This window comes from Struthio camelus, chromosome 2, assembly GCF_040807025.1.
Source record: "Struthio camelus isolate bStrCam1 chromosome 2, bStrCam1.hap1, whole genome shotgun sequence".
NCBI classification, from domain to species: domain Eukaryota; kingdom Metazoa; phylum Chordata; class Aves; order Struthioniformes; family Struthionidae; genus Struthio; species Struthio camelus.
This window is the reverse complement of record NC_090943.1, coordinates 164,720,507-164,792,595: the sequence shown is the minus strand read 5'-3', so window position 1 is coordinate 164,792,595 and position 72,089 is coordinate 164,720,507.

Genomic DNA, 72,089 nt, shown 5'->3' with positions numbered 1-72,089 from the left:
ACGTACTCTTCTGTCTTCTACAAATAACTACATACGTATTTTCAAGAAAAAAGCACAAGAAAAAAAAAAAAACTAAACTACCAAAAATTATCCAGTGACTAAAAGAATTTCTTCCTGTTTGTGGGGTGACTAGATGTTTGGAAAAAGTATCTCATTTATCAAACTGTGATTATTATTATTTATAGCTTCTGAAAGTACCAAGGTTTCTGCATCTGCCAGATTTCTGGCCCAGGCACACCCCTGGATTACAAAATAGACATGCCCTTGAATTCATGTGTTATTTAGTGAACTTGAGTAGACCTGATGGAATTTGCACCAGAGAGAAGTCTGATCCTTACTCTTATTTATACTTCCAAATTTTTTTTCAAATTTTTCCACATCACAATGATTTAACTAGGTTTTGTCTATGCACGTATCTTAACTTAATGAGTCTCGAGTCCAATGCAAGCAGCATCTCTGCCTCTCAGGAGATGTTACCGCAGCAGGGATGTCTCACCAAACTCGCACATATCTGGCTGGGTCAGGGTGCAATAGTCCTGCTAACATTCAAGGAGCCTTCAGCTGCCCAATCGTTAGTCTTTAACTCTACTCTGAATGGGTGAAGATTCAGTGGAGGATGAGGATGTTAACACCAGCTGATTGTGCGTGCAGTTTGGTGACAAAGTTATAGCTACACTGACCTCCTTTTAGGTCAGAGAGGTATGCGCTCCCATCTGGTGCGCTCACGCAACTACAGGCAGATCTTCCATTTTAATGTGGATGTATCCCTGTGTGGTACCTGAATGTACAGGGGAACCAGCTCAAATAAAAGCATGCAGACTGCCATGGGGACACTATTCTTTCCTTTCAAGATAAATTGCAATGAACTGTTTGTAAAGCTAGGACTACAGGAACGGAGTTGCCCCAAGATAAAGGGCAAAACCTTAAGGAAAAGGGTTCACAAGCAACCGCTTCAGAAGAAACTCTCTTGACTGAACAGAAATTATTTTCATGCAGTCTATTTTTTTACAGATTATGAAAAAAATTAATTTAATCTTTCTTTCAGAGTTTTTTTATTATTTTTCAGTGCAATGAAGCTAGATTAATAAAAAAAAGGTGCTATAGTAATTTAAGAGTCTCTAAACAGGGATTTGCTCTTTATGCAAAACCCTGAAAGTCTCCAGCTAACACTGACTAGATGGTTTCAAGCCACTACTGTGAACTCTGCAGTAGAGGTGGCCGTACATAGATCTGCAGCAAGGTAACTGTGTCTGTTTCAATTCAAGACTTTTTTCATTTTGATGCAATTCTGTACCAGGGAGAGGAGAAACTGGGGAGAAGGCGTGGAGAGAAAGCTCTTGAATTTCATCAAGACCCTTCAGCAACTTGTTCCCTTCCTCCCTCCCCATTATCTAATCCCCTTGGAATGTAGCAGTTCTCACATGGCTCCTATCTGGTGAATTAATGGGATTTTCAGAGAGGAGGAAAAAAAAGGAAAAGCCTTTCTGGTACAGTAAGAGAAGGGAAAATCCACTGTTTGTATCTTGTAGCAGATCTGCTAACGAGTCAGGCTGGTTATGCTCTGACAGCTCTCTTCCTTTAAATATTTATTTCAACCACAATAACTACACCCATGTATGGATATAGCTCTTCTGCAATGAGTGTCTTCATCTTGTTCAGCCTAATCCTCTCTGATACTGACCAAATAACTAATAACTGGTATAAATTGTATCTTCAGCAAAAAATTTGCTGCTCTAACTAGAGTAAAAAAAAAAAAAAAAGACTAAATAATAAGAAAAAGAACCAGTAATGGTTTTCTGGAGTAGGCAGAAGCATTTAGTGTTTCTTTCTTTTTCTTTCTTCTGTTACAGTGAAAAAAAAAAAAAAAGATGGTTTTTCTCATAACAAATCTCATCCTTCCTATTTTGAAATTTTTGTCAAATCTTGATCTGATTTTTGTTGAGTTTTGTTAAATGCTCAAAACCTGACAGCTGCCTCTCCCCAGAGCTACCTGAGCCATTGTTTTCTCTGTTGTGTTTCTAGAATAGAATATCCCTGCCTGTGTGTGACAGTCTGAATTTAAATTCATTTTTCTGCCACCATTTCTCAGAGACCTTAACAGAGATGGTCTGTGGGATGGGTCCAGCACACCAGATATTGGGAAGGTCTGTGAATGAATGAATACAGACAGTTTAAGACAGGGACAAGTCTTCATCTGACACGTTTGGTGGTGCTGCCCTCTGCCAGGGATCAGGCTCTGGACCCACGATACCTCAGGAGTGGGCCAAGGGCCTCAAGAGCTGCAGAACGGGGCACGCTGCAAATGCGAGCAGCGAGAGCGATACAATACGCGCATTCAGCAGCGTGAAATGCCATCCCCATGCTTTGCTCATCCTCTTTTATGCAGCTGACAGAGGGGATCTGTAGGTGTCTCCACGATCCCAACAGCCTCCGAGTTTTCTGATCATTTCCATTACCAAATGCTTCGTTTCCAGCTATCTGTTCATAGATGCCCCAGCATGCAGGCATGTGCTAACCGGTTTTAGCAGGCTCATCGTTTGATTGACTTCAAAGCTTGGGGCCCCATTGCTGCCTTTCTTAAAAGATAAGAACGGCCAGCGGGACAAGGTTTGTTTTCCCTGCCTGTAGCTTGTGCTTGTCCTTTGTGGGTAGGTCAAAGATGAAAGTCGATCTGTTTCATGTAACATTTGTCTGAATTCTTTCAGTCCGTGTCGGATTAACTGCTCACATCTTGGTCCAGAAAGCATATTTTCATCACCTTGTAACAAAACCTCTCCTTCCCTGCTATCACACATTCTCACAGTGTTTCTAAAGTTAAGGAAACAACACTAATCTGCCATGGAGTTTACTCTGTCCAAAGGAGACCTTGAAAGTGAGGTCCTGCACAAAAAGTATGATCTCCAGAACAAACTCCATGGCCAAAAACTCCTGTGAAATAGTGTCTTTCCATGGCAACACCTTATAGATGGCTGAATTTCAGCAGCTATCTGGGCTGACACGCCTGTTTTTCTGTACGGGAAGAACAGAATTCTTATGCGTAAGATGATCTTGTGTAAGGAAATAAACAATGTTCTGAACTCAGAAACTGAAAACTTCAACAACTGTCTTTTTGCCTACCATGATCTCTAAGGTGTAGGTTTTCTAGGGAGGAGTGAATTATTCATGGCAAGTAATTTATTCAAAGGCTTCCACCCCTACCCGCCTTTCCTCTTTGCACACAGATTACAAACATCTCTTATTTATTCATTATTCAAGGGTTAGGTATATAACTGCAGCTGTTCAACTTTGGCTTAACATCTATTCTGCATATAACTTACTGCAAGTGTTTACAATCTGAGATTTCCGACAGGTGCTGCAGAAATAACTCTGGGAGGCAGGATGCTCTCTTCGATGCCTTTCAGCTGAACGAGCGCTATAGCTAACTCAGCCAGTCGCAACTGTGGAGTCATAGCCAATGCACCCTGTCCGCACCAACATGCCTTCCAGCAACTGAGCTCGAGCTGCTCTCAGTATAGGATCAAGCATCACAGATTCCCCCCCGCAAGATTTTGTCTCCTGCAAGGGCATTGAAGCCCTTGTAGTGATGGGTGATATTCCAGTTCACACAACCCTTTCCTTTTGGAGGTTTTCAAAAGAGAAACTGTCAACTTAAACAGCTTTTATTTTATTTTTTTTTTAGTAGCAGGCAGAAAAAATACAAAATTAAAAAAAAAAAAAACTGCTCTGAAACGCTTTTGCAGAACAGACGATCTGCTCAGCATGCAACAGTGCTGTTTGCACATACTGCCCATGCCCGTGCTGGGAAGGGAAAGGTCAGTCCGGCAGGAGACTGCAGGTTAAGCCTCAGAGAGGAAGACAAATTCAAATGGAGCACAGCTAGTTGCTCAGGGGCGAACAAATGCATAAGCCCTTTCGGGTGTGGTGACTCCCATGGGTGGAGCTTTTTTTTTTCCGGGTGGGAACGCGGAGGAATTACACCACTCTTGCTCTCGAAGATGATGCGAATATTTCTCGTCTCAAGCAGTCCCGTGGGAGAGTGTGTCTGTGTCAGTGTGGGAGGAAGAGCCCCCACCTTTTCCAAGGAATGAGACAAACCATATGTTCTTGCATTTCCTTCTCTCCCCACTCTCCTTTCCCCCACCTCATGCTATCTATCAGCGTGCAAGCCTATATTCCCTCTTCTTCCTCTTTCGGGGACCTTGCTTTGTGCCAGGCTATTTCGCTTAAAGGTTTCTTTCGTTTAGCTGCCTGGCTCGTTAACAACTTTTAGGATTCGAGTCATATGGTTTATTCAGCGATATCTCTCTTCTGCTCAGCTCCCCTTCCCCCTCGTCTTGCCTAAACGCTCCTCGATGTCAATCCACCAGATGTCTCCGATCTGCAGCACAGTATAGGCATTGTGTGAATTATATATGTCAAACACTGGCATTCGAGAGAGCCACAGCATATGTTGAATGGTTGGAGTTCAGAGGTTACTTGACAGGAAACGTCTCAGTGGAGGACCTCTCCTTTCCGCAGCCTGCTGTGTTGTGTCTCCTATCAGGGGTGAACAGCAGCTCCAGCCCCGACAGGGCCCCTCTGTCTGACCGCTGAACCAGGCTCCTCACTTGTTTCCACTCGCTTTGGCTAGACAAGAAACAGCTGAGCTAATGGGCAGAAGGGGATATTAATTTGCATTTGAATACAGCCCAACACAGTTACTCAATGTTACTGCTGGGTAATGGGAAAATTAAGCTAAAACAGAGTTAGCATATGGAAAAGAAGCACAGCTGGTGCCAATAAGATAGGCTGTAGTTGCAATGAATTAGTGGCCACAGCTGTTATGCGGGATACCTTCTTGCTCTCGGGGCAGGTAGCGTTGCAAAAGTAAATACTGCATTTTACGCACGTTATTACGTGGCGAGGAGTGGCTGGAGAAATCAAACCAGCCGACTGGGAAAGGAAAAAAAACAAAAAGTGATCCTGCTGCACTATTAGAAGTCTAGTGATGAAAAAGCCACAGAAGTGAAGGAATGCAGGGCAAAAGATCCTGCCGTCCTTGCAGAAATAATAACTGTAGATATGTTTCCTTCCATTCGTGGTGGACCACCACCGCTGTCCTGGAATGGGTCTGGCTAACCACAGCACACCTCCCCAAGTCAGGGGGAGTCTGGCTCCAGCTTTTTGTATGTGTTGCTATGTATTATTATAACTTTTTTTATGTGTGTATTATTACAAGGTTACCGAAGGAAAGCTATCACTTTCCTTAATTTCCCCTTTTCTCGGAATCTGGCTTTCCTTTCCTGGCTAGGACCCGGCACATACTCACCGCATGAGCTACCTGTTGTCCCAGGGAAATCATAGGGATTAACCAGGTTTGGAAGGGTTCACCCAAGCAGCTCCCTTATAGCTCTGGGTCTTCAGTTTCTTTCAGCCTTGCTTTGGTCCGCAGCATTTACTGCTGGGCAGCTACGCACGTTGCATGGCTTTGGACATCTGAAGCCTGACTCTTCAAATGATGTTGGATGTGCTTCTTATGGATTATATCGGACAAGTCCCGCTTCGGTTATTTGTTTACTTTGATGATCTCATATACAAATAGTTAAAATTTTTATCTGGTTTGTATTTAGTAGCTTTGTTTAGTTTTTTTTTTTTTTTTAACAGATCATTTACTTTTGAAGACTGCTCCAGTCTGCCGTTCACTCAGCGTTATTATTGCAGAATTCTTCCTGAGAGTTCACTACCTCCCCCATAAATCATTACATTCCCATTTAGCAAATTTAATAAAGGGATCTGATTTCAAACCTCCTTGCGCAGAAAAGCCACTTCAGCTTTTCGTTTGGAAGAGGAACTGGATGGAATGTGTCTGGTGATGGGAACAGCTCTCCCAGCCCTCGACGCGGCTTCTCGGCTATGCCGCGTTATGGGCCATGCTGTCTGCGGCTGCGTGTTAAAGTGAAATGTGCCTATTTCACCTCTGCTGCCAGAGAAAGAAAGGGGAAAGCAGGAATAAGAAAAGGGGAAAACATTTTTTTTTTTCATCAGGCTAAAGAAAGGCACAAAGCATTCAGATGCCAAACATCTCTGAAAACTTCATGTATTAGGCTTATAAGTATTTACTAAAGTATAGCTAAAATATATCTGCTCATTGGCTCACCCTATTATCATTTTTTCAGGTAGACATTCCTCTGACGTTAATTGATAACCTGAATTTGGGCATGTATATAGGCTTTGTGCTTGTTCTAACATATGTGTGTTTATTTTCCCCTTTCAGTGCTTGGTCTCAACTTTGCTGTTGTCCCCAGCACAGAGCCCCAAAGAGGACCCAGGGCTGTGCTGCTGAACTCCTCCATCTCTTGGATGTACTTTTCCTCACAATCCTCCTCCTAGCTACGGAAGTGTCCTCCCCCCATTTCACCCTGAACGTGAAACTCAAGATCCCCTGATAAAAATACCAGAGACTTTAGGATTTCATTCCACAACAGGATTCCTGTCAGCCAAACTACTCATCTCAGCATCCTCCCTGTTTAATAGAGAGAGGGTCTATCTGCTTTTGAGGAGACAAGCGCTGAACTAGAGGAACCTAAACTACACGCTGCTATTGTAGATGGCTGAGGTGAGGTGGAACCCACCATCTGCAGCTGGCCTAGTGCCTGAAGGGAGGTCTTCAGCACAACAGAGAACAAAAGTCAAGATCCCAGGTCTCAGCTTAGGCTGAACAACTGTCACATCTTACCCCTCTCCCACCGAGCCATATCTGGACTAGAAAATGTATAAAATGAGGCCATTCTCCCAGTCTGATTTCTAGCAATATGTGACCACCTTTGAAACACCTGCAGCACAGCTTGGCAGTGATGGCAGTCTCCCCCTGGCAGTCTCACCCTGGGAAAGGCCTCGTTCAAAGTCCATTAAAGCCATCAAAGATCCTCTCTGATTTCAAAGCACTTTGGGTTTGGGCTTCTTTCCCATCGAAAAGGAGTCCCTTACAGATCAGCTCCAAGGCATGTCAATTGGAAGCTGTGCAAAGGGTTTTATAGTGCCAGTTTAAGCTCTGTGCGTACTAAAGCACACAACATCATTCTTGACTTTTGGTCCGTCACATTTGGCCAACATTTGCATTTTGAAGCAAGGAGAGGAGGAAAAAGGGAGATAACCTCTGATATAAGTTTATGAAATGTGCACCATTAGAACATAAGGACACCATAATGCTGTTTTGTTGAAACTATCATCATAATGAAAATGGATTATTTACTTTGTAACTTGTAATGGTTTCCCAGGAAGTAGTTTCTCAATATAATTTTCAATTTTCTTTCAATCAGATGCATCCCTGACCACAGTCGCTCGCAGATGTTGCCCCTCTCAGAACACAGCGGTAGAAATGAGCAGCAGGAACAGTGCAAAGGCTCAGTGAAAATTGGTGTTTGAGCTGGTCAGAGGCTGGTGGGATCATAGGTTTTGGTTCCACGGGCAGGACCAGAGCTCACAGGCGCATGTAGATGTTTGATTTGGTGAAGACACACCGACATCTCCTTCCTGTGCCGCTGCAGATGGCATGGATGAAGAGAAAGTGTAGTCTCTGATGTGGTGAGTTCTCTCATGGTACATCAACACTATATACCTGTTTTTTATGCTCCATTCTCATAGATGGCATCCAGGATTGAAGACATTTGTTGGGATTAGCAAGGAGGAATGACCTCCTATATCATACTCAAAACTCTTTCCTGTGTGTTTGATCTTTTCCAGCGTCTCGATACAAACACCTAGAAGCTCGTCTGCCCTGATTGTTTCAGAAATCGATGAACAACCTTGCAAAAGCTCAGCTTTTCTGCAGTCAGTGTGAAGACCTGGTCACATGCAATATCTTCTCATCGCTTTCCATAAAGGCAGCTCTGTAATCACAGCCTGAGTGACACTGCTGTTTCACGTAAATGAGAATCTCAGAGTGCAGTAAAGAAAAAGATGATGGAGAAGTGACAGGGAGTGAAGAAGGAAATTCACCTTGCAGGGCTTTCCGAGCTCCAGGGAAGCCACATCTATAGCTCTCCATGACTGCAGGTTGACGCTTCCCTGTGAAGCAACATGGGGTAACACAATTGTGACAGTCTACATGTTATATTTGAATATATCCATGTATACACATTCCACATGCAATCCCCAAGTGTGGCTGGCATTGAGGTATGGGTACAGTTAGCCAGGAGAGCTGTTGCTCATAAGTAGCAAATTCCTGCCAGGGGTTAGACAGCTCCCTTTTACCACCAGGAAGGACAGAGAGAGCACTGCTGTTATTCCCAGCTCTGACCAGTGTAACAGCTGCCTGTCTTATACTTCCCACTGTGGCTCGTACAGCCTAAGTCAAGACGGTTGATTCAGGTCTACATGGATCCCGACAGTCAGAAAACTACATAAATTTGTTAGGCGGTAGAGCACAGATCTGCAGCCCTGCATTGTTTCCAAGAGTGACTTGCTCTTGAAGTGAGCACATGCAGTCTAGCTTTGTGCGCAAAGCCTGATTTGCTTATTTCATATTTCAGGGATTTGAGCAGCTGTGTTCAATCACATCAGACTGCACGCGCCACGAGCCCTTGAATACACAAATGCTAGTGATGATCTGTGCAATTTCATCATCCAGTAATTGGCAGGAGTACTGACTAACAAGCTCTGAGATCCTGACGAGCGCTGGCACTCTCCTGAGCTCAGCTCCTGGAGGTGACACGCTCACGTACAAGAACTGGGCATCAGAAAGAGGCCACCACCTGAGGCGAAGGAGAGAAATTCAGTTTTGCCAGTTCATTCCTGCTCCAAAGATTATAAATGAGCAGTGCAGAATATAAATGAGCAGACATGATGCCATATTTAGCCTGAGGTAAGGGCAACCCTCCCCTGACTACTTGTCACCAGCCTCTCTGGGAGCCTAAGTCCCTGCTGTCTTCCTTGTTAGCAAAGTTGGCATCATTAAATGAGTATGGCAGTGAAAGAGGAGGTCAACTGAGAGCCAGATTCTGACTCTTATTACACCAGTATAAATCCAGAGTGAATCATAAAGCCACCAGCAAGCTTTCAGAGTAGGCTGATAATATGATAAAAACTTTAACAGCATTGTGTTATTTAAGGTGAAAGCAATTTACCACATAAAAGAAAAATCAGTGGAAAAGTTTCTTCCATGAAGATGACCCCAGCTGCCACTCACTCGTGACCACATGTTATTGGGAGTCCCTCCATCTTCTCTTTGTGTTGCAGCTGTATCCAGCCTTGCACTAGCTCAGCAAAGCCTGGGGCACATCTGCTGATATTGCTCCACTGACAGATGATTCAGCATTTAGCTTTTCTGTAATCGAGATGGCCCCAAAATGTGGCCTGTGGTCCATCCACAGCTTTGTGAAGCACTTGATCAGGGCTTCTAGCCACATGACTCAGCTCAGTGGCATGCTTACAACCTGACTTGTAGTCTCTTGCTTGCCCTGGCTCTTGTAGCACAGATGTGACTATGTATTTGAGCCCTGACAGGACTTAGAGATAGGCTGGCGATGAAGTTTGCCACGTTACTGATACTTCTTTTCTCTTCCAGATGGTAAATGTCATTACATTCATTCCTCTCCTCCATGGCATTTCTGTGCAATTTACTCTACAGAGACAGGACAGGAGCATGAGCCAGTGGAGAGGTTTCCAGAGGTACTCTTCCTCATTTCTTTCAAGTCATGGAGTGGAAAAGTCTGCAAATCCTGATGCGAGCACAGGTCTCATACCTCAGCTCTTCCTGTGCTCTGTACCTGGGGGTGACAGACACAAGCACTTCAATACGCCACAACTTCCTAGCAGGGCTTGCGCCTAGCAGTATATAAGGTGTATAAGTGTGAGATTAGGTTTCCTTAAAAAGTCGAGCCCAAATCAAAAGTACACATCCTTTTAGACCATGTGGTTCCTACGCTTCAGACGTGTGGAACACGTCCTCGCATGAACCCTGTGGCCATTCAAACCTGCAAAGGTTTTGTTCTTTGTGCTTATCTGAGAGGGGAACAGCGCGAGCCTGTCTCTGTATCGTGCCTGCACAGCTCATGGCCCTTCCTGACACCTCATTAGGCAATTGAATTTCACATAGGACCTGACCAAAAGCCCACTGGAGACAGTGAATGGCTTTCTATTCATCCAAGCCCTTGAACTGCAGTGGCACAGGCAAAGCAAATTGTGCAGATTTTCTGCTTTCAACCCAACAGGACAATATCTGGATTTCGCTACTCTGCCTCTCTTCCCTCTTTTGTCTTTTTTGCACTTTGAAATATTTGTTTCCGGCAGATTTCTCCATTCTAAATCTGTTTGCATTTCTAAATGCAATTACTACTCAGGCAGAAGATGAGCAACAGTCAGAAATCAAGGCAAAACAGTAAATGGCAAATGGAAAGCAAATGCAGCTTGTTCAACATACCAACAGCCAAGACAGAGGGAGTGAACCACAAACTATTGTCAGAATAATTACAATATAAAAAACAATGCAACAACAAATAATATATAATAATATATATAATATTATTATATAATATATATGTAATATATAATAGCTTTGCAATTAAATAGCATCCTGTATCTGATGAGCTCTGTGTACTATACAAACTTTAGTTAATTAAATCTTCTTCACACACATGGTATGGAGAAGATAGTAATTTCAGAAAAAAAAAAAATCCAAAAGACTGCAGAAGCTAGGAGTGCAAACCACACTGTCCTTCCAAGGGAAACGAGCTCTCTGCTTCAGATAAAAAGCGTGCTTGCTACACCTGCTTTTGGAAAGGTCCTCCCCATTCAAAAGGAAAAGAAGCTGAGGAAATGACAAGTTACTTAACCTGCGTTTAAACAGGGCAGTTTAGGGCAAGAGAACCTGAATTGCTTAAACAGCAGCTATGGATGTCTGTGAACAAATCATAGCTGAAAAAGGAGAAGAAGCAAAGGTTACACAGATGCTGCATTACCTGCAACATTATCTTGCTTTTCTGCCTCCCGTTTCCTGCTGTTCCCCTTGCCTGATTTGTTGAACCAGTGACAACAAAGAGTTGCAGCCTGAAAACAACTATCTGTAAGAAAGGAATTAAAAATGTAAGTGTCTTGCATGCTCAACTTTAAACAGCAACGCCAGCAATTGACTGGAAAATGAACGCTCCTTTAGGTGTATGCCAGCTGTCGGGCTTACACAGTCTTCTTAATTAGTGGTAATGAGCTGGCAAACTCCAGAAAGTTCATAGCCAGTTTTTTTTTTTTTAATAATTACGATCGCTTAAAGACAATAACATATTACAAATGACAACTAACAAGGACAATGCAAATGTCAATTACAGAATGTGGCTCTAATCATCCCAACTTCCCCTAAAGCACAAATCACTGCAAGCGAATTTTGTGTCCAAAGAAAAAGAAGGCTAGGGAAAGGCAGACAATGGTGCACTGGGAAAATAAAGAGCAGAGCTATTCTGCTTCCCATGCAGGATACTGAAAGGGTGACACAGCAGTTAGTTAGTACAAAAATGCCATGAAATATCACACAAAGTGACTGTGCCCATGGGACTGCATTAAGTGACCACATACCACCAGCACTCCGAGATCTGTGCATCCACATTGCTGCTTGCAAGACATCTGCCATTTAAGACCTATTTGGCTATCCAAGACATCCACACAGGGCTGGCAGATGTGGCACAGCACCTGTGGAAAAGCTGTACCCTCCTGGAGTGGCAGCTGGAGGGCAAGCGGGCAAAATTAAGTTACATGCTTGTGTTTAGGTGTCTGAATCAAGCCCCTACTGTCTGCCGTGGCATATCCAGTGTTCGAAGTGCAGTCTGGGACCCTGACAAGGAACAGATTTCTTTGCCTTTGCAAAGGACCAGAGCAACATGAGGAAGGGTTGCAGGTCCCATCATCCATGTGCCGGTTCTGCAACTCACACAGTGACTAGTTCCGTGCGGATCTTTCCCACCACATTTTCCCTCAGTGCACGTTCTCGGAAAGTTGCCAAACGTGGAATTATAAGGCAAATATGGAGCGGAGCTGAGCTCTGACTGAGACTCCGCACCATAATTGCCTGGTATTTGTCTTCTTAGGAATAAGAAGAAAGGATAATATCGGCATTTTGAAGAAAGGGGCTTTCTCTCTGCAGGATGTACACTTCAGATCAGGAAGCAAGCAGAAACATTCCTGGGAGCCCACAGCACAGAGCAGAAGTGCTCTCAAGAAGTAACATCACTGAGTTTGCAAAACCTGGAGAGTTTGTGTGGGAGGTGATAGTGAAGGTAGGAGAGATTCTCAGGTTTCTGAAGGAGGAAAAGCACCAAAAATATCCTTTTGAGGTCTCCAGCTTCTGTTTCGTTGTCGACTCTGTAGAAGATCTGGCCTCTATAATTTTTCTGGGGTTTGGGTATTTTTTTTGCCCCTACCTTGAAGGGCACAGTAGAAAACAATCCCCATTGAGCACAAAGTGAGCATTATACAAAAACTCTTTCTTAAATGGGGAAGATCACACCTGTAAAGCAAAAGAGGAAGATCTCGCCCATTCGTCCTGTTGACACGCTGCTGAAAGCCAGGAGAGGAGTTAATCCAGTTCATGCACCAGCAGTGCTCACTCAGCTAGTGATCACCTGCCACTTAGCACATAGCTCTGAAAAGTATCTGGCAGCACGGTGTGATTGATAGATATACAGACACAAGCAAACATGAAAAAAATCAGTATCATCTAGCATAAACATGGGGCATGGGGGATGTGAATTATTCACTCCTTAGACTGTGGGTGCCCAGTATTGTCATCTGTGCTACACTGAGCAACTTGGAAAGCAGGGGCAGTGCTCAGCACTAAAGATCTTGCCTTGCATTTCATATCTTGGTGGGCTGACAGGGGATTTAACTGGGGCTAGAGATGTTTTAGTTCCCACAGCATGTGTGTGTGTGTGTATTTGTGTCTGTGTGTGTTTGGGGCGGGGGGTGGTTGTGTGACAAGGCAGGAGCCGTGCCATGTGGTAGATACCAATCTCTCTCCTGGCTCCAATTTGAGTGGTTTTCTCCCTTCCATCTATACCTAAGTAGCACTTTCAGTATTTCCAACTATAAAGGATTGAAAATCACTAGTCATCACCTCCTTCCCCAAAAATGTCAAGTATTCCAAAAATATCATGAGTAAAAAGAAAAGATACTTTTCTTAGTCCTCCTACTAAAGTTTTATTTTGTTTTCTTTTACTTTTTAATCCTTTTCTCTTTACCATGTCATGACTGAGTACCTCCAAGTCAATGACCACAGCATAATGTAGTTTTAAATACATTAGCGTAGGTACTAATAGCAGTCTGACTGTGACAGCTTGGCTTTGGCACAGGCAGCAAATCCCGTCTGAGAAGCCTGGCAAATTAGGTCAGGCTCGGATATCTGTGCTGGCAAATCTTGACTGACCAGTTGGAGGACAGTTTTAACTTCAGTTGACTTGAAATCACTGCTCGGCTTACAGAGTGCATGTATAGTTTCAGGCTGAAAATATAACCTTTAATCTATATCAAAATTCATTAACCGATGGGTAACGCCTCTCCACATGGCCTATAGGGAACAGCAGCTATATTACTCCATTTTGTCACCAAAAAAAAAAAAAAAAAAAAAACTTCTGGGAATGGCACTTTGATTTACAAGGAGATCATGATGACTGGAAGTACTGTACTCCCCATCTAGCTGTCTGGCTTGGTTGCACGTTAATGCTTAAATTTTGCTCAGTGGCAGCTCATGTATTTCTCAATGAGAGTGGAATATAAATCAGTCACCAGCTCCTAGGCTAAAGTACCTTTATATCATCCCTTTGTGTGTCTGGATAAGTTCTCACATGACATACGTGTCTCCCTGTTTACACTGGAGAGATACTTGGAGATACCCAAGCTGGCCGCACCCAGGTTATTTTTGGAAGCAGACGCTTTTATAATCACTTCAGCACAGAGCTTTACCCAAGTGAAATAGTCTGAACGAGAGACAGCGATTACTTGCTCAAGTACAGCTCGACGTTTGCACCCCTTTGTGTGCTGCAGCTGGTCTTCCTGCATGGTTCTGCACCCTGTAGGGTCCCCCAACCCTCCAGGCTTTTCTGTGCACTGCAAGCATGTCCCAGTCTGCTTCGTGCAAACCATAGCATAACCCCCCCTTGGCTCTTAATGACAGTCAAGGAACTATAAAGGCACACAGGGACATGGTGATCCAGGCAGGGCTTTGCACAGGGGCTGCTCACACCCAGACCAGACCTGGCAAAAGCTCACACTTTTCTGATGCTGGAATACAGTCAATTTTCTTTTGGGTGTGAATTCAGGTTGGTAGTCAGCATATGTCCAAATCTTCTACTACTATTTTGACTAGTCACACTAGTAATTATCAAATGCTTTAATCCATGAGCGTATTCAAGTAGTGAGTGTTACAGTGACACAGCTGAGCCTTCCAAAACCTACAGGACCATGTTTAAGACAGCCCTGAAGCAAAGAGACAAATAAGAGATACTGTCCCATGTTTCACCCTGGCCAGTGGAGCTGGCTGTGTGGCTAATACCTTCCATATGGGAATATAAGGATAATTGGTACTAATCGTGCCTTTTAAGGCATTTTTCCAGCTGGAACTTCTCCCTGGTCTGCATGGTACCCAAGGCTGTGCAGGGGCTGAATCACACATTTTGTCTCCATGCATTTGCTTCAGGCTGGGAGCAAAGGAATTCAACAGCTAAGGGAATCCTTGCTGCAAAGATTCAGCACAACCCCTCATCACTAAACTCCAGTGTCTCCAGTACATCCTTGTCCACAGTAGGAACTGAGGGCTGGTTCCTGCGCTCAGATGTCCCTGCAACTCTTTTGCATTTGCTGTCATTGCCTAAATTTAATTGATGATGGCAGTAAGTCCTCCAAACTCTGTTTGGGGAAATTTTTCTTTTTCTTTTCCTTTTTCTTTTTCTTTTTCTTTTTCTTTTTCTTTTTCTTTTTCTTTTTCTTTTTCTTTTTCTTTTTTTTTCTTTTTCTTTTTCTTTTTCTTTTTCTTTTTCTTTTTTTTTAAGCATCTGCTGACACAAAGCATCATAAACTGATAAGAGACAAAATGAGCAACTCTGAAACTCAATTTAAATTGGTCAGGTGCCAAAAAGATGAATAGAAGTAGAGCCAGAAAACCTTAATGTGTCTGGAAGAAATGGCCATCTTTTTCAGAATTGCATCGTTAGTAAAACAGAATGTAATGTCACAGCATGGGCATTGTTGTTATTCATATAGGATTTCATAAAAATGACAGAAAGTGCAGTTCTTGGTGCCTCTTAAACAAAGAAGAAATTTAAGTGCCTCAATAACATTTGGAAATTCAAGATAAAGCCAAAGTCCCACGTCTTATATTAACAAATTACTAGCTCCTAAAGCAGGCCTGCATAGTCTATTGTTCAATTAGTGACAAATACTAGTGCCTGTGACATATTTAGTGCATGGAGAATAGAACTGATCTATATGATGTATGATGACTGGGTAACAATCATAAGTAATGATCTCTTTGTACATTTGAACAAAGCAAAGAAAGCAGTTAGTCCTTCCCATAAGCCCTCCATCGCCAATGCTCTGTCATGCTGCTTTAGCTTGCTTAGGTTAAAGGAGTGGAGAAAAGGAGTTGCTGGAAGGAAAGACAGAGACGGAGAACAGAACACCTTGTCCGTGACAGCTAGGCTTCGAGACCCAAGTGCCGTACTCTGTTCCTTGTTTTTTCTGTTCTAGTGGCCAAAGACTCAACCAGCTCTTTCCCACCCAGGTTGGTCGCCAGCGTCGTGGTAAAACACAGAACCACCATACATGTATAACTAGAAACTGTGCGTGGTTCTGCTGCTCTCTCCCCCTGCCCAACCTTCCCACCTTGGCTAAGTTACTGTGGAAGTGGGAAAGTTTCAAGGAGAAAGAAAAAGGTGATTTGAGGAAATGGACAACTTCTCTATGGGGAACAACTTAGGAGATTAGCACTTTTCATGCTGTAAGCGTAGAAGAAACAGGAAAAGGAGGAAATGTAAGAGAGATCTATAACATTATGAGTAGAAGGGGAGCTGGTCAAGAGGGGTAGGACGAATAGGAGTTTTCAAATGAACCGGTCGACAGATTCAGACCAAATCATATCAAAGCAAGATATTTCTTTATGCAACATAATAATCTGTGGAAGTCCCAGCTCCTTCAATCTTCCTTCTAACTTTACTTTTTAATTCTGCTCCTCAATTCAGACAATATTATCTTCTCTTTAAAATCCATCCCTTTACTCACATCATAAATCTTCTCCACAATGTTTTCCTTGTGCCACTTGAGCTCCCAGTAGTGTCACTGTGGTTGGTTAGATTTGATACTTGCATTTACTCATGTAGGAACTGGCATATAATAATTGGTATATAATGTCGTATCCTAAAGGATTAACATCTGCCTTTTATTCTAAAAGCCACGTAGTGTATTTATAACAGTGTAATCCATGAGTTCTTCATCATTCTGCATACGTTGTAAACGTAGAAAGTGTTGTCCTGAATCACGGCAGTTGATACAAGATTCATATCAGATTTCTCCCTCTGCTCAGCTTTGGAGAGAAATTGTAATTTAGCCTATTCTGATTCAATTTCTGAAAATGAGCCTCTCTACAGATCAAGAAGTGTTGGACTGTGATTCAGGTATTTCAAGTATGTTATCTGTCATCTTGCTCTATTGTCTCTGAGTATATCAGTAACTTTCTCAGGGTCACTGGGATGTCAACATAGCCTGAAAATTCTGCAAAAGCACTTGTCTCCATTGATATGCAAGGTGCCAACAACTCAGAAATTCTGGAGGTAGTTTCTCCACCTGGAAATGAAGAGGAGAGTGCACAGACAATGAGACTGATGTTAGAATGTACGAGAGGGATTTGCAGATTTTCATACTACTGTTACTCAAAATGGCATCAAAAACAACCTTCCTTAATCTTCATTACAGAGAAAGCTGGCTCAAGACTTCACAGAGAAATGCAAAATGCTGAGGGATATCAAGAAAATAAATGATACATTTGACCTCAGGTCAGAATGAAGAGAGAATGAGCTTGAGATAGGAAAGTTGCAGGTAGAAGGGAATGTAAAATATGGAGGGAAAATAGCACGCCAAGGTAGAAACAAACAGTAAAAATATCTTCTTTGTTTTGGAGCTTTCATTTCTGATTGGCTGGATGAACTTTTCTGTGAAGGAGGTTGTGTGCGGTTTAGGTTTGAATTGTTTTTTTCAAGGAATAAAGCAACTTCTGTAAAGTGCCAAGTGAACAGTTTTTTGGCAGCATAGCTGGTGCTTATTTGAAGGTGAGGGGGAATTCCTTCAGTTTATATAGAAAAAATAATATATTAGGTAAAGTGGCTGCAATTATAACGATTCAAAATAATTCCACTTGGAAAAATGGCCTCTCTACTCTTTCTGGCACCTTTACATCCATGTGTAGGATGCTTTAAAGTGTAAATTGTGTTACTATTTGTCAGTCAAAACATTTTCATTTCGGGAACCCTCAATTGTGAGAGCCACCTACCTGCTACCCAGTGAATTTTCTCTGTCCTTTTGGCAGCTCGGTATTAATTAACTTTTCTTTTCTTTTCTTTTCTTTTCTTTTCTTTTCTTTTCTTTTCTTTTCGTTTCGTTTCGTTTCGTTTCGTTTCTTTTCTTTTCTTTTTTCTCTCTCTTTTTTTTTTTTTAAGTAGAGGAAAACTGAGACAAAAAGATTGATGATAAGAAATAAGAAAGGTCAGCTCTTTCTTTCTCCTTCCTTGTACAGCAGAAGAATTAATTATTAGAGAACCTGCCTGTAAAAGCTGCAGATTCTTTGCCACTTTAACTCTTAACGCCCTACTAGGTTACTCTAGGGTCAACAACGAGAGATGGCATGTACACAAGCCTTGGGTGACTTTATAGGGCTGGGCCAGGGCTGGGCCTGCAAGCTGCTGCATTCAGAAATGAGCTTGTTAAGAGACAACTCCCCTCTCTCACACAGACACAGGGTATTGCTGATTGTCTGCATCTTGTTCCCGGGAAAGCCTCCACTGTCTTCCACTGAACTTACCATCTTTAACTTCTAATTTGAGAAAGAAGACAATGCAATCAACTGCCTTTATAGCCATGCTTGCCCAAGATCATCTGTGGCAACCCTCACCTTGCTCAAAGCACTTGCTAGCTCAGTGCGTAAATTTATGGGCAACATTACCTGAACTCTGTTTTGCAATAGTTCAGTGAGGGGACTTTGATGGTGCCTTCTGGTCTTTGCTTTTGTGATTCTCTGAACATTTGCCCCTGTGGTCCTAGGCCAACAGCTTTGATAGAGATAGCATTAGAAACCAGGAGTTCCTGCATCTCATTCAGTTCACAGACCACCAGCTCAGCTCTTTCCCACTGTTTTTTTTTTTTATTTGTATCATGGTAAAACCATATATGATATGGTTTCAATTTTCAAGTTGGAAACAGAAAGTCACACTGGAGTCTTTCACCAGTTTACTTATCCTTTCAGCTGTGTCCAGCTGTTTGTGCTCAAGCCTATTAGACGATGCCAGTGACAACAAAGCCCAATGAACCTAGGATCGTTATCTTAGTGAACTAAATATTTCTTTTACTGCTTTTTGCCTTTTCAACAGTAATTAAAGGAAAAATATCCTCTTGTTACAGCCTATCGCCTGCTGAATCATCAGTCGACAACCTGCCTGTGTGTGAGAGGCTTTTTAAAAATACTGCACTCATTATTCCCTAACCTAGTGATTTACATTGTGATACTTTGTGGGAAGAAAATGCACTCAGGTTGCAAAATGGGGGACTGAGATCAAGAGCGCATTGTAGTAGATTGAGCAAATGGTACCCTAGATGATAGAAAACTGCAGGCAGGAAGAAGAGAAATATCAGGGGTGTGTGAAATATGACAATTCAAGTTCTCACGATTTTGATGAATCAAAAACCATGAGGTTTTATCTACGGTGGGCTTGCATTCTCAGAGGTCTGGCTGAAGTCACAGCTTCAGGCAAAGCCCAGCATCCCATGCACACCTGAATGAGAAATGCCTGGTGGACTTGCCAGCTGCCTGTATGAACCAGTGAAATTCCCAAGCGCTTTTTACTGAGTCATAAGATGCCCTTGCTATTTGCAGCTGGATATTTCCTAGAGCTGAGTGGCTTCCTATGAGTCTTTCTTCCAAATTTTTCAGATAACAGGCAGCAGTCTCACTCATTCATCTGAAGGCACCCTGCTAGATTGACCATTCCTTCAAGCAGGATCTTTCTATCCGCTACATATTCAGCAATGCAGATCTTGAAAATCCTTCTCTAGTCTCTGCCCATCTGTGGATACCACTTAACACCACAAATAACCTGGCCACTTTTTGAAGGAAACATTAATACTCTAACATTAACTTCAGGGTTTCTGCTTGGTGTAGTATAAAGTCTTTGAAAATCAGCTTCTTTTGTTTAGAATCCTTCTTCAAGGTGCTCAGAGGGTGTGGGCCTGGTGTGCAAGTTGCAAACTGGGAGCTCTTCCACATTCCCAGGGTGTATGGATATGCATCCAAAATTCCTGGATGTTCTCTATATGCTATATCTGCCAAAAGGGACTAGGGCCCTCACATAAAACATTTCCCCTCACCCAGCAACCCGTCATGGTCAACAGTGGGAAGGGGGAGGTATGCAGAGGAGGGAAACTTGTCTGCTGAGACCCATGCCAGGCGTTTTAGCACTTTACACAAAACAGAGCTGATATGACTACAAAGTTTGAAAACTGTCCTGAGGTGTAATAGATATATCAGTTTGTCTCACTGGGTAAGTCTCTTCTTTCTCAATTCTTTGGAGTTTTCTGGCACCAGATAATAGTAGAACAAACTCCATCCTGCCTATGCATGTTCAGTTAAGATCAGCTGAATTAATTTCATGCAATTAAGCCAGTTACTACTTTACCAGTTGCCTCCGGATTTTTTACATCCTTCAAACGCCAACTGCAACACGTAGTGTAGCTCTAAACATACAAAGAAATATCAGCTGAAGTTCACTGCTAAAAATAGGTGGGAAACCTCTGTGGAAGTAGGCCTCTCTTCCCCCCCACCCCCCCACCCCCACCAGTTTCTTCAATTGTACTCCTGGTAAACCTTTCAGGAAGTATTTGGTCCTCTTTTTGACCTCTTTTAAAAGGAAAGTTTCGGCTGTTTCCTCTTCCTTTCATCCTCAGTTAATCTTACAGTAAGTAAAATGGTAAAGTTCAGGCTCGCTCTGAGACCAATCCAGTGAAGCACTTAACAGTGTGAAATGTCCTACTGACTTCCAGAGGGACTACTTGAACGTTTCAGTTTGCCCTCGTGCTTATGCACCTTGCTGCAGGGGAGCTCCAGATCCCTTGATCTAAAAGTGTGACCTCAAGAGTATATCTCAGGTCTGTGCCAGTTTAGCTCCTATGGACATAGGAGAATTAAGTGAATCATCTCCGAATGGTTCCTGGCACTTGAGTGCAGTGGTCTAGGTAGTAACAGAGGAGCTCAGGGCTCTGCGAGGTTGGTGCTGGTGAAGGCAGCCCTGGGGACACGGCTGCCTTTGCTTTGCTCCCTGCTCCTGCTGGAGAATACAGCAGCGCTGTGACTCAGCTGCTCCAAATCAAAGCTCAGAGTATTAATACAAAGCCAGTGTCGCCAGCGGATTAAGGAGATACGCCAAGTAGTGCGCTACAGCTGATGAGATACAGATGCATGTTCTCCTTCGCTGATCCTCCTGCGGCAGAAAGGACACCAAATCCATGCACGTCACAAATCTCCACAGCTGTTGGCAAGTGTGTCAGAGTCTTTCGGCAAATGCCGTTGCCAGCCCAGTGGATTGTAAAGCAGTGAGCAGAAGCTGCTGCATGGATCTTCCCGGGATCATTCAGATTTCGAAGCTGTGGCGCATTACTGTTACATAACCAAAGCCTTTTTATGCAACTGGCTTCTCTAGTACTGCTCTATTATATCTGGTCATTATGGAGGATGAAAAATATTGCTATTTTTAACAGCCGGATCAAAGTTCAATGGGCTTAAAAGGATATTCGGAAGCATTTTTTCTGTGATGTTTTCCACTCAGTGGTGACCACTGCAAAAGCTGCTTGCTTCTGATTTGGAGACTCCACTCTTTTATGGCATCTGTGTTACCTCATAGTTTCAAATGAGAGGCTGTACCCTTTTCCCACAAATATTGTACATGAAATGTAGCCATTCATCCAGACAAGGCAGAAATGACTTTCCAAGACTTTCCTTTCAATCACATTGAGGAAGATATAACAGTGCAGTGCTTAGGGAAGGGACCACCTCAACCCTGCCTCTCTCTGCACAGGGCAGCTCTCCCCAAACACCTCCTGGCAACAGCATTTCATATACTACGCAACATCGGCATCGTTTATCCCACATCTCACGCATTCTTAATTTCCAAGGCTTGGCAATACTCTTATTTTAAAGAAAGTAACAGAGTGAGATCCTTCCAATAGTGGGATTCCTGATGCCCGCCTCTGTGTTTGGCCAATGCTGAGCATACTCTAAGGAATAACAATACATAACAATGTAACATCTCCACAGCTTGAAAAAAAACAGAACCAAAAATAAAAACTTGGGCATCTGAAAAAAGCACATTGATTTGTTCTCACTTTTCTCAAACAAAAGGAGGGTTTTCTTCATTGTTTACTCAACTTTCTCTATTCTCCAAGAAAGAAACTAAGAGACGGTGGGTGCATTGTTCTTGAGCTTATCTAGGAGTAGTGCAAAATTCATACTCAGACCTTGATCTTCTTAAAATTTCAGGAGAGTGGTTTTTTTTTTTTTTTTTTTTTTTTTTTTTTACTGCAAAGGCAGTGGATAATGTAAATTGTGGCTGAGCTGTCCCATGCCATAGAGGTCCGTGGTGCTTGCTTGAAGTGGGCTGGCTGCAGCTCTAGATTAACAGCAACTGAGCAGGAAGGAGCTCATTTTAGTAGATCAATCATTTTAAGCATTCTAAATCTCAAACTAGTTATACTTATTAAACAGCTCATTTATAGCCTAGCTTGTCTGCATTCCATTTATTTTCTGTACCTTCTCAAACAAATAGTGGCTGTCTGACAGGTAATGGTAATTCGAGCATGCTGTGGGGCTTTCTGGTCAGCCGACCATCTGGAAACATTTCCAGGTGTGTTCCTGTGAAAGGTGAGATTCCTCTTACGCAGCTTGAACCAGCTGAAAGCCAACTGACTAGTGTAATCAAAGTCTAACTTGCCTTACTGCTATTGACAAGGAAAATGTACTTTTCCTCACAGGATGATTTCTCCTACCTGTTTTAGGCACCTATTTTAGGATGCAGCAGCTAATCCAATAGATGATTTATTATAGTAACCATAACCAGTTAGCGCAGACTAGGTATAGACTTCTAGATATCCGAAGCCAATTAAAATGAACCTCAGTTAATACCATATCTAGAAATACAAAACAAACCCTAAATGTTTTAAAATAAGATAAAAAATACACAAGAAAGATAATTTTGTCCTGGACTGCATGTTGCATTAGACTGAAATGCAGTGCACCAGGAGAGATAAAAATTTATCAGGCAGCACAGCCTGGTAATAGGCTTTAATAGCATCAATGACATTACAGTTAAGCATACACATCTATACTTGTCCAGATGCACAGGGTTGCAACAGAAAGGCTAGGAGTGGTGTGAATGGAGAGCGAATGGCAATGGCTGGGTGTGGAGGCACCAGCAGCAGCACCCTCCAGGGATGGGCGCTCAGAAGGGGCCCTGTGAGTGACACCTAGATTAGCAGGTCATCCAGACCTCAGGGCATCTGCCTACAGTTTCAGGAGACACCCAGATCTGGAGACAGTGGTGACACCTGATGACTCACACAGGTGGGACAGGTTGGGCACACTGATCACTATCAGCTCCAAAAAGGTACAAAAAGTCATTACTTGCACATGGTCACCAAGTGAGGAGGAGCCCAGGAGACACGAGGAGGGCTTGACAGCTGGTGTCACTTGTCCTCCATGTTATTGCAATGCATCATGGACCTAATATCTGAATATAAGTGTTGTGGTGCCCAGCTGGTGGACACCACACACAATCTGCTGCCAGTGAATATGAGACTGACTGTACAAGTGAGAGAGACCTGTTTTGCCTCAGTTTTTATTTTAAGCAAAATCACTCTTCTCTCCTGTAAGGTTTGGTATGGATATTTGCTACATTGTTAACACAGCGTTGCAACAGTATTAATGTACACATAAACTGGAGGCAAGCTGTCAATTTATAGCAGCCGACATTTCTTCTCAGAGGAAGCAAACTGCACGCGCTATTGCTGTGAACTAAAAGAAAGTGATTGAATAGAACAGCTGTTTAGAGAATTGTTTCTTTTTCCTGTTGATCTTTAAGTAAAAAAAATAAAATAAAATAAATCAACTATTTGTCCTATCTCAAAAATAAAGATACAATGCCTGGAAATGACTGTTACAAGCTATTATTAAGAGAGATATTGTCATACGTTTCAGCAGAGTTACATGATGATGATGTTAACTCAATCTTGTAATCACAGATAGCTATTGTTTCAGGAACAGTATCGTGTAAAAGATCTGGTCTGTATCATCTTAATGTTCACAAATAAATGTCGAAGTGGAATTTAAACTAGCTAAAATGTAATTAGAAGAGTATTAGAAGGCACCTTCTGCGGTGCAGTGAATGCACTACACTGACCATCAGCACGTCGTTTCTCCTTTGGTAATTTTGCACAAATAAGTAGTTTCAAAATAACAGAACAGTGTCTATAAACTTCAGATTCTTTCTTTCATTCTATGATATTGTCATTCTCAAACTGCAAAAAATCTTGAGTCACACTCTTAAAATCATTACTTTAAAATCATGAAATTTCATTTACTGAGGTTTCTATCAATAACATGCACATCTTCAACTCTTCCTCTCCCACCATCAGGATTTAAGACTTTAAGCTCATGACTCCAGCACATGGGGTTTTGAAGAAAAAAATTAGTCAAATATTGTGAGCCTGTGACACATTCAGGAGTTGCCAAAATATGTTTTTAATCCAAATACTACACTCGTACACATTACTGGTTGCCTTTGTGGAACTATAGCAGTAATGCTAATGACAAGCGCCAATGCTTTATTTATTTATTTATTATTTTCAGCTGGCATCCTCTGCCCTTTCCTCCAGCCTGTAAATACTTTACTCAGGGGAAAAAGGTACTAAGCTGAATCCTGGTGCATAATATTTGCATGATTTCAAAACAGTAACGCTAGTTAACAACAGCTGAAAAGCCATCCTTGCATGGGCCCTGTTTGCTCTAATCTCTCTCACGTTCAAAACAAAAAGAAGTCTCAGAAGAAAACAAGCGGTTTCTCTAACTTTGATCAGGGCCCAGAGAGGAACCAGACTGACTCACACGTGCCTGCCTTCATTATTTCAGTGGCCATGCAAGGATCACAGCTGTGCAAGGGTTTACTGTGATGGGAATGCCCTCACCATGAGTTGAGAGTAATCAGTCCTTCCTTTCTCATGAGAGTCTCTTTTGTAACTGCTTTTTCTCCTTCTACATATAGTGTCAATGTAGACAGAACCTAAAAGCAAGTGATACCTTCTTCAAGTTCTTCTTTTGCTGCCACTCTCCTTTAAAACTGACAAGCTCCATGCGAACTGATTTCATACCTCTGTGTAAGATTACCTGCAGGACTTGGAGTCACTGGGCAACCTTCTGGCTGAGTTTGCTCTGTGCTGCTCCAGGGGTGCAAAGCAGGCAGAAAGCTGGCTTACCCAAGCGGGCAGATATCTTCCAGGTAGAAGATGATCTCCAAGCAACTTGTGGCATAATTTCTTTTGAAGAAAAACAGCAACTTCTGTCTGAGCTAGTTATTCAAGGCTGCCCAGTGGAGATCTAGCTTTTATCATCTAGATCATCTAAGTCACAATTCCTCTTATACTAAAGTTAGTTGCCTAAATAGGGCAGAGGAATAATGCCCTAAAAGCACCTGCTTCTCCAGCCATAGGTGATCAGCTGAGATGGACATATCTATTCTGTAGATATCTTAAGTCAAATGAGACAAATGTCAGCTGTATCATCATGGATTAGTGAATTCCCGTTTGTGATTTGCATTGCCTTCAGTGCATCAGATATCAGGACTGAGTTCTTTTGGTTGTGGTACAAACGAGGGGAAGTCCTTGCTTCAAAGCCTATGGATCTGACTTACATGAGATAGACAGACAAAGAATGGGAGGATAAACAAAGACATGAAGAGCTGAAGTAGTTAGCCCAAGATCACATCACGTTTTGTGGCTGATGTGACAGTGAACTGAACGTGGAATATGACGTGGAGATTCATATAATTATTTAATTTATAGATCTGCTTAGCATCACTGTGCTTGATGTTGTCTTAAACTGTATGGAGTGCATACAGTTATAGTATCTTACAGTATTTTTATAGTATCATACCGATACTATAAAAAATAAATTATAAATAAACAGATTTTGCAGCTGCTTACTCTGATACTGCATCTTGGAAAAACTGTCAAGAAGCATGGCAAGAAGAGCATCACCCCTAGTACATAATTTAAATAAGAAAGCTCCCATACACCTATTTTTCATTTCATATTGCACCTGACTGAAATACAAGCCATAAGGGAGCCACAGAACAGCCTACAAAACATCAGGATTGTAATTTAGTGTCATGAATATAGTTTATTTTTGTTCTCCTAGATATCGAAGCCTAAGGACATGACGAGTCATAAAATATGGGACTCCAAGGCAAGAAATTAAAGTGTACAACTGTCTGGATTTGGGGTGTGAAGTGCTTGCAGAGTGCAATGGTTCAAGAATATTACTCTGTAAAGATGATCAAGGTCAATGTGAGCAAGTGTTAATATCTTCTACTAGAAAAGGAAGGAGTGCAACAATTAGACATCCTAGGTGATAAAAACTCCAAAAGAGAGAGAAACATAAAGACAGAGAAAGAGAAAGAAAGAGGTTTTCAGAGTGAGTCCTATTTTGCTAAAGACAGCAATACTGATGAAATGAGAAAGCCATTTGCCCTTTCTTGTGGAGCAGTAGCCCATATTCCAAACGGCCTGGCATTGCCTTCAAGGCTTATTTTTATTTCTTTCCTCAGTTTACTTGAAAAACATTAGGCATGATTCAAACAAGCAAACAAACCAGGCCTGCGTATAGATTAGGTGTTGGGATCATGTTCTGAAATGACAATTCATCTGCTGATTTGGACTGCCTAGGCAGAGTGAGTTAGCCCTTGGCAAGCACTGCCATCAAATTGCGAGAGGAAAACAAAAGAAAGCTGTTTTCTGAAGAATACTTACTGGATTACAGTTAAAAGGGCACAGTTTTTTTCTTTCAGCTATCACTGCCCTTGTAAATGACTGCTTTTACTGTTCAGAGGACTTTCAAGCGTGTTTTCTTTTATTTATTTTTAGGGTACTTTGTTTTAAAATAGTCTCTTCTTCCACTTAATCAATCTGATCTTTGGATTCTACGTACGCATGTCAGTCTACCAGTAACGGTTAGGAGACCTCCCTGTAGAAGGAATATAATCCTGAGAAGTCAAAGCCTCCTAATGCAATATGCTTCTGAACAAAACACTATCGAATGTTTCTGTGTGAGGGCTGGAAACTCACTGAGGCTGCCTGGACTTGTGATGATGAGCAATCAACTGAAAGATAATGCTTGGGAAAACTGGAAAACACGTGGGGTCAATAGCAACATAAGCCTCCATTAGTCCAGGCACCCTGCAATGACGCAAATCATCTCTGTCCCAAAAGGTTTTATCCATTTGGGTGCTATTGGTTTCAAGGAATTTGCATTTGAGGATCTGGGCCATTCTGAACATTTAGCAATTTCTAAATGAAATCTTGCATTGAAGACTTTCCCACCTTGTTAACATTCATGCAAGTACGATCCTGTCCGTAGTGTTGCACTGGAAGAATTTAATGACTGCCATCAAACATGTTTTCAGTGCAGATCAGCTGCAGGCCTAGTCGAAGTCAACTGATACAGCTAACACCTTTTGTCCAGGCTAAATTGAAAAAGTAATTTCAGTCCCTGTGTGTGTAGGAAGAGTGAGAGCATCAGAGGTGCCAGCCTGCAGCACCAGAGAGGGCCACCGTCTGAGAGCCAAGGTGAGGTGCCGCAGGACTCCGGGGGGCTGACCTCGGCATTTCTTGCTTTGGGCTGTCTGAGCATGTGTGGTAGGAGGAAAGGATCATTACAAAGCTAACAGATAATGTACCAAGGACTGCAGATGGGGCAGGGGAGAGCCAGCTGAGAGACTGAGCTCCTTCCGGGCATCAAGCTCACCAGAAAGAGAAACTTAGATTTCTGAAATAAGAAAACAGCCTCTTTCTGCTGATTCCTGCTGTATTTAGGAGAACAGCATGATGATGGTACATTTATGCTGTCTGTTTAGGCTCCCTGTATAACCAGTAAATAGTGGAAGTTTCCTCCAGGGCAAGTTTCAGAGCAGGAACTTAACAGAGCTGTGTTGGTGACTTCCCTCAGTCTTTAATGTGGATAAAACCTCGGGCTGCTCTTTTCAGGCTCCCACTGATTCCAGCTTAATGTAGCTCTGTTTCCTGCATCGTGAAAGCTGAACTGGTGATATTTCTCCATCTCAGAGAAGTGTCTGCTTTATTAATGTTTTGGAGGCTCAGGTACTATGGTAACGAGTGCTACAGAAGGTGCCTAAACATGAATATACACTGCCAGAGATGCTGCCTTTGAACAGCTTGACACATCTGTTCATGAACAGCAGTCTAATTCTCTGTCAACCCATAGGAAAACTCAGCTGAATTGCAGCTGGATCAGACAATACAGTTGTGTCAGGATTTCAGAGTTAATGTAAGACAGAGCCATCTAAAAAGCAAGTGAGAACGAGTAAATATCTAGAGGTTTCGAAAGACAGCAATATTTATCATAAATCTAAAGTTATCTATTCAGAGTGAAGCACTGGGGAAAGCACAGCTCATGTGCAGCACGTAAGCAGAAATAAAGGCTAGCCAAGAGGATTAATGGCCTCCTAATCCCATCACTCTTAAAGGTATTTTGAAATACTGGCAACTTCTGGTGATTGTATTTTCCCAAGAAACGAATACCTTGCCTACTTCCAGAGAACATTAGGTATGCCAGGAAGAATTCATAGAATCAAACTGAACTTTGGAACAAGCTATCTGAAGCTAACTGCCTGGAGTTGAATGCAACTGCTGAAATCTGTTTGGTTCACATGACAGTAAAACTTTACATAATTTTCCTTTTTTAGGAAGTTCCACTGACTGTAACACATATATTTCCCAGAAGCAAATGAATTATTTCAAAATTAAGACAAAATATTATTTGAATATTTTGGAAAAGAACAATAATGAGAAAAAGGAAGGGAACAAAGCCACAATTAGCTGAAAAGCATTTAAGAGCAAAGATACTGAAAGAATAAAATAGGCAAAAAAGAAAAAAAAGATAGAGAGGAGCATAGAGGGAGAAGACAGAAGATATTTTGAAGATTAAAAGAAGCAGAAAAGCAATTAACAAAATATAATTAAGCAAGAAGTAAAAACTGGGACCTATAATTATGTAAAAGGAACAGGTACCCTAAGCTGTTGTTTTACTGTCATTAGGAAAACACATCAGCAAATTACGGATGCAAAGAGACCTGTCAGTTAATTTTTAAATTAAAAACTTGTTATAAAAATATGGAAAGAAAACATTTAAACCAAAGAAAATTGTTTCACAGAAAAATAACTGTTGACATACGGAGGATTTGACAATTGTGCTAGCAATAATCAGGAGAATGAGAAAATAAAACTAAGGTGGAAAAGGAAGCAAAACCCCTTGGCAACCTTCGGTGTCCAAATCAGTGTCTAGTCCTCCCTGTCCCTAGCAACCTGCCAGAAGAGAATTGTTGAACACAAAAATGAGCGAGGAGGGGGATCTGTGGGTCTGAGGATGGGATGAAGCAGAAGAAGGAGGAGGTTGCACTGGAAGGGAAGGGGGTTACTTGCCTCAGGGTAGAGTGAGGGGAAGAGGAGATGCGGTCCCTGTATCTCTAGCATCAACACAAGCTGCAGACTTGACTGCATGGAGAAGTCCCCAAGGTATAAACTCCAGACTCCAAAAGAGATTGGACCAGATAGGGACAGCTGGGAGAGGAAAGCTAAAACAACTCACAGGGATTATGGTATTTACAGTGGGAATGGGTTTGGAACTCCAGTTAAGATAATTCCAATGAGGAAAATACAAAAAGCAACCGAATTTTGTAACAATAAATTTAAATTTGAATAATTAAAGAAGAGCCTGAGAAAACCTCTGGTAGGCCTCTTAATACGCAGTGAGAAGTCACTGATGGTAAAGGTAATTTCCTACAAATACCCGTATAATTTCTTAAAAACCAGAACTCTTAAATTATGTAGCCATTTTATGAACATCCTCAAAACAATAAAAATGCATCATTCTAATGAGCTACATATACCAGTATGTACAAACATGATAACATTACTGAGTATTTTAATTATTAGATTGGTGTGTTTAGAATTTAATTTAAATGCTGTAATGGGCTTTCCTTCTCCCAGCAGCTGGGTTTCAAACAGGCATAAAGAATAGAAATTATAAAACATTATTTTGATAGATGGAGTGTCCTGTCACAGCTTTAAGATACACAGAGTGTGCTGACTGAGGCTTCTGGCTGCTTTGAAGTTTGTTAGTTATCTCATAATAGCACCTGTGGATATCCTCATATTCACTTGGCCTAAAAAATGCTTTTAATTAATCTAAATTAGGCATGAAGCTACCCGGCGTTCCTTTTCTAGACAGGTACCCCAAGTGCCTTAAAGGGCAGGTGCTTCCTAAAGACAATTTAGTATTCTCAGTTGACTTCTGGAAATGTCTGTCCGTTTTCATCGATCAGAGAGGTAACCTGGAACAGCAAAGGACTGAAAAAGGTGTGCTACATCTGGGCTTTGAGCAGGAGGAGGCGAGCTCCTTCTCTGTGGTTGCTGTGAAGTACTGTGCGGTCCCCAAATGCTGGATCGTGTCAGATGGGAAGCCTGATGTATCTAGAAAGAGTTGGCAATCAACCTTTGTGTGGATAACTTTTTACCAGACATGTAACAGTAGGAGTGCTCAAGATAAATAATGACATATTTGTGGGCAGAGAGCCCTGAGAGGCTATAAACTGACCTGAGGGCAATTTATAATTGGGTTGAACATATTCCTCTTTTGTCTCAAATGAAGGACTTTGTTTGTCTTCTCTGAGACCCTCAGAGTTCTTCTGTTCTGTAATTAAACAACAGCCATTACTGTAGAGGGTTTTATTATGTCATAATTTGGCCATGATATAAGCTGGAATGCATAATCCACCACGCTCAATTATTTCATTGTGTAGCCTGAAACAAAGGATAGATTGTCATCAGGATAAAAAGACTTAGACAGATCTGAATACACATTCTCAGATCTGAATTCCTCAGCTCCCATGTAAGCCAGCAGGAGATGGGTATTCAACATTTTGGAAATCCGGGGCAGGGGAAAGGAGGGAAAGCTGATTTATTCACTGCTCCCCTTGGTCATTCTTTTCTCTGTATTTTTTGTTGTTTTGTTTATCATTCCTCATGCTTTCGTGTAAGAGAATACAGTTAATCAGCTCCCCTTCCTAGCCTCTTGGAAGGGAAATTGTACCCACTAACAGAGGAAACCAATTCCAATTGGACATACTCCAGGATATTCCAATTAATGTAGGCATTCCAATTAATATTTTGAAAATGTAGATAAGGTATCAGCAGAAATGTGTGCACATTGCTTTTGATTGCACATGATGAGAGAAACCACTTCAACATCCTGGATCATAGAAAGATGGACAAGTTCTTTGTTTTTCAGCCTACGGTGATACGTTAGCTCTGACAATCGCAGATGCGTTTACCCTCCCAACAGTCCTGTGCCTTACAGGAATGCTGTCATCCCTGTTTTACAGTTCAAGAATTGAGATACAACATAGGCTAAGTGAAGGATGCAGAACTGTGTTCAAAGACTAATTATCAGTGGTTTACTGTCAAACTGAAAGAAGGTATTGAATGCAGTTCTGCAAGGATCCATCTGGTCCTATTAAATACTTTTGTTAATGACTTGGATGAAGAAGTGTAAATTGATTGTTGAATTAGTGGATAATATAAAACCAGAAAATATTTGCTGGCATTCTGGAGACTACGATGAGAATTCAAAAAGTTCTCAGAAAATGGATAGAATGATTTGTAAAAAGAAAATAGAACACAGTTCCATGAAGGCAAAAGCAGAACACAGTTCCGTAAAGGCAAAAGCAAAGTCCCATGTTTGTAGGCGTAATCATTCCACAAGACACCAGGTGGTTAGGCAGAGGTACCACATCAGTACTCCCACCTGGGATGAGCAACTGTGCTCTTTGGGCGCAGGAGTCCTTAGCCTAACTGGAAAGAGCCCTTGCAGGAACTAAAAATCACAGTAAATCCCATCAATCCTTGCTCTACATTCAGGGATGATTTCCTTGACTTACCAATACCTACCACGTATCCATATCAACAACTGATCATATACCTGTGGAAAAAACAGTATGCTGTAGGGGTGAGGAAGAGATAGGCTGCACCCCATTTTAGGAAGCCACATCTCTTAATGTGCTTGTGGAAGGAGAGGCATGCAGCCAGTGTATAGGAACAGACAGCACATGCTCAGATGATGCTGTTTGATTATTCCAAATTTCAGTGCTTGTTTGAAAAAAAAAAAAGTTTCCAGCTAGTATATTTTCCAAGAAAACCTTAGAAATGTAAGTTGAGTCAACTGACCATGATATGGGCATGCGTGGGAGTCTAGAATAGCAGCTCTGCTCAACTCCATTCATCCCAGGAAAGAATTGCCTCAAATGGCTACTGATTGCCATAGAAATGACTACTTTTAAAGCCATCCCAGTCTCCATGCAGGGGGAAAAAAAAAAAAAAAAGGAGGAATACATATCACCCGTACATTTTAGTGATGGTATCCCATTTCAGGGTACCAAAATGGAATGTCTCCTGTGTTGTTTCCCACTTTACGCTTCATTCAAGAAGTTACTAGTCACAAACAGTCCTGACTGGGCATGTTCAATCCCTAGTCAGGAAAAGCTCAGCACAGGGAACCCGATGAGTCTCAGTAACTATTCACAAGTAAACCTCTGCATAATGCACTATAAGAGGCTTTGGGTGTGAGTAGAAGAGGCTGAGATAGTACCACTTAGTAGTAGGAACCTGGCTGCAGAATTAAGCACAATCCTGCAGTCAAAGTAGACCCTATTTTATCAAAGCCACTTCTCTTTTCATTATAGTCATTTCTGCTTTTCAGCCCTCGTTTCTTCCCCCTGCCTCTAATGCACAATTACGGGAGTACAATGAAAACAATATATATGATCTTTCCTGGATGTTTTCAAAAGCAAAACAAGATCTGCACATTTTCAAGTGACACTCTGCTGTGACTACAAGATTTGTCATCTGGTGGGAGTGCTAATTAGAGGCAATTATCATTTAGATTTACCTGCCAATGTACTCTGTCATCCAAAACAGATTACTCCTGTTTACTTTGGGAACGTCACAGTTTTATGGATTTACTGACACTGGAAATGAGTGTAGCATGCAGCGTCTCTCTGCTCAGAATGACACTAGCTGTAGCATTTACTTGTCTTTGTCACTGATATCTTTGTATAGGACTGCTCAGACAACAAAATCCTTCCAAAAGATGGTTTGAGCAGTTCTAAGAAATGAGAGGAAAGCAGTACTGAGAAAAGCAAACTATCTGAGTATCTGAGAAGAGAGAGGTTCTTGTGGAGAGTCGGCCAAGGTATGTTATTATTAATCAGAGACAGTATCCCAGGAGCAAGAAAAATAGCCACATGAAGTTCCATAGATTAAATTGAAAGGAAGAAGGTAGATGGGCACAAAACATGGGTCACATTCATTATTGTTTGCATGTGGATGTCTCTATACCTTAAAATATGGACTATATGACAATCTAGCCAACTTCTGCCCTTTGGGTATTTGCTCTGAAGGATATTATTCCATGTCACTGGGGAAATGAAGCTACCTGAATGCAAAGAAAAAAGTGTTCAGAGCAAGAAATTAGGCAGGCTTTGGCTATGTATCAAGAAAGAAGCATGTAAGGCTAAATGCACAGAACCGGTAAGCTTTGCACAGCTTGCTGTGATGACATTCATTCTTTAGGTGACTTCCTCCTCGTGGAATTCACACCTCTCCATTAGACATCTAGGCTATCATTGTAGGTTAGGAAAAGTCAAACACCTTAGAGTAGGCTCCACATAAGCTAGCTGGAGTCAAGCAAGCTTTGAGTAAGCTATGGGAACATGATCATACGTGTCACAGGCCTCCAAACAAAAGTGTTTAACTTGGACCAAGGAAACCTCTGCAGCCACTATGTATCTCTTTCCTAAAATATTGGATAAGGTGGAGCTGTTCATCCTTTATTCAACAGCTCACTGATGAAAAAAACTCATTCAAGAGCCTGAAAATCTTGGTTCAAGATCAGCAGGCTAGTTAAACACTCATCTGGAGCCAGCTTCTTTTTTACACTCTTGGCCTAATGAATCTCCTAATCATTAGAGTGTGGATATCTTGGTGACCTTCCGGCACGTGTTAGATACCAGATCCGTCTAACTAAGTGTGGATGTTTACAGCAAGGCTAAGGACCTGCACCTACAACCTCCCATTAGAGTTAAACAGAAAACTAAGCAGTGGATCTTAGGTGCTATTTATCTCATCCTAAAGCAGAGGCATAAAGCAGATTAGCTAAATCAAGCCCTGCAAGTGCCTATTTCTCCCCATTGACTGAGAATGCAAATAATGAGCTGTGATGGACTTACCTGTACTGGTACACAGGATATCTCTAAGGTATCATTCTTTTTATCATAGACCCATAGTTTCAAAAGAAAACTGTAGTTACAGAGAACTGATCTGGGACTCAAGGAGATCACAAGTTTCTTAGGTCCCTTTTTTGTTCTCATGCACAAGTAAGGTGTGTTTATGACATAGAAATGGGTTATGTGAATTGAATTGTTTCTGAAGAGAATATGTTTTTAGAATTTTATAGCTTAAAGGCAATTAATCACAGCAGCCTCCTTTACTACTGATTCAGTCTAACATGTTAGGAGCCCTTTCCTATTAAGAGACCTCAGTGTACTCTACCCTGTTAAAGTACGCAAGTCTCCTATGGAAGAAGAAAGCCGTGATCATATTTCACTGGTAAGGTATGTGGAACAGATAAGGATTAAAAGGTTCAAACTGGGTCACAAAATCGATAGTAAATCGGTGACGGATGTAGGCAGAAAATTAAAACTCTCTGTCCTTCATGCTCTCAATACTTCTTCCTCTTGTTGTCCAAGCAGTGCGTAAAATGGAGGCTTATATAACTGGATTCTTTTAAATGTTTTGCAAACCAGGAATGCACAAGCAGTTCCTCAGCTAACACTACTCTAATTCCTGTTCCTGACACGTGTGGGTGTTATGAAGAATCTACCTACATTCTCCAGGAAGCGGGACAACTTGTCCAATAGTGTTTGCCTCACCATGGGGTGCTTGGCAGCCCTGAGCACTTCAGAAGCACTTTGGCGATGTGGATTTGGGAACACTTTTGACCACGTCTTTCCTCTTTTATGTGCATTCCTGCCATTTAATGCACACTGGAACATCAAAAGAGATGAAAGAACCCACCCAAAGATGCTGCTGTTCACTCTAATTTATCCTTTGTATTGAATCCTGGGAGGGCAAGGTGAAAGGAAAATATGGAGGTGGCAGGTTATTAAAGCGTATCATTTTTTAAACCGTTTTTGCTCTCATTTGCAATTTGAAAATCCTTCTATAAAGCAATTATTAAAAACAATCAATCTGATTTCCTGAAGGGTGCTACATTCATTATTCAGATGTAGCTCCCTACAGAACAGACGAGGTCAGGCAGACACCAGTGCAAGGGGAAAAGGAGCTATGCATGTCCTGGATAAACATATCTGCAGATAACACCAATTGCCCTATTTCTAAAGGCAAAGAAAATAGACAGTGAGGTATCTAGTAAGAGAGGTGGAATATCTATGCTCTGCCTGCCTTCTCTCCTCCTCGGCACACAATATCTGATGGGCTTTATCAGTCTGTATCTTTCTGTCTCTTGGGAGGTGACACAGATAATACATGTCAGACTCCTCTATGTTCCTGTTTTAGAGACCAGTTCTGAGCCTATTAAAAGCCATTTGATACATGCCATGAACTTCAAAAGCCAAAGGAATCCAGAGTGCTCTGTCCCCTATAAGCACTCTTTACCTTTTCTACCTCTTTTTATGATGCTTCTTTCTAAAGTACTTCAAATAGTCTGTGAATTAAGCAAACTCATCTTATTAGAGGAGTCTCCAGAGTGTCTTCAATACTTAAGCTTCAAATTTCAGATCCCGAGCACAATCAATGAATGAATCAATAATAATCGATGCACAGAGCATTTCAGCAGGATTAATGACTAGCTGGGAGGCCCTGATGGGTATAAATGAAGTTGAGGACCATTAATCCCAGCTGGTCATTTATCTCTAGGCAATGCTTTGTGTCAAGGTCATTACTGCTATTCTAAGGCAAAAACAAAAGGAAGTTGACATCGACACATGGATATTTTTAACCCAGCTAGTGCAGAGCTAGTTGTTTTGTATGAATCTTTCGAGCAAATGTTACACCCTCTCTGTTAGACATTTCCACTGCATAAAATGTCCCAGCACCATTTGCCTTATCTATTGATTCAACAGACATGTTCTATTTCCTACAGGTTGCAGAGAGCTGTCCTTGGACTCTTGGAGCCTGGCAGGACACAATCTCCTGCAGCAAGGATTTATGCACTGCCTCTTCCTCCCAGACACCCACCTGTGGCTGGGAAGGTAACTGAGACATCTGCATTTCTGCCAAGGTGCTAGAATTGCGGTGGTCACATAGTGTCTCAACTGGAAACTCAGGAGGTTTCAAAAGAGTTAGATAAATATATATGAAATAATTCAACTCACTTTAAAGGTCATTAAAGCAGGTATGGATTTGGGAGGAGAATTTTAGCTTATAATACCCATTATAATGCCTTCCTCATTGTTTTCATGGTCCTTTGTGCTGCAGTCCAGGTCACATCACTCCATGGTAGCTCGGCAGCTGCTCAATCTGCCTTCAAATACATTGGCGCATACGACCCTAGGTCCATGCCTCGTATAGAAGCATGAACGATCTCAGTCAAATGAATAGTGAGGTCAATGAATGAATCCCAGCTGAAGCCCACAACAAACCCGTATAAGACTGTGACAAGCTGAATTCTGAGGGGAATGAGAATAACCACTACCTCTGCACTGAGAAAGGACTTGGAAATCCTACCATCTCAAAGCAGAGAGGGATCAGGGAAGCAGAAAGGACTTCTAAAGGTTCTCTTTTACATGTTTCTGGATGGACCAAAACATATGTGTCTAATAACACAGCTACACACAAACACGCAGAGATGTGGTGACACCAGAATTGCAAACTTTCCCAAAGTATCCTACAAATTAACGACCCACAGTGTATGGCAGCCCTACTATGGCTACACAATATTTTAACAGCAAATCTCAAAATGGAATCAGGACTGCATTTGCTGACCAGCCACATTTAGTTGGCTGCTGGAAAGCTCTCAGAGACAGCTTAGGGGAAACCTGAGGGAAAAGCACAGATAGTTCTTTAAAGCACAGACAAGGGATACCTGTGTACCTGATGTCTCCTGATGCTATAAGCCTATCCCTTTCGCCTCGTGTTTGCAGACCATGTTAACTGTGATATGACATGACCAACAGTGAGTAGACAGGCCAAGTCAGGCTCCTTCCCACCAGCATCCAGCTATTTCCTGTTGTAAGATACTTATAGTGTGGATGGTACCATATTGCCCTTGGCAATTCAGTAAGGGGAACAAATGGGCAAGACAGTCCTAATCAGGCTAAATAAAAAAACAGATAACAATGTACCAAGGGCCTGAAGAACTACCTTGTTTTGCTTACTATAAAACGCATTCAAGTGCAAGGACTAATAACGCTACTTGAAATTTTCCCAGTTTTAGATGGCTTCAGGTTTATATGTAATATAAATAAAAAACAAACCAAATTTCATTGCCCCTGTGTTCTGTGCAAAAGGCATTCAGCTAATAATGAGGAAGTGTTATCCTCTTCATGCCACATAACCCCATAAGCAGACTAATTTTCTAGTTAAAATGCAAACATGAAAGCCCTAAAAATGTTGAGAGTGGAGACAGATCTCTTCAAATGGAAGATATTAGATGAAAATACTTAGAGATTGTTCTGAGACAGCAAGTGAAAAAAATCTTCAGTTCTGCTTTGTATTAGTTGGGCAAAGTTTTACTGGATGGGGATTTTGGAAAACTTGTATTCCAGGAGGCACAATCAAGGCTGGTAACCACAGGAATAGCAGACAGCATTTAGATCAAGAGAGGACAATGTGAAAATTCTCATGGGGGAAGGAATTTTATTTCATCTAATTTGAACAGAAGAAGAAAGAAGCACATCGAGCTTGCATTCAATTTGAGCACAATATCAATAACAGGTCAGATTTTTCTCTGAGTGCAAACGTGCAGCACAGCATGCTGTAAAGAAGAACGTCAGCTACAGAAAGGCCATAACTGTCTCTTGCTGTTGCTTAAAGAAGTTCTGACTGCTCTTTTGCACGAATGAACAAAGGCCCATCTTGTCCACATCGTGAACATTGTCTCTAGCATTCACAGTACGATAAGGTGTTTCTCGGCTTATTTACACGCTGTGTGAAAAAGTATTTACTTTTTCTGTATTTTGACCTTGCCACTTGATGTCACTGAGTTTTTGCTTTAACAAAACCCTGTGAACAAACTGGTTCCTGTTTACTTTCTGCAGGCCTTTTACAGTTTATAGATGTTTTCCATATGCCTGTTCTGGGCTGTCACAGGATTAGTAGGAGAAAGAACTCTAGGTATGCATATTTTTCTACAGAACATCTAAAATAAAACTGATATTGAAATATTAACAAGGCACACTAATTGTGTGTTGCAGGAAAAGCTAATCAGGTACTATCGTAATGCTTGAAAGAATTAATGGTTACCAAATGAAGCTGTTTCCTGTTCAAAGTTTGTGTCGTATTGCACAATTGTTTAATAAAACTCGGAGAAAAACGAATGGCTTAATGGCACAAAATACTAAAGAAGTCATGCAGAACTAGATAGCAATCTCCCAGAGACTATGGGCTGGAAACTATAGCCTCTACCTTGGGATGCAGAAAGGGGAGAGAGCATTCAAGAGAAGCAATGATAAGCTCATATTGTCCTATTTATCTTCATGAACGACGGGAGCACTCTCACACTATGTCTACAGCCATGCAATAAGATGCTTCTCGTGTGATTTCATAGTTGGTGTTGACACCAATTAAATAGAAAATTGATACTCCACCCCATATTGACCCATATTAAGATACAAAACTGTACCTCTACAAACTTTCTCTGAGTTTTCTCACAGCTTCATTGCCAGCATTTAAACCCGGACAGGCAGATTCAATTAAATGTTGTCTTTTCTGGGAGCTTTCTAGAGTGTATACTGCATAAGGAGTGCTTATAGGTCCCTCTCTTGGTGGCCCCATCAGCTCAGAGAAACCCGAGGGGTTTTGCAAGCAGAACCCTGTTTCAGAGAAGAGCATCAGTGTATTTGTCAGGGATATGTGATAAGTGAGCGAACGGAAGAAGCTAAGGCAGAGAGACACAAGAAAGGGCACAGGGGCAGCACAGTAGCTGCCATTCAGAAAATCTCAATGGAGAAGATCGTTCCAATGCTCTTATCAACCTCAGGAGGTAGGTTTGTGGCTGTGCTGCACGCTGAGTTACAGACTGACTTTTCTTTCATCCCACTTAAAATGACAGGCTGGTGAGCTCTCTGCTACTGTGATTGCATCTCAACTCAGTGTTTAAAAACCTTTTGGTGCATGATGGGAACAATGCCCATGCCCAAGCCTCCTTGCCACTGCAGCTTTGGGTGCTGCCAGGACAAGGCTGGAGCAGGACTATTGTTGTTGAGGGTGGAAAGTGGTGGCAAACGGTCAAGCCTGAATAGGTGATGTGAGAGCAGGACTCGAGAGCAAGGGGTAACCTGAAGTAGCCAACCAGAAAGTAGAGTCCAATATCCTGAAACCCAGTTAAGACATCACCAAGAAAATGATTTCCTATCTCACAAATATTAGAGATTGTTTCACATTATGCCTGAAGGCAGATTTGAGACCTTTCATATTGTTTCGGCTGAGAGAGGAAACTGTATTCCTGGCTGAATAAGCTTCATTCGCTTAGAGGGAGACAGAAGGCTTTTAAATGCAAAGCAGTAATTAAATGTGCAGCCATTCTAACAGTATTCCTACTGGTAAATGTTATTGCCATTTCCTTTCTGCTTTTTCCAGCAGAAACACCAGGCAAATTACTAATATTCTATTGTTATAATAATGAGCTCTTAATAGATATGGAATTTATTTTTCCCTGTGTCACGTTAGTCCTGAATCCCTTTGCACTGGTAACAAATAGAGTTTGCTCTGCTTTGCCATCACTGATAAGGATGGAAAGATGAGCGCGAGATAGGAACATCATGAAATGCTCTGCGAAGCTTTTCTGAAGTCAGCAAATACAGGGCATCAGTGCCAGTTTGCCACCGACTGCCTCAGACACAGGAAAGTGCTGATCCGCGTTAATTGCACAAGCGGTGATTGAAATCCTGGATCGAAACCACTAATGAGTTTGAGCGTAGCTTTCTAAATCCTTCTACTTCTACTCCCACATGCTTGGGAACAGGCTAACGCTGAGGTCCTGGGCCTACTGCCTGTGTAGTGCTCTGGTATGTGAGCTACTCTACAGGCATCAATTTTACTTGTCTCACTAATAATTATAAGCTCACTTCCTCCTTTACTTTAGTATTTTTTTAGAAATTTTCTAGAAAAAAAAAATCCTTCAGTACCTTTATTAAAGGACTCTGGAAAACTGGAGTAATGGCTAAAGTATGCTGCTCTGCTCTGCCTCCAGTTTACAGTCTACCACTGATTGTATGTCCTTTAGTTGCACCGGGGTAATTGTAATAATTAATGGGGTTTTAAGAAGAGCTGAGTCCAAAATAGCTTCCTGTCGAAAAATGCCTCATCATTGAACTAGAAAATGAAAGGAAACAATTTGATATTTTGTTTTACAAAAAAATAGGAAATAAAATTGTATCAATTAAAAACATTCAATTGGACATTTCAGTCTTACCAGAATGAAGCATTCCAGGGTTGAAATGGGTCTTTTGGTTTTCGAAATGTATTTTGTTTTACAGTGAAGCAAGATTTGTAGGCAGAGGTAATATCTTTTATTATACTAACTGATGCAGGTAGAAAACAGAGAAACTCATAGGCATGCAGTCCTCTTCTATTAGAAATTTTAATGTAAAATGAAAGAAATGTTATTCCAAAATTTCAACAATTTTTTTTTAAAGGCATTTAAATTCACCTGAATACCCTTTTTAAACCCCAAATATTGCTTTGCTTGCTGCTCTGGAGCGGGAAAAAGTTTTAAATGGAACAGTATTATCAATTTTGTCATCTCAGGATACTAAAGATGGGAAAACTGTTCCTTTTCCCGCCGACACCAGATTCAGAGCAGAATGGAGCTCACTGCCCGAGCAATGACCTGCACGTCAGCAGAGCAGCTTCCTTGTGCTTGGCGCTGTTTGTTAGGGTGTTGTTTATTACGGTCATTATCTGACTGTGATACAGAAGGGCTGCCCAAGTGCAGCAGTAATGTCAAGGTTGTGCCAGCCCTGAGACGGACGGCCAACGTGATATTCTTGTCTTGGCAAGGTGCTCCCAACAATTTTCCGGGCCGGCCACGTCACTGTCTCCTTCGTTTTACCCTGTGTGCGCTGCCTCTTTGCAAATGCTTGGGGTATTTACACTTGTATGCCTGCTCTTTGTCTATGTAGTCCCTCAACGTTTCTCCAAACAGCCAGAAAAGAAGACAAGCAAACGAAAAAAAGATGCTGTGAAGATTTACATCCCTCTCTCTGCCCCAGCCACAGGTCAGGCTGCACACAGCGCAGCTAAGAGACTTACTGCTCATGTTACCTTCTTCTGGGAATAGCCTGTCTGGGAGGGCTCAGAGCTATTTTAGGAAGAGGCACCCATACCACACAAATACGAAGGCCTTTGTGCTTAATCTGTCGCTGTGCCTGGCCCTGAAGAGAAGTGGGATGTGGGTTTTGTCTGAGCAGGGCAATGTAGTGTTTTTTTTGATAATTGTCTTTATTCCGTACGTTTGTTTTGGCACATGAAAATCCCGAGGAGGAACCTATTACTCATTTGCACTATCTTGAAATAACAGCCTTAGAGGAAAAAAAAAGTCTGAGAATGTTATTTCTCTGTGCACTGGAGATTTGCTGCATGCACACAGACATCACTATTGCATTACTTCAAAACTGTATTTACCGACGCATATTTTTTTCTCTCTAGTCCAGGCTTTTTTAGGCCTGGGAAGAGCCAAGGAAGTAGAACAGCTCACAAGAGTTATACTTGTGCTGTGGGGCTTGCTGATCATACAAGGCCTCCCACCAGAGTGGGAGACATTTTCACTCTTCCAGATATTTTCACCTTATCCCTCACTCCTCTGGAGTCACAGGAACCAGAAGTAACTTAGTACAAAATTGCACTGATGTTGCACATGTTGAATGTGACTGGAAACCATCTTTGCTCCTTTCCCTCTTGCTTCCTGAGAATGAGCCATCTCACACTTCTTAGGTTTTTTTCTTTCTATGTACTTCAGAAGTTTTCCCAAGATTTTCTGGCACTGAGAATATGCCAGAAATTTCAGCTGATATACATTTTGATTGTTGACAATGGGATGTTCAAAAGTACAGTAGCTTTGTACGGCACTTGCCTGCCGGCAGTTTGCCTCCCAGAAGAAGATAACAAAATGTTGAGTGTAAAACGCAAAACGAATAACAAAAACACTGCAAGGGGTCCTTCTCCCATCATACTGGATTTGGTGGGCCATTCTGGTAGGAATATTATATCTTCTGTTAGCAGATAAAACTGCTGAGAACATGACTACAACTAGCTATGATTCTCGTATAGCTAGGCCTGTTCTCCTGATCTAGCGAGTGCAGATATCTGGCGCATAGTACCATATTATGCAGAGATATCATTGCATTTTTATGCAGTCTGGGACCTTATTTCCATCCAAAAACCTGCAAATTGCTCCTGGCTGCTCTCTCTAATTCAAGAATCCGTGCATCCCCTACCCACAGTTATGAAATTATGTTCAGAGAGTAGGCTGCTGCAAAGCAGCATGTTCTTTCCCCCATTTCCAGACCTGTGATTCATGGGAGATGCAGCATGTACTTTTTGACCAACCTAGGGGCTTAGAAGAAGCACTGCAAAGGGGAAGGGAGGAGAGCAGGCACAGAGGCATCAAAGAATACTTCTGTGAAGAGGGATAGGGACAGCACTTGAAGGGGACGGCAGGGACAGAGAAGGAGAGCAAATTATGGCACAATTTTGATGAACGGAAGCCTTAATGATCCATGTACTGATTTGAGCTGGAGACCCTGCTCTTAGCTTTGCAATACTTTGCCAGCATGAAGGAAAACATGCTGCAGCTTCAGGTGCTAATATTTCTACTGCTGTGCAGAGGTGTGTGGCTTCTTGTTCTCTGAGAAAAACTGATGAGGGTAGCAGTGAGTAATTTCTTCTGGAGCAGACCCAGCACTCTGAAGGACACAGCCAGAATATGTCCCTATTCCTCATCCAAGCTCCAGCTCAGCAGACACCAAGGAGCAACAGAGGTGCAAGATATCCTCACATTCATTACACATCCATTATTTTAATAAGTAACCTAGTGCTAAGGTACTCGTATGCGATGGAGAACAAAATACTATAGAATATATTTTACTGAAAAAGTTCACACTTTTAATAGGTTAGTTGTGTTTGTGCTTGCTTAAAAGAATGAAAGCTCAGGGATAATGGTAACTGTTTACCTGTACAATGTATTTTGTGCCTGATTAATTTTACGCATGGTCAAGAGCAGCTTTATCCACTAGATTAAATATCACTTTCAGAGTAACATTTCTTGCTTGCAGCTTGGAGCACAGGGTACTATTTTATTAGTCAGTTTACATTCCTTGCTGGACTTTTTGCATATTTCAATAAAACTTTTAGCATAGTTGCCATTTTCCCTTCTCTTGTAGTTGAACAGACAACAATGTAAAGTTTTAAAACAAAACCCTGGAGGTTTTGCTCAATTCCCAAAGACATACAAAAGAGACGAGCACAGCCAGACCTGCCAGGAAACGTTGTTTTTTCTCAGCGATTGCTCCACCAGCCAGAATTCTTGCTGCATGACAAATTCACAAGTGGCGTCTCCCAGGAATAAGGAGCGCTCCAGAGAAACATTGCTCAGCCGGTGACGTAGGTGTCATTTGACTGGTACCCGCAGACTGGCTCCTTCCCCCTACAAGAAGCACCATAGCAGAGATGGAACAAGAAATGTACAGTCTGTACTTGGCCTCTGTGGGGCTGACGGTTGCCTCGGTGGGACCAAGGGAGCACCAGCCAAATAGCGTTTCTTTCCTGCTGCCATCCCGCAACCTCTGTGCCAATACCCTTGTGAGCACAGACCAAAACCCACCGCTCTCTGAAAAGGTTGAAGGGCCTGCCAGCAGCGTTTTCTTAAACTCCGGTTCGTGGAAAAAATGCGCATAAAGAAAATCTGGTGCTCAGCCTCACACAGAGCAGAAGGCAGCAGAGGAGGAGTCCAAATGGGCAGAGACCAGTGGAGGGACGGCTTTTAGTCAAGCTCAGTGAACCCACCCGGACCCATATTAAAACCACTCCACAGACTGATCAAGAAAAGAGCTGAAATATCAGGAGAGTTTATAGGCTTGGTCTGAAACTGAGTTTTAAATGCATTTAGGAACTCTCAAGTGTGGGCGATAGGACAGTTTGGGGAGCAATGTGAGCTTGAAAATACATCTTCATTTACAGTCTATATTGTAAGGTATGAGAAAACCTAAGAAAACCAAAAGAGCAGTAGAACTCCCACAGTGTACAAATTACCAGCTCTATATACGCCGTGGTATGACCTCTAGCTAGGATATAATAACCAGCTTTCATGAACAGCACTCATTATATTGTACCCATTATAAAAGTGCAGCTACATGACAGTGCCATAGGCTATGATATTCTTCTTGCTCAGAAGAGTTTCAATTTTCTTTCAACAGTAAATGTTTCCCTTTCACAAGCTTATTTTGTGTGTGCTGTGCTCACTTTTATGTAATAAGGTTATTTTTTGTTTGTTTGTTTTTGTTTTGCTCATAAGACAAGAAAGGAATTGCACAAACACATTTGTATTGATCTGTACACAACAGGACAGGTATTCAGCTAGTGTAAATAAGTGTGATAAACACCAGCTGAGGACTTTTAGCAGAACACTATAAATCTGCTGGATCAGAGTGTTTGTCAATGACCAAAAATATCTCTCAGAAACGGTCTATCTGGCCCTCTGTCGACACAGCAGAAGATACTGCTAAGTCAGCAAGGAAACCTGAATCTGCTGTATGATGACTTAAATAAGGTTTTCTCAGTTATTTGCTCAGCTCTTCTTCTGGCATACTAGGCATGAGATAAGCTGGGAGCAGAAGTAGCTGACTAAGGAGTAGGCAGCTTCCTGTAGAAACAGCTGAATGGCGTATGCAAATCTAGGTAGAATCTGGCAGAGTTCATATCTCCGAGTAGCTGCCCTTACTCTGGTTTCACCTGGCCAGGAAGCAATATAGCTGCAGTCAAATGTTGCTGGGTCTGTAGTTAAAAAAAACCTACACATCTCTTCCTTATGGAAACCTGCAGCTGAGCAAGTGACCCTAGGAAACCTGCAGCTGAGCAAGTGACCCTAAGCATCCTTTATAATTAATGAGGGTATAGTAAGTAAAGAAGAAGGGGTGCAGGACAAAATTCTTCTAATCCTACAGAACCTAAAAACTACCCAGAAGAATAACACTCCCACAGTGCCTATTTCTTTGTTATTGGCCATAAAGGAAGTGCAGAGCAACAAACTCCAATGGACTCCAGTATTTCTACACAGATAGACCTGGTCTGGAGGACAAAGAAACCTGGCAGTCACTCTCCCTAGAGAGATGCTGTCCTGAGTATGACACAAGGTTTCACAAAGGTATGGGAAAACGCTCAGGAGAGTCGCACAAGAGTCAGCTTCCCGGAGGGACAAGACAAACAGGTTCCCACTCCAGGTGCGGTATCTGTCATCTTTCAGATCCTGCAGATATAAGTATTCCCTGATAAGCCAAATTACCAGCTGAATGCTGAACCTGAGGAGCACTCTGAGAGCTCTTTCTAGGATGCTAATTTTTTTCCACATGGCCAGAAAACCCTCTCCAGCACAGACTTTTGTCAAGTCCACGGCACAGTTCTTGCTGAGCCCTGCCTTATATTTCACAATAAGGAACTGGTGCTTCTCACAGTCTTGACAGAGGCGGTAGTTGGTTTGAGTCTGAGAAGAAGATTGATTCCACCATGCCAGTTAGATGTCGCCTGTAACCTCCACTCAGCCTGTCTTCTCGGCGTGGCCGATACAGGACACGGCAGTCTTTTGAGAAACTGCGCATGAAAATGAGCTGTAAAACCCAAGGCGAGACGGCAGCTGGTAAATGAGGCATATCCCAGCAAAGGGCTAACACACATCGTTGCATAGTCTGCCTCCAGAGTGACCGCTGAGGAGGGAGCGACTGGGCTGTTGCAAGCAGGCAGACTAATACAGAGGTCACTTTGTCTTCCCCTTGCAGGGGCGGGAGCCCTCTCTGCTGCCGGGTGGTCTCACTGGCCTCCCTCATCTGGCTCACAGGAGCTCGTCCTAGATCGGGTTTCTCTCCTCTGTCCCACAGTAGCAGCCCTTGCCAAGGGATCCCAGCAACCGCAGTGCAAGCTTCGGTGAGGATGGGAAGAAAGCAGAATTTATCGAGGGCTCCATGAGTAACACCGTTTCTGTCTTTCAGTCTCTGCTTCCAGATGAACTCCCTTTTTGCCTGTCTCTATTTAAAGCCTAGTTTCACCAATGAAATTGAAGTTTTTCTGACTAAGCTCTGTGTGTCCATGCGATCTATACTAACAATCTCTGAATGTGCTGGCCAAAGGTATTGACAGATGTCAGAGCTGTGAAGTTCTACCACATTATGAAAATAAATAAATCCAGTCAATCCTTTCAATGTGAAAAAATGGGCAGGAGGCTGTTCTCTAATGAGGAAACGCTTCAGAAGGCCTTGCTAGAGGACTGGTAGGTTTTTGTTCCACTCAAGCCCTCTCTTTCTGTGTTGCCGGGTGGCTATTTTTTTCTTTTTTCAACTACCTGCTTGTCCAAATGACCCTGTGCAAAAGACTGTCTATCTTGACTCAGCAGTTTTAAGGTGTCTCCTGCCCTGAGCTGGTCTCTGTGCACTCTGGGGCTGGGGACACTAACACATAGTTTCCTCCATGGAGACTTTCAGAAGCAAGGAAACCACATAGAGATGCGGTGATGCCAAAGGGGTAGAGGCCTATATTTCCACTTTTGGCCAGCCTACCCACACACCTTCACACAGGATCACTGTATTTGCAGACTAGGTGGAGACGGCAGCCTTTAGCATATGCCATCAGGACTCATGGTGGGAAGTGTTGGAGGATATAGGGTTATAATAGAAAAAATTGACACAAATCCCTAGCTCTACCTCCCCTGCCTTTCCTGCTGTGGTTGCTACAGCAGTACCTGCCCTAGTAAAAGAGCGTCAGCAGGGGATTTGCTAATAAATTCTAGTGGCCAGGAGAGGTGTGGGAGGATGTGCTTGCTGCTCCTGTCTCCAAGGAAAAACATGCTAAATGTGTTTTAGAAAAGGTCTTTAGATGTATTAATTAGAGCAACATTGAGTCACCCATCTCATTACACTGCTGATAGGTATCAGCAAATATTTCCTCCACAGCCTTTTAACATCTTCCAGGGGCAGCTCAAAGAGATATACCGCTTCTTTTAACAGATGAAAACTTGAGTGAACAGTTTATGGATGGATCTAAATGTTTGCTAGCAGCTTGTGCAGGGATTACCAGGGAGGTTGGATCCTGACCCCTATCCTCAGGACAGAGCTTTGGGAGATGGGAACTTCATGCGATGGAAATCCTGTGGCTGATGAGAATGCCTTGGTATCTGCCCCATCTGGCTGGGTGGCACAAGGATCACAGTGCGGTAGGAAGGTGGACCTAGCTGACAGGTGACATCCAGCATCTGGAGATTTTTTTCAAGTTGGTGACACAGACAAGGACTCACACTCTGCTCTACTGCCGTCCTCACCTAGGTGCACCTCGTCTTTAAGGGGCTTCTGCTCGGTATCCCATGCAGTACCAAGTGGTAGAAGGCTGAAAATGTGATTTCTGTGCAGCAGAAAATGTTCTGGTGGGGAAAAAAAAAAAGGAAATGAAGAAAAAAAAAGTCCTCATTACTTTTGGGGAACAGTAATTCTCCATAATTTCACTCTGGGAGAGGTGAATAGGCAGCTCTGTGGGCCCTGGACCCCACCAATGAAGGGGAAACCCACCAAAACTTTCATGCTGGCCAGAGGGTGAGTACCAGTTCCCCACATCTGCTCCTGCTGCTGGAAGGGAAAGAGGGAGAGAAGAAAGGTTGCTTACTATCTCTGCTTTAATCCTAGCCTGCCTGAAGCTCCCTTACCTGAAATGTTCTGATCCATTTTACTTTCTTTTTGTGACTGCTACGGCACTGTAAGAATTATTTTCCGAGTGGAATGTGAAAATTGTCTTTGAAAATTTGTTTTTCAACACAAAAATTTTCACTTGGCCGTTTCCATCAGAAGTTTCCTGAACAGCTCTACCAAACAAGAAGCCAGAGTCAGTGGTTTCAATAACAATAGTACTAATAATTTTTAGAGCCACCTTTTAGTTCTCTTGGTTTACAGAATTTACGATGCCCTACTATGCAGAATCTGAGGATCATGCCATAATTCATTTGAGATTTAACTTATGACTTCAGAAATCGTGAAGTAGGCAGTGTAAGAAAAGAATATTTACAAAGTAGTGGCAATATTATGGAATTGACGCTAACAGAAAAATGGCTGCACTTGTCCCTTTTTATTTTTTCTTTTTGTAAAAAAGTACAAGCTAGATAGCCTAACACACATTTCAGAGCATCACAAAGCTCCCCTTGGCAGATAACGAACTCATACTGGAGAAAGAGCATTTTACCAGCTTCAAAAATTAATTAAAAATGCCTGATGTGACTCTAGAAATCACCCATTGAACCTGTGTGATACATTTTTAATGAAAAAATACTCCTGACATTCATTAAATTTTGCAGATTTATTTCTTCCAAATAATTCAGCACAACATCTCCAGAACTAGCAATGATCTAATCTCCCAAATTAATAATTTTATGAAATGACATAAATAAGACATTTGACATGCAGTAAATACACCCATAAATTATGCTTCACGCAAAAAAAGTACTAGCAATTAGGAAGACCGAAAAGAAATATGTCGTTTGATACAAATCAAAAATGACAGTTCACAAATAATTCAGTGCTTCCATTATTACTCTTTATGGGTTTTGTAGGGTTTAAAGTATTACCTGCTATTGAACAGTTCCACCCAAAAGGCGGCTTTTTGGAACAGCAGGTATGGAGTTTCTGTGCCCATTTGGTACAGGGTGACAGCAGCTATATTTAAACAATAAATGATCTGCAGAGTGACTTGTGATCCAAATTGGCTAGAGTATTTGATGGGTGTCTTGGGAGACGTTGAAGGGACCTGATTTTAAAGGATTTGCTGTGCTCAGCATTCTCTCATTTCTTCCGATATAAGAAGCTGTGTACCCGGAATTATTAATGATGCTTTGAAAATTTGGGATAGAAATGTGCATGCTAATACTAAAAAATGCCTTGTTTTGAAATTTGCCATTATTAGCTTCTTCTAGAGAAACATTCATTTCTTATCCTGAAAATCACATCTGCTAGAAGATTACTATATGTCTGTTGAAAAAAAATCATTTAATTCCCAATGCCTTTGAGAAAATATACATATCTTCTAGGATGCCCTTTAAAAATTTAGATCCTGGGCTAGTCTGTGCAAACATGAAAGTAATGAACACCCACTGAAATGAATAGACCTATTGACTTCCAGAGGGATTCCTTGTATGAACTCGTGTTCTCCAGCACAAGTAAGGGATACACAAACTAGACCTTACGACAGGGGAAGATTAATATTTTTAAAACCTGGCCAAGATGCCAAGATTTAAGAGTTATGTACTGGCTGTGAGTCACTTTCTCACACTCAATACAGTAACGGTCTGACTCGTCAAACAGTTCTGCAGCATCCACCAGGGTTGCACCTACGCGTTCCTGGGCAAAGCAGAGGAACAAGAAGCGGCTTGAAAATTTTGTTTCCTCTGGCTGGCTATACCACACCAGACATTTCTTCTGTGCACATTTATTCTTGCTGCCCAGCATAACTTTATCTAGCCATCTTACATCCTAGTTAAAAGTACTGGCAAATTGCAGTGGAGAATCCAGAGTTCTTAAAGATAGCTGGATAAATGCATGAAGTTTCTTTTTCTTTTCATGAATATTATTCATTTTAAAATGTTAATAATATTTAATTGAAGCTATAACTTAAGGATAACTTCTTGCTTGTTATTGCTATTACTAAGCAAAACAAATTGTTCCAGTTTTGTAACAATTTCAAATTTTCCTACGTAAGATGAGACCCTTTTGATATTTAATTGTCTAAATCAAAATTGCTATGAGTGAATGTCAGGGCGAAGGAGAGGGAGACAGATGCATATACATACTGGGTTGCAACACATGACTCTAGGTTATAGCCATTCTGGAAGGACATCCTGAACTCAAGGATGTCAGTGGGGCCACAAAATTTCACCCATGAATTAGCTAGGGTGAAACAAACAAACAAAAAATAAAAAACAAAAAAACCCCAAAACTAAGAGTCTTCCCCCTCAGTGCTGGAGGAGAGGAAGGAATTCTACCTTACCCTCTAGCAGATGCAGCCTCAATGAACACAACGAGACCGTGCACATCACAAATTAAGAGCAAAATGTTCTGTTATGTTTGTGCAATGAAAATCAAGCCTTAAGGGAGAAGTAACAGTGGGGGCGAGAGCAAGGAATAAGGAAGAAACATCATGTCCCTCCTGTAAGTGACAATTTCCAAGGTTTCTTTGAAATTAAAAAAAAAAAAAAAAAAAAGCACCTCAAACCTTCCAAACTAGCATGAAATGGCAGAGCTCGGCACGCTCTGCAGGGAGGCTGGAAAACATCTGCAAAGGGGAGAGCTGTTGCCTGCCACTTCCCCAGGGGTGTGAAGGCAGCATCGTCTCATCATCTCACACCTGATCCGCACACGAGAGACAAGGGAAGTATCAACCTGGCGACAGAGACCTGCCCAACCCCTTACGACACTCCTCACAAAAGCCAATTTTCACAAAACTCACAAATGTCTGTGGTACCTCAGGTTTGCTAATACTTCCCACAAACACCTCAAAATGATAGTAGTTAAAAGAAAGGAGTTTTAAATCCCAGCACCTGAGAAAAGCTGCCAGGGTTTCTTCACATTTTTCATGAACCCCTTGAAAAAAATGGATATGCTCTTTTAATGTGTTTCTCAAAGGCTCTCTCAGCCTACAAAATGGCGATGGATTAACAATGGTAGAAAATTCAGAGGAAACTAACACTTACGGAAAATTTAATTAGCTCAAAAGGTCACATCTTGGGGTCTGATAATAGACAAATATATTGTTTAGTATAAACTGATACAGAAAGCGAACGAATGCTCGTCGCTTTCCTGATAAGCAAATGTCATTTTCAGGAAGCACTCATGCTCTGAAACAGCAAAAATCCCCATGTGAAACAGGGGTGGGTTATAAGATAAGGAAAGTAAATTGTTCACCCACATCCCTTTGCTGAAATACCCCGACGTCGCAGAGCAAGGCTACATGGCAGGTGGACAAGCAAGAAGGAGCGTTGGTCTCCAGCGCCAGTACAGATGTAGCTGTGGCAGGAGAGACTTCTGTGAAGTTTTCCCAGGTGCACGCATGCTGGCGTCTCCATGGATGCTCTTTCGCTCCAGCAGCCTTAGGTAGATGGGAAAGTGACTCCATGAGAAAGGTAGGGGCCCTTGCGGCAGAAGAGAAACTCTAGAGTCTTCTGGACTGTAAATCCCGGGAATCCTGCAATGCTCATTCACTTTAGCTTTTAGTATTAACTTTGAAATTCAAGTGATTTATGGAAGTTTGCTGCACCATATAGGAACTGAGGGACTGAGATGCCTTTCTCTGAAAGAGGTTTGGCTAAGTGCAAAAGCTGTTGGGGGATATTGACTTGTTTGGAGCAGATGTTCATAGTCATCACTCACAACTTTACCAGTCTGTAAGCTTTTCTTAATGCATCATGTGTATTTAACTATGTTTTTACTTTGTGTTCTTCCTGCCTGGAAAATTGAATTGTAAAAGCCTCTTTTATTGAAATCAGATGCCCTGATTCGTCGCTTTGGGGAAAGCCCCTTGAGATAGCCCAACACATAAACACATGGGTAGACATGAAGGTTCCCACATCTGTGCCTGTCACCATCACAGCTGGATGGCATCTGCCTTATCCAGTATTCCACAGTCCATTGCCTCTAACACACTGAAGGAGCCAAAGCGGGTAGGGTGGAAAAGGGCTTGATCTGTCGTAGCAACATCTTTGGATGGGTTGGAAGGGTGCTGTGCCTCCCTGGCACTTGTGGCTCTTATTTAAGAAACCTGTTATGAGCTTCTCTACATGTGCAATTAATTTTTATTCCTCTTTTTCCAGCAGGCAGCTCTCTGCTGTCAGCCTGGTGCTGCTGAGCAGACAGAGCTGACCACATTGCAGAAACCATCATCGCAAACTGGAGACTGAAGTGCTTCATCGTCCCCAAAGCAGGGAGATATCCCTCGAAGGCATGGGTGCAGGGAAAAAAGTCTCAGTCTCTAGGAATCTCAGGCTCTCACCTTTTCGTGAAAGTGTTTTTTGTTTTGTTTTTCTTTTTCCTTTAGTAAAAGAAAGACTACAGCGCAGTGTATGCATCTCCACAGTCTGATTCCAACTTTCAGCAGCAAGCCCAAGAAGTGATTTTTAAAATGGAGAAGAAACCTCTAGAGAAGGACAAAGTGTAACATCAAAGTATAGGAATAAATGGGAAAGTAGACAGGACCTCCCTATCAGAGAACTGCTTAACAGGAAAATGAGGAGCATATAGGGAAAGAAGCTCTTTCTCTGTTCCTCTCTTACCTGGCTCCTTGTGCAGTTTGATGGGATATGATTGCAGCCAGCCCACAAACCCAGAACAAATGACTTGGGATTTGCCCCATGCTAATAGGCTGGAGCACAACTGGAACTGTTGAGGACCCTTCTCATGCCTGCTGGGACTTGCAGCGGGAGGGCTGCTGCTAGGCATGAAGCCAGCAAGCTGGCATGGAAAACACAAGCAGGAGGAAGAACCCAAGATAAGCCATGACTTACATCTGATTATTTTTGCTCAGGAGGGTTCCCCTTGGAGCTGATCTTGGGGGAGTTGTCACAATGCAGTTTTCCTGTCAGAAAAGGCATTGCTCTTTCAATTAAAATGTTTCACAAGCAGTCATCAATTAAAAAACAAACAAACAAACAAGCAACTCATCCATTTTGAGAGAGAGGGAGAAAAACTGAAACAAGTTTCAACTTTCTAGTTCCTACTCATTTTGTGTTGATGGATTAGGTGAATTTATATTAAAATGTATTGTACTGTGTATGTATTATAGCAACATTATAGTAATCTGGTTACCAACCCGTTGATCTATATTGCTTAAAATCCTGAAGCTTCTGGGACCAGAGCTGTCTGGAAGAGCAAGGTCTCTGCCTGTCATTCTACTCTAATCCAGCACATTTTCAATATGTCTCAGTAGAGCTTGTGGGAATGTTAAATGGGGTCAAGGGAGAGGGAGAAGAAAGAGCAAAGAGCCAAGTATGAAAGTAGGATGCTCGGTTTTCTTTAATTTTGAACTTTTACACAATAAGTGGTGTCCTCTGAGTCTGTTTTGTTTTATATTGGTCACATGTATTGTCAGCAAGAGGAACTCTCTGAGAGTTTTCCACAGGGAGTTTCTTTGCTTTTATTAAGACTAGAAGAAAATCATTTCTAACTAAGCTGAAGGGGCTGCTGCCTTGATACAAGCTTTTAGGAAGAGTGAGGGTTGATGCTCTTGCTTTCCAAAGGCCAGGCGTACCCAGAGACCGGCTACCGGCTGCACACTTATTTGCCTCATCTGCACAAGTATACTGAAAGATGAGAATAAGAGCTTTTCAGAATTAAGCTGTGCTATGAAGAAAGTGAAAGTAGAAGACTGATGAGGCTTTAGGAGAATATCCTGTGTCTTGACCTATAGGTTTGAAGGCCTACAAAAGCCCAGATCCCTTGCTGAGTAGGCATATGTGGCTTGCTTGGGAAGGCAGAGGGGCCAACGATGGGTCTGAGAAACCTGAAGCAATTGTAATTTCATCAGTTGTTACTCCTCAACTTAATAAACACATCTCTTCTTTGACCTTCCTCACGTGTTATACTTCCTGGTCTCCTTCAGAGCCTTTTCCTCAGAGCTCCCTGCCTTTGGGCTCACTCCGCTCCGCGTGCTTTCCCAGGAAATTCCTCACTCAGAAAATATTCTTTCCTCGGATGTTCGGCACTGTGGGAGGCTGTTTGGGTCTGACTCTCTGCAGTATGCCCCTTTTGCGTGTCTTCCCTTGCCGCCAGGCGACTCCCTTCAAATGGTCCCTTTTGCTGCTGGTGAGGCAAGGGGTAGAAGAAAACAGGATGACTCCCACCCACAACTTTTTGCCCATTTGCAGAGGAGTGGTCTGAGAGGCAGCAGGCAAAGAAACACTGAAGCTATAGATCAGGTAAGGAGAACTGCAGTAGTTAAATAGGTACCTCTGGTGGCAGCTTAAATGACCCAGAGAGTCGAGTCTCTAGAGGCAATTGAAGTGTCTGCTGTCACAAGTGAAAACATCTGAGTCTTAAGATGTCTTTTACATCAAGCTCTGGTCTCTGGTTTCTGCATGGAGGGGTCAGCCGTGTTTCAAGCCACTGGAAAAGCTGCATCAGCAGAAAGTGCTCCGCATCAGGGGAGGCTGGGAACATTAAGAATAAGAAAAGCAGCAGAGATGAGAATTGTGCAGAAGGCAAAGTTGATAAAGAGTGATGGAAAATCAAAGAGTCAGGGCAGGGACGGCGGAAGGCAGAGAACTAAGGAGAGAGACAAAAGGCAGACTGAGAGAAAATGAGTGGAGGCTGAGAGAAAAGAGAAACTGGGGCAGGAGAGAGAGGTAGACAAATGAAACACAAAGAGAGTTTGAAGGAAGCAGAATGAGAAAGAGCTCTAGATAGAAAGCAGGTGGAGGAAGGAGCAGGACACCGTGGAACAGAGAGAAAAATAAGCAGGACTTTCAGAACAGCAAATTTCTCCATAGAAAAAGTCACGTAAATGGAAAGGGATATGGACCCTCCTATCTGCCCAAGCTGAATTTGTATAAAGATATGCCCTTCTCAGGAATAACCTATTTGCAAGTAGATGTAAAACATTAAGTGAGCTTCCCTAGGAGAGACACTTCTCTTCTATAGGAGAGACACTGTCTAATTGTGAATAAAGCTATCACTGCCTGAGAGCACATGTTTTAGCCCCATACTTCTAAGGAGAGAGGAGTATCTAGGAGGGAGTGGGGGAGGGAACCAAATTAAAGACTACTTTGTGCTCAGCAGGTACTCACAGAGAGATTTCCCCCCAGGGTCTCACTTTTCTCCCAAGTTTACACCCAGCTGGGGTCATAGCAGGACGAATAAAGTTGATTGACACCCACTACTAGTCGTGTCAGGGATGGTTTACAGTCCAGCATAACTGGGAGGTGAAGTACTTCAAGGTGAACTTCCTTGCTTGCTTCAGTGAATCAAGTACTAGTGAGAACATTTCTTCTTTATTCATGCAATATCTGTCCCCATTTCTCCTCTTCCACACGTTTACCATCCTACTTTCCCCTTTCTTTGCACTCCAAGTCACGACTCCAAGTCATAACAAGCCAAGTCATAACTGGTACCCTCTAGTTTGGAGCCCAAAGCTTGACAGATCTATATGTTCTCTTCCATGTGCTGCCCAGCTCCATGATCTGAGGCAAAGCACATCACCTAGACAGAAGCCAAAAACATCCTCCGTGGGCAATTAATTGTTTACATGTTGTCAAGCTCCAAAAGGTGGAGCAGTAGTAGCTACCCCATGCTTCATACAAAAATAGATTTCCCACATCGATTCTTTGAGATGAGCTAGAAAACCGGTCTTTTCCATCCTGAGTTCATGTCCTTCAACCTAAGGCTGCAGCCATAGCAAGAGACACTCATGGGCTGAGCACACAACCAGTACCACACCATTTCCTTGCTTCCAGGAAACGTAATTCCTCAGCTCTGTTATCGTCTTTTGTCCCATATCATGGTGGCCCAGAAATCCACCCGGCTGACTCTCCATCCATATATGCCACCCAATAGCATATATCCTATGGAAGACGTGGCAACCTGACACTTAAGTCTAAATGAGGAAACAGCTGAACGCTGGGTGGCGGCTAAATATGAAAGAGCACTGCCTAAAAGCAGCCCCTGCGAGTAAAGCTGAGCCCTAGGAGGCACAGGGTTTCTCTCAAGGCGAGCATAGGAAATGTAGGATGCATAAATATATCACAGAGCAATACACCCTTTAGTCCCAAATGCTGTGCAAATATCTGGAAAATTGCAGCACAGTTCTGATACAAAGGCGGTAATTTAAGGCAGCAGAGTGGGACAACAGGGACTTGCTGTTTTCAGAGTCACTGCACTCGACCAGTTTAAACAGAAAAGCAGAAATATCTTCCTATGTAAACACCTTGGCCATTAGGTTTTAATTCTTTGATCCTCCTCTCTGGAACCTACTTCAGTGTCTCTTATTGCAAAGTCTAGCTGCAGACACTGCCAATCTCTCCGCCAATTTTTCACCATCTGTGATAATTAATCTAGCTAGTAGGAGCGTGCGGAATAAATGCAACTATATATGGTCTTGTCCTTACTACAATAACTGGATGCATTTCCTTCACTCCTATTCTTATCTCTTTCTGCGAAGGAACTGACATATAGAACCTTTCTAGATATAAATCTACAACCAGTTTTGATTCAGGGGCTTCAAGATAAAAAAAAAAAAAAAAAAAACTCTGAAGGAATGGGAAATATGTGTCTGAGTTACTTTGCATTTTTTTGTTCTGCTACCTCTCTTGGTCTAAAACTATGAGAAGAGTTTGTGTATGGAGGGGAATCTGTAGCATCCTGGATATACAAGACAATAGAAATTAAATTATATCTCAAAAAAAGGAACTCAGGCAGTTGCGGGTCATTATTTTATCTGGTAAAAAATCCATTTTAATAGAATGGATTCAGATCTTAAAGAGAATTCTTTGATTTTCTGCCACTTCAGACCTGCTCTGTAGCAGACACCAGTGAGTTCGACATGCTGCAGACTGTACAGCCAACACCGCTAGAGCCATTTTGTAGGTGAGGACACTGAAGAACAGGTCAGATTTTCACTGCTTTGGGATGCATACACAGTAGACATTTCATTACTTGGGTCCCAAAGGGGATATGATTGGTTTCAGAAATCATGTGCAATAAATCCTTCTGCTTGGTTATTAGTTAATTAACGCTTCTGCTTATTGCACTCTGCACTGCCTTCAGTGCAGAGTGCATGTATTGCAGTGATGGACACAGTCAGAAACTCCAAGTTTTGTGCATTGAACTGTTAGGAGAATCAGTAGCCCAGTAAATTCAAATAGAAAAAGAGTAACATGTCAGACTGAAGACAAAAGATAGTACTCTGGGGAAGTCAGGAAAAATCCTGCACCTTGTTTCTGTGCTGTGGACTGTACAGCTGCTGAGGTAAATGATAAGATGTTCCTTGTTTTGGGAAGGCATAGGAATGGACAATGCTAAAATTACCCAGACAAAGGAGGAACGCCTGATTGTTTTGAGTTTGCTAGTATTTCTACTGCCTGTTAGAGCAGGTTTATGAAGCAATTCACATTTGAATCTCCTTTTTTGTTGTACCATTCATTTTTTAATAACTTCTATACAAAAAATTGCCAAGCACTGCTGGAAGGGGGCCCCAGCCATGAGACTTTTCATGGGGCGGAGTTCAGACTTTTCTCATGGACGCTGCTTTCAGAAAGGTAACCAGTCCCTGAACTAGTAGTATTTTATATAAAGGAAACCTTGCTAATCTGTTTTCAACTCTAGTTGCAGGACTCTTAGGACATGTAGGCTGGGCAGCAGATGGTGGTGCTGGGCGCTGCAGTTAACATGAACTTCTCAGGGAAGTTTTGTTAACACACCACGGAGGTGATCTGTCTCAATATGGAAAAAAAATTGTCTTTGTCTTGGAATAAGTTTCTACATTTAGACGAAAGCACATGGATTCAGCACAGCTCGCACTTGATGTCTCCATCTAGGTCCCTTCCATTGCCATCCACTGATCTAAAAATGTGTCAATCCCATCCTTATTGAGAGACTATTAAACCACATTGTCCACATCTGGATAGACAGTGAAAGCCTGTGGAGCTATTACAACAAGCTTCATACTGACAGATGCAGCAGGATACTGAGCTAAACAACATGCCTAGCTAAAGAACCAGTTTCTGGAGCTGTTGGCTGAGTAAATTCACATACGCTTGAATCTAGCCAAAAGGGAACACCTGTCATATAGATGTTAACTCTAGCTGTTGGGGAATAGCTGAGTTATCTAACCTACTTTATCATAGTGAAGCACATCATATCAGACACAATACTGGTGTGTATCACATTCTCATGGTCAGCTGTGGGACCTGAAGACATGGTTCTAGGCTCTAGCACCCCGTTCTGCTCTGGTTCGCCATACTTCAGTTTGTTCCTCTACCAAATATGGAGAAGGTCACCTTATCTGAGTATTACTAAATTCTATTAGAATCCACCGTAATCTAATAGGAGATATTCAACAGAATATGACATACTTTATAGAATCAGAAGTTCTATTAGAGTACTTTGAAATCTTTAAATAGAAGATACTTCAGGAGTGCACAAAACTGGTGAGTTTTCTTCTGCTGCAATGGTCGTTTTTCTCTACTGCCAGATCCTTACAGAAGCCTTAATTTTATTAGCCAAAGGTGACTTAAAAATATCTGCTACGTATGGTACCACGTACTGACAATGTCCACAATCAGAGCTCTCCTGTGAAGGCCAGCTGTGGCTAGAAGGTTATGAGAAATGATTATGCGATCAGAGTGAAGAAGCATGAGAACAGATAGGACAGGGAAAAGATAAGTTGCACAAAAAAAAAAAAAAACCCACATGCCAATGTAAAGGAAGGAGAAAGAAAGAAACAACCTCAGAGTTCTCACTTAAACTGTGAAGTTCTACTGAATCAAAAGGGCACTATGCACTCTCTCGGTCCATAAATATGTAGGTGCCTCACAGAAATTGCTTGCACGCTTCTAGCCCTAGGTTTGTCCCCCATACAAAACTCCGATATGTCATAAGACCTGAAAGCACGCTTGAATTACACCTTGGGACATGCTGAACCCAAGTGGTGGTGAACAGCACCAGCAGGTTCACATGCTGCGACACTTTCTGCACGGGCTGAGTGGGATGAGCAGCAAACAGGCCATGCTCTGCCTACTCTTTCATTGAGGGTTATACATAGTCCCTGTCATAGGAGAAAAATACAGCAATCACAGGTAATATTCAGTTGAAGAAAGCATGGCTTTGCCATGGCCCTAGTCCTTTCCCCTGTGATGAATAGTTCTCATCATTGTCATTATATCATTAGGAAATTCCTTCAAGGACTGGATGTGAACGGTTTGGCCTAATTAGTCAACATGGAAATCCTTTACCTGAACGATGGTTTAGTTAAGGTTTGGATTTAAAAATGCGATGAAATGTAAAGGTCAAACTCAGGAATGTTTCCCCAAAAGCTGATTCCACAAAGGTTTTGAATGCCTTGTGTTACTAAATCATTTCTTATTTGAGACCTTCCGCTCTGGGTGTAGCACATACTTGCCAAATTTAGACTAAAAGGTGGTTTATATTTTATTAGAAGTTATGACAAGGCAGCCAAAAATTAGATTTTGGAACTTACAGTGAGTTACAGCATTGGCTTGAATGGTTTAAAAAACACCAGAAGATAAATGGATGATACATGCCTACCACTGTAGATCGATCACTGTGACCCAGCTGTGGGAATGGGTCTTGCTGCCTTTATTTCATTCTCTGCAGTCCTCTTTCTTCAAACATTGAAACATAGAACATTATTCTATAAGGAATAAGAACCATCCTCAGGGATAAAACAGCAAGAATTTGGCTTTTTAGAAATGTAATTTATGGCTGCCAATGGTGCTTTTTCACTAGTGAATCCTCTGTATAACTTCTGCTGGAAAAAAAAGGAACCCAGCAGCTCCCAGTGCTACTAGAAAAATCTTGGAAAGAGGGAAACAAGAAAAGGAAAAGGAAGGGAAGGGAAGGGAAGGGAAGGGAAGGGAAGGGAAGGGAAGGGAAGGGAAGGGAAGGGAAGGGAAGGGAAGGGAAGGGAAGGGAAGGAAGGGAAGGGAAGGGAAGGGAAGGGAAAGGAAGGGAAAGGAAGGGAAGGGAAGGGACAGGACCCAAACAAAAAGAAGTTTATCACTTCAGAGCAGGTGTATTAGAGAAATAGTCTTTCCAGACCAGGCCTGAGAGATCTTATTGGCATGGTATGAAGGACATATCCTCTGTTTCCCAGCTGTGATCCTTCACTCTGCTTTGATGCTCATCCAGCATTATGTTCTTTTTCGGAAGAGCCATATGGCAGCAGTCACATATTCCTCTTTAGTACCAAATAGTGCTTTTGTCTGGTCCTTGAGGCAAGTAGTCTGGATTTCCCTGCCATATGTGACTGAAATCCCCTGAATGTCATCTCTCCCTTCAGGTTTATTGGGCTGGAAAGACAATCTTCAAGCATACCAACGTCAATGGACTGGATAAGGAGGAAGAACATGTAACGTCTATACAAAACTCTCATTTCATGCCCTACAGCATAGCTGTGCAAAAGATTTGGAGGTAAATTGCAGATGAGCCAGAACTGAAAGGTCCTGAAGTTATTCACCTTCAGCACAGAGAGGAGACCTCTAAGGAAGGTCTGAATAACCTGGTCTCTGAACTGGGAACGTGATAGTTGTTTCAGTCCAGCCTTGCCTAGAGCATACTGAATGTGCATCAGAAATGGTGAAGGCTTACAAGGCCTGAGCTAGATTCAATGGTTGTGTTGTTAGCTGTATCGACTTGCTTGTGTAGAGAAGCCCTATGCCACCTCCAATATCTGGAGGAAAGGGCAGAGGGGAAGAGGCTAAAATGGGTCCCCTTTCAGTAGAGGAGCTGAATGCGGTAAAGCTAAATTTATTTAGCTAAATCCAAAGCAGAGAGTTTTCTCTGGATGATTGTCAAATCCTGGTCCTTTCTCTACATCCGTTGCAGCAAAGGAACAGCCAAGTGTTGTAATCTGTGCCTTGACACACACCAGCAGGCGTTTCTCACTGCACATGCCCCCAGCACCAGAACCAAACAGATCTACGGTGGGAAGGTGACGTTTAAGCCTCTCTCTAGTGAGCTGTAGCAGCAGAATGCTCCATTTTCTTCAGCTGTAATCCAATTTCCTCATTGGGAATAATCCACTCTGCCTTCACCCTGGAACTTTATCCATCAAGGGCGAGAGAGAAGCAGATTATCGCCTTATCAAATGAAGCAACCTATTGCTCCCTAAATAAGCCTTTGTTAATGTATTGTTTTGGCTGTTGGCTGCATGCAGGAAATGACTCTCTGTCACTGCTGCTGTCTTTTAAAATAGATCTATACTCCTCTTCCAGAGTTACTTCATTATCACCTATTTCCCAGCTACATTTTTTATCTAGTTGTTAGCAAAGGGGCTGTGATCATGAGCCCCTAAAATGTATTTTGCTGCCTAATTAGGGAAGTCCAGAAGTTGCTTCATCTAGTCATGCCCAAGGCAATTAGCAAAATGCTCTTTATGTACCATCTGGTGGCCAGAGAACCTCTGGAACACCCTGGAGAGGTGAGGCTGATCGTGCAGTAAATCACTCCTTTTAATTTATGAGATTATTATATTTCTATGAAAGTGTTGTTCATCTGCTGTTCTCATGATGCAAATAGTGACCACACCTGGACTGATAGGCGACACAAAGTTTTCTCTCTGGTGGTATATTAAATTTGAGTTGGACACCAGTCAATTACCTGCAGTACAGCACATATAGTTCTGTTTACGTACCCTCCTTCTGCGTAACAGGATATGTCAGTAGGATGTAGAGAGTGATCCAGGACTTTCTCTTTCATAGAATGGCAACAGCTCACAGCCATCAAGACTCCAAGAGGCTTTTTTATGATTGCTACAGCAATTAAGACAAGAGATTTTTCTGCAGACGATTCCCATTTATGAAACCGATGGAGGTACATTTCTGGGTTCTATTTTAGGTGCCTTGGTGTCTAAAGGGCCAAACATGGGAACTTGAATGTTTCAAAACAGATGTACCAAAAAAATTAATTCTCCAGACCCTGGTACTGCAACTGGACCACATGAACAAACTCTGCAACCTAACAGGAGCTATCTGCAGGCAGTGAGATGCTTTGCAGATCCCAGAATGCTGCCTATACAGGTCTAATGAGCTTGTTTACAGGAACATGTCCAAGGAGGATTGCACTTATGCTAGTTCAGACCCTATTTCTAGTGACGTGGAAATATGTATGTAATCGTTCTAAGACCTATTGTAGCCTACCCTCTTTGAATTTAACAGCATGAGTACAAGAAGAAGATCCCTGAACGTGAGAGCAGAGAGGATAGTAAAAATTAAAGTTATTCTTGGGAGCATTGTAATGAAAGTTCATCAAACAGTTGTTCAGGTTCTTACTCCAAGCTTCATACACCTCCCTGGGAACAGAAGTCCACTGAGTTATTTCCAGACAAATAAGCTATGTCTTTACAAAGTGAGGAAAAGCTCTTAAACTCAAGCTGGGCTTTGTTGGTACTTAGTATTAAATCTAGTAATATAGAAATGGACATAAAGGCTATGGACAAGATGATTGGAGATATATTGAATTATGAAGAGATACACAGACATGAGCTATATGAGCTATGTGTATGTACAGATATGCATATGTCTGTATATATATACACACACTTTTCTTTTCCATGATGCCCATCACTTTAGTATCAAAGCATGAATTGAATTAGCATCAGTTCCCTGGTGACATAGGGCAGGCTAGGACACAAAGACCTGGGGAGAGAAATGGGGAAAGAGAATGGAAGTTTACATGGCTTGTTGGAGGACATGCAGAGAGTCAGTAGTAATCCCTTGCTTTTCATACCATGCCAACAGGAGGATCACCTTGCTCACAGAGCCAGTATACATTGTAGTTTATATTAGTAAAATTATGCTTTAATTGGTGTCTCTTAATCTAAACCTGTCCTGATCAAGTGCAGGTAAATATGAGCAGTACAGCACACCAACCTAAATAACAAGTGAGAAAGTTAGCACTGTTCCTCCCCTATCCAGCTATGTATGTATTTCACATGGGAGCCCAGTCCAAGAGGACTCAGCTGGTCACAGATCCACAGCATGGAAGTAACACTGGAAAGGGTCGTAAGCAGAAGATTAGATTTAATTGAAAGACATTTTGCCTCATAAAGATCACACAGATGGAGAGGCCTGTTTTTGTGAAAAGCTAAAGGCCAGGCACTGCTTAGGCAGAAGTAAAATTTGTCCATTCGGCTAACTCTGAAAATAAACTATTTAAAATGTAATAAAGCTGGACTTAGCATTTGGAACATTTTGGTTATTTTGAAATGCTTATGCATGAGTCAGGTGGAATACATGTATTCCAGGGAATTCAGAGGAATTCCCGTTCACAAAAGGGAATTCATATAGTGATTTAAAACATGGGCAAGAAAGCTATAAAGTACACAAATAGAAACCACATTGCTGTATCGAGTCCATGTATTATCTTGCACGATGATTTCATAGTCCCTGACCTAAGACTGGTATCTCTAGGCACCACAATAACAGCAATATCTGTAATCGCAGAATAGAGGTTTGAATATGATTAAATTATTGAAATTGATAAGAATGAAATCACCTGATCCACTGATTTTAGAAAACTTTGGAAAAACTCTTGTTAGCTTATATATGATTTTTTTTTTTATTTATTCATTTATCTATTACAACTAAACTCTTTGGTAGATAAGATTTTGCTAACCAAAGAACTCAGCCTTCTCCCCCACAAAGGAAAATATGCAACCCCTAAACCCCATCAATTTCAACTGGTCTTAAAAGGTACGCTGAGTCCTTCTGAAAAATGAACTCAGCAGTGCCTGTTCCTATGTAATGGGTAATGACCATGAAAGAACTCAGAGCTCACCAAATTAAGTCAGCTCTTTAATGAGAAAAATATTTACAGAGATGCTTCAGTTTGTGAGTACCGTTTTAGCCGTGCGTGCACAGACTGAGCTAATGGATGTCTTCATTTCACTTGCTTACCCATCCCGCCTGCTTCCCTCTGAGCCTCAGGCGGGTTGTTACAGGGGCAAATGGCACAGGATTCGGTAGGGAAGCTGCCTGAGTGAATGGCGAAAGTGCCACACTGGGAACACCTCCTGGCAGGTCCAATAGGGAATGGAAGAGTTGAGGCTCTTGAAATAGCTCTCCCTGTTAGCATAAAATACCAAGCCACCATCATATGAGGCACTATGCTTCCCTGAAGCTTATCGATTTCACATGATACTTTGACAAGACCACTAGCTAGAGAAAAACACGTTAGATTTATTGTGCCATCACAACAAACTTCCACCCTAAGGGAGACATTTTGTTCCCAGCTGTTTGAAGAAAGTGTTATCTAATACAAGGCCCTGTAATACACCACCATGAGATGAGGCTTCATATACCACAATACACCAAGCAAAGGCTGAATCACTTTCATTTCCTGTGGGCCTCAGCAGAGAGTGAGGGTCTTAATAGCCTTCAGGAGTTCAGTGTGTGTAAGGAGGAAAGTCACCACGGTCTCAGTGCAGGGACAGGCACGCACTTAGTGTAAGGAAGGGCCTGGGCCATCAAATAACAACTTTTTTTTTTTTTTTTTCTCAACTGCTTTTTCTCAAAACCTTTCCATACAGGAACAGGATCTATCCTCCCCAGGACTTGAAACTCCTGAAGCAAATACCAGCGAGACAAACTGTCTCCTGGGAAGTACTATCTTTCAGTGCATGTATTACTGTACTGAGGAGGGTGATATTTTGAGTAGTGTATAACAAACTGCCTACAGACCTCCTACAGAGAGAGGATATACATCTCTCCTTCTCTGCACTGTATTTTCTCCTGAACTGTAAGATTCACAAGGCGTAATTTCATGATGCATCATAGTAGCACAGTTACAAGCTATTTCAGGAGCAGGTCTGATGTGAAACAATGACTGAGAATTGAGTAAGAAAAAACAAGTTGCCCCAATGCATTTGCAAGTGCTTATAAAATATCTAAAGAAAAAATTTTCTGTGGGTAAGTCACAGTGTCCCCACAAGATGTGGCATGAAAAGACCGAGAAAATAGACAGTAAGAATGCTTTGGGCCTTTCCTTCCATTTAGCTTTTTGATATAGTAACAGCACTTGTTGAAAGTCTTCCTGCGCAGAACTTCAGTTCATGGAGCTCAAGAGCGTTTTGCTGAAAACTTCTCACATTTGAGAAGAAATTTGCAGTAATCCAAAGCAGGGCTCTGAGCCCAGCGGGTCTGCTGTGCATCCTTGTGATCCTGCAGACATAAAGCTCCTTTTCAGTGCAATTGATATTTGTTGTCAGCCTGACAAGAACGTCAGTCTGGTGAAGAATAAAGGGATTGGAGGGCTTCTGAGTTTGGAAATAATGGCTTCAATCCAGGGTGAAGCCAAACAGACTAAAAGCAAAGATGAAGAAACTGCAGCTAACAGGAAAATCTATCTGTCAGCTGACTTTATTTATCAGCTCCTAAGGATCAAAATACAGATCTTTGTTGATAAGATAGCAACACTAGTCATCAAATAACTGTCAAAATATTTTTCAAATATTTTGATAATTGTTCATATTTTGTCCGTTCCCTTCTTTACTTCAGCCTTTACTGCTAAGGGCAGCCCTCAGGAATCCCAGACTCTGCAAACCAGGGAGAAAGTCTAGAGAAAGGAAGACTTTCCCTTAGTTGAGGAGGATCGGGTTGGAGATCATTTAGGCAAGCCTGACATCCACAAGTTTGATGGGATGCACCCACAAGTGCTGAGGGAGCTGGCGGACATCATTATTAAGCCGCTCTCCATCATCTCTGAAAGGATATGAAGAACAGGAGAGGTGCCTAAGGGCGTGAAGAAAGCAAATGTGACCTCAGTCTTCCAAAAGGGCAAGAAAGAGGACCCAGAGAACTACAGGCCTTTCAGCCTCACCTCCATCCCTGGAAAGGTGATGGAACAGCTCATCCTGGAGGTCATTGCTAAGCATGTGGAGAACAAGAAGGTGTTCAGGAGTAGTCAACATGGATTCACCAAAGGGAAATCACGCTTGACCAATCTGATAGCCTTCTGTGACGGAATGACTGGCTGGGTAGATGAGGGCAGAGCAGTGGATGTTGTCTTTCTGGACTTCAGCAAGGCTTTGGACACTTTCTCCCATCACATCTTCATAGGTAAGCTCAGGAAGTGTGGGTTGGATGAGTGGACGGTGAGGTGGCTTGAGAACTGGCCAGATGGCAGGGTTGTGGTGAATGGCACAGAGTCAAGTTGGAGGCCTGTGGCTAGTGGTGTCCCCCGAGGGTCCGTGCTAGGTCCAGTATTAACTTATTCATCGATGACCTGGATGATGGAGTAGAGTGCACCCTCAAAGAGTGCTGATACGAAACTGGGGGGAGTGGCTGACACAGCACAAGACTGTGCTGCCATTCAGAAGGACCTGGGCAGGTTGGAGAGGTGGGCGGAGAGGAACCTCATGAAGTTCAACAAAGGCAAGTGCAAGGTCCCATGCACCACGACAGGCTGGGGGCTGACCTGCTGGAAAGCAGCTCTGCAGACGAGGACCTGGGAGTGCTGGTGGACAAGCTGAGCATGAGCCAGCAAGGTGCCCTTGTGGCCAAGAAGGCCAATGGGATCCTGGGGTGCATTAGGCAGAGTGTTGCCAGCAGGTCAAGAGAAATGATCCTCTCCCTCTCCTCAGCCCTGGTGAAGCCACCCCTGGAGTACTGTGTCCAGTTCTGGGCTCCCCAGTACAAGATGACTCCTGGAGCTCCTGGAGCGATTCTAGCGAAAGGCTGCTAAGATGATGAAGGGACTGGAGCATCTCTTGCATGAGGAAAGGATGAGGGAGCTGGGACTCTTCAGTCTGGAGAAGGCTGAAGGAGGATCTTATCAATGTACATAAGTATCTGAAGGGAGGGTGTCAAAAGAATGGGACCAGACTCTTCTCTGTGGTGCCCAGTGACAGGACAAGAGGCAATGGGCAGAAACTGAACCACAGGAAGTTCTATCTGAACATAAGGAAAAACTTCTTTCCTGTGAGGGTGACTGAGCACTGGAACAGGTTGCCCAGCGAGGTGGTGGAGTCTCCTTCCTTGGAGATACTCAAAAGTCGTCTGGATACAATCCTGGGCAATGGGCTCTAGAAGACCCTGTTTGAGCAGAAGTTGGACTAGATGATCTCCAGAGGTCCCTTCCATTCTCAAACACTCTGTGATTCTGTGATTCTCTAGTAATTTGTCAATTACTTGTCAATTTTTTTGTCAATTTTTTGTTAAATATCAAGTAGAGTCATCAACTAAACTAGCCTGCCAAATAATTGACACAGTCAGGCTTTGTGTGTTTTTCTGGTTTGTGAGGACTTGTATTTAGTGATAAGAATCATTTCCTTTGGGGACCTCTCAGGCTTCCAAATTATCAAATGTGCAGCTAGATTTGAGTTTATTCAAGGCTGGAAGTTGCTTACATGATGGAATTGTTTCAGGGTATGTATCTGTCTTGTTAAATATAAATGATTTATTTTGTTTTGTTGCCCTCAACAAGGTTTTTTGCCCTGCAAGTGCAGCTAGCTCTAAGGAAATGAGAACATGAACTGCTTAACCTGTTGGAAAGTCAGCAGTGTCTCTACAAACACCAAAAAGAGACCTAGAACAGATAGGCAAGACACTTTACTGCCTTTGCCACTCATTAGTGCTGTTTTGGGGTGGAAATAACACTTTACTTACTTGCTCTGCCAGAGAAAAGTGTGAGTTGAAGCAATCACTTGCCAGGAGAAAGTGCTTCTTGTAAAAGACAGTCATCACTTTGCTAACTGCTCCCCAGGGAACTCTTCTCCCGGCCTCTTTGCTCAGCTTGGAAAAGCTCCTACTGAAGTCAAAGAGAAGTAGCTAAACCCAGGGTAACAGAGAAGAGAGCTGGAGGGAATATCAGTGGTCATCAATGCCATGAGTCTGTGCTCTTGCAGGATCAGTGTCCTGTGGGTTGCCCAATCCAATAGGCCAACAGAGGTAAGATTGCCGCAGCTCCACACTCCCAGGTCCAGCCAGTAGTGAGGCTGAGCATTTGTTCTCAGTCGGCACACACACAAACACATGTATACGTATGTACACACATAAATACATATAACGTATACATATGTGCGCAGCTAGCCACACAGATCAAGACAGAGAGAAATGCATGGCATTCACACAAACACAAACCACACCGATGGCCTCATTCTCTTCCCCTCTCGGGCTGATCATGATTAGAGCCCATTAGGGGAAAATGTATACACCTACATATATACATACATATGTACTGTACGAATCCCTCCAGCAACTCTCCTTAGACACTCAGTCTACCCTGTAGCTGGCCACTGGATCCCCTCATCTCCAGTTGCCTCATGCACAGACACATAACACGCAACTCTGGCTCTCCAGCAGCTGGTTCAGAGCTATGACTTTACCAGTGGCTAACCTACAGACCTTATGGCCTCTCCAGTAACTGGCTTGGACCTCCTGGTCTCTCCAGTAGCCAGCTTTCAAGCTCTCTAGACTCTCTACTAATAGATCCAGACTTATGCCTGCTCTGATATCTGGCTCCAAAGACTTTATTCTACTTGCCAGCTAATCCAGCTTCACTAGAGATCACACTCTGACATGCGTGCCCACACGATATGCACATATTCCAGTTTCTCCAGTTGTTTACACCCAGACACACAGGCCCTGTAACGCAGACTCCAGCTCCAGCTGTTGGCACTGACACCTCTGTGCACACAGAATAGGGAGCCCATCATCCAGGAAATGGAGTTAGAAATATAATTTAATGAGAAGATAGGACAGATCTGGTGATCAGGTGCAGGATATTGCCAGACAAGCATACTGCCCAGCAACCTGATTACGTACAATTGACCCCTTTTCCCCTTTTCCCTCCATTTTTATACACTTATTCCTGCTTAAATCACCTTGATGCCTTCCTTTTCCCACTTTGGTCCTTCCCCTAACCATACTATAGTAAGTCTTGTGCACTCCCCAAACGCTGTCCCCCGGCATGCCGTAATGAGTCCCATATCCCTCAGCAGTACCCCCTCGATCTGTGAGGTGACCGGGTAGCCACTGCTGTGACTTAATCGTGGGTGTCCCCTGGCCCACGGCCTGATGCTTTCCTGGGACGGCCCTAGAGAGTGAGTGCTGGGGCTCATGGCTCTGGCTGGGTTATTGGGGTTCTCCTGCTAGCTGCTGTGCCTCTGGCCTCCTTTGTGTTTCTGGAGATGAGCCTCTAAATTCCTAACCTAATGCACAGTTCTTTCAAAATATTTCACGTTAGGTGAAAGAACATCCCCAAAACAAACCATCGGAACAGGTCTGCTGCTTGCTGGGCTCTGCAGTTGTATTGCAGCCTGTAAACACCTTTGAGCAAAACAATTAATTGATATAGTTGGTAGTATATCACACATTGTGTGAGCATGAGTGGACATGGGTAACAGCATTATATTTTCTGACCTTGCAGAATAGATTAATGAAATTCACTTTGCTAATGGTTGTAGGATATATCCAAAGACTTAAGGCTGAGAAAAAGCATAAGGAAATAAATAGTAGGTTGCTTTCTTCCAGGATATGTTGAAACAAAAAGAAAGGAGAGAGCCAGGATTGTCCTGTGAGAAGGATGCTAGCTGGGGGCTGAAGACATCTGGGTTCAGTTAAAGAGTACTTGGAAATCTTGGTCATATGAAAAGGAGTCATTGCCTCTGTGTCATGGAATAAGCCTCAGGGGGCATGGGACAGGGTAAGACCCAAATCCTGGACCCATGCCATCATGTGCTATCACACACTCTTTGGGTGATACACAACCACATAACTTTCTGCACCAGCCCAGCAGCCCTGAGGGGCACTAATCTGTCTATCTATCTTCCTCACTTTGGGCATCAAAACCTACTGTTGATGCTTTGTTGATCTTTCTTTCTCCAGCCCAGGGAAAAGCACAACTGCACTTGCTGAATTCATCAGTATGTGCAAAGAATGTTTACATGACAGCAAATCTATGCAACTTTTCTGCATCCATTTACTCTGTTGTTCAACTAGCAAAAAAAAAAAAAAAAAGGATGTCTGTCAGCTCCTTGCGAAAGGGCAAAATAGTTGCCTCTTTCCCACAGTTCAGCATGGATTCTTTGCCCTGCCTGCAGCCAGCTGCCACAACAAATTCCTTGAGATTTTTTTTTCCTCCATAAAATAAGTATTGTATTCTAATAAATGATTTTTTTTTTCATTTCAAACAGTAGTTCATTTCTAACTTGTTCTTTTTCATAGCCAACCTGGCCCTCATGGAATATTTCATACTTTCTCTAATCCATAAGTATGTGTAAGCCAGGCAAATCAAAAAGATAGATGAGAAACGTAAAGCCCCAGCACAGCTGGTAACACATGTGAGGGAAGGAGGGAGTAAATACAGCTGCTCTGACTTGCAGTCATGAGATGAAGGCAAAACAGTCTTGTTAAGCTTTTCAGCAGTCCAAAGGTGTGTTTTCAGGAGGTTACAAATGAGAGTAGTTGCACTCCCAGCATAGCAGCCTAAGACTGTCTAATAGTTCTAGACTGGAAACAGTACTAGTAGGTCTCAGGTTAACTGAAGACAGTTCTGTTCCTAGCAGAATCATAAATTACTATAAGATGTCCTAATTTTCCTACTTGTTGTTCACTTTGGTATTTGCATAATAAGATTTTTGAGGGACAGTGTTTAATGTTCCAGATTGAGCACAGCCGGAAGAGAAGAAAGATTATGCAGTTCGCATAAACTGAATTTTGCTAGAAAATGCCAGTTTGAAATATCCGTAGAAATGTATCTGTTTCAGAAATCTTTCATTAAACTGTAAACTTGCATAGTATCTTAGAGGACTGCTGAGGAGCCCTAGGTCACCCTGGCACAAGGACAGGGTGAGGGTTTGGAAACCATAGCAGGCCTCAGAGCTTCCAGGCTCCCTACTCTACTGGTAGGTGCTAAGGACTTTAATCAAACATCATAAATAGCTTTCTGCATTCATTTCACAGTACAACACTTGCAAGCAAGATGAGAGGAAACACGTTTGCAATAGAGGTGATACAACATTGTAAAAACAGACTGGAACAGCTCCTCCTGGAGGTCATTGCTAAGCATGTGGAGGACAAGAAGGTGATCAGGAGTAGTCAACATGGATTCACCAAAGGGAAATCATGCTTGACCAATCTGATAGCCTTCTATGACGGAATGACTGGCTGGGTAGATGAGGGCAGAGCAGTGGATGTTGTCTCCCTGGACTTCAGCAAGGCTTTGGACACTTTCTCCCATCACATCCTCCTAGGTAAGCTCAGGAAGTGTGGGTTGGATGAGTGGACGGTGAGGTGGCTTGAGAACTGGCTGGATGGCCGAGCTCAGAGGGTTGTGGTGAATGGCACAGAGTCAAGTTGGAGGCCTGTGGCTAGTGGTGTCCCCCAGGGGTCAGTCCTGGCTCCAGTCTTGTTCAATGTATTCCTCAATGACCTGGAGGAAGGGACAGAGTGTACCCTCAGCAAGTTTGCTGATGATACTAAACTGGGGGGAGAGACTAACACACCAGAAGACTGTGCTGCCCTTCAGAGGGACCTGGGCAGGTTGGAGAGGTGGGCGGAGAGGAACCTCATGAAATTCAACAAAGGCAAGCGCAAGGTCCTGCACCTAGGGAGGAATAACCCCCTGCAGCAGGACAGGCTGGGGGTTGACCTGCTGGAGAGGAGCTTTACGGAAAAGAACCTGAGAGTCCTGGTGGACAACAAGTTGAGCGTTAGCTGGCAACGTGCCCTTGTGGCCAAGAAGGCCAATGGGATCCTGGGATGCATTAGGCAGAATGTTGCCAGCAGGTCGAGGGAGATGATCCTGCCCCTCTCCTCAGCTCTGGTGAAGCCACCCCTGGAGTACTGTGTCCAGTGCTGGGCTCCCCAGTACAACGGATACATGGCGCTACTGGAGAGAGTCCAGTGGAGGGCTACAAAGACGATGAGGGGACTGGAGCATCTCTGCTCTGAAGAAAGGCTGAAAGAGCTGGGCCTGTTCAGCCTGGAGAAGAGAAGATTGAGGGGAGATCTCATCAATGTGTACAAGTATCTGAAGGTGGGGGCATGTCAAGAGGATGAGGCCAGCCTCTTCTCCGTGGTGCCCAGCGACAGGACAAGAGGCAATGGGCACAAACTGAACCACAGGAAGTTCCACCTAAACCTGAGAAAAAACTTCTTCACTGTGAGGGTGACTGAGCGTTGGAACAGGTTGCCCAGAGAGGTGGTGGAGTCTCCTTCGCTGGAGATATTCAAAACCCGCCTGGATGTGATCCTGGGCAATATGCTCTAGAGGACCCTGCTTGAGCAGGGAGGTTGGACTAGATGATCTCCAGAGGTCCCTTCCAGCCTCAACCATTCT